This window comes from Cervus canadensis, chromosome 22, assembly GCF_019320065.1.
Source record: "Cervus canadensis isolate Bull #8, Minnesota chromosome 22, ASM1932006v1, whole genome shotgun sequence".
In the NCBI taxonomy this organism is placed as follows: Eukaryota; Metazoa; Chordata; class Mammalia; order Artiodactyla; family Cervidae; genus Cervus; species Cervus canadensis.
This window is the reverse complement of record NC_057407.1, coordinates 53,211,438-53,283,526: the sequence shown is the minus strand read 5'-3', so window position 1 is coordinate 53,283,526 and position 72,089 is coordinate 53,211,438. Positions and strand designations below refer to the sequence as shown.

At 44.5% G+C, this 72,089-nt stretch overlaps 1 non-coding gene and 1 pseudogene across 1 annotated transcript; one reads left to right on the top strand and one right to left on the bottom strand.

Annotated features, from left to right (window-relative positions):
- Nucleotides 1-15,568: 15,568 nt before the first annotated feature.
- Nucleotides 15,569-16,841, bottom strand: LOC122424768 (annotated as a pseudogene).
- Nucleotides 16,842-34,967: 18,126 nt separating this feature from the next.
- Nucleotides 34,968-35,073, top strand: LOC122425209. Its single transcript, XR_006264758.1, has one exon. It is a non-coding gene; the product is annotated as a U6 spliceosomal RNA (small nuclear RNA).
- The last annotated feature ends 37,016 nt before the right edge of the window (nt 35,074-72,089 follow it).

Below are 72,089 nucleotides of genomic sequence, written 5' to 3'. Positions count from 1 at the left end.
CAACCAGTGGTCTTATTTCTAGTAGCACAGATTCATTTTGCTTATTTCTGAACTTCACATAATGAAGTGGCACAGTGCAAGCTCTCTTGACTCTGGCTGGCTTTACTCAACGTTCCATTTGTGAGGGTCCTCCGTACTGTTGTATATGCAGTGCATGTTTTTTCCTACCGCTATGTGGTGGGTAAAGGTACCGTAATTCATTGAACATTTATACTGTGAATGGGCATGTGGGTTATTTCCTGTTTGGGCTGTTAAGAATAAAGATGCTATGAACAGCCTTACACATGTTTTTAGTGGAATTGCTTAGGCCACAGGCTAAGCCTGTGTTTAACTTTAACGCACCTATGGGTGACGTTCCAACAATGTCTGTACAAAGTCACTGTTAACCAGTGTGGACTCCTCTCAACTCTAGAGGAGAGTTCCCACGGCTCCACATCCTCACCCACATTTGGCATGGTTAGTCCTCTTCATTTTAGCCATGCTAATGGGGAAGGAAATGACAACCACATCAGTGTTTCTTGCCAGGGAAATCCCATGGACAGAGGAACCTGGTGGGCTATAGTCCATGGGATCACACAAGAGTTGGACATAACTTGGCGTCCAAACAGCAACAATAGGGATGAAAGAGTAGCTTTTGTCATTTAAATTTCCATTTCCCAGTGGTCTAATTATGGTAGGCACCTTTTCATAATCTTATTGTTTATTTGGAGTTCCTTTCTTGTGCCTGCAGGAGATTTTGGAAATGAGTTTGATGCAGCTTATGACGGGCCGACTTGATTTTTAACTGCGCGCTGCATAAGATTTACAAAAGGGAGGGCTTCCTTAGTGGTCCAGTGGCTAAGACTCCACGCTCCCAATGCAAGGGGCTCAGGTTTGATATCAGTCAGGGAACTAGATCCTACATACAACAATGAAGAGTTTGCATGCCACATTGAAGATCAAAGATCCCACATGCTGCAGTCAGATAAATACATAAATAATTTTTAAAAATCTAATGTTTACAAAAAAAAAGATTTACTAAAAGACACTTTCTTCTCTCCAGCCCTTCCCCTCTCTCCAGTCCCCCCACCTTTCTCCTCCACACTTGCTCCCCCTCCCCACCCACCCGCCGTGGAGAGCTTGTGTTAGCTAGAGATGGGACACTGTATTTTAAGCTCAAGGGGAAAACCCAATTTCATTTAGAAAACTGAAAGAGAGGATGACACTTTGGAAGCGTTCATCTCTGCCTGCTTGTTTTCTGCTTGGTGCCCATTTCACATCTCTATTACAGCTCTATGATTTACCGTATTTCGGCAGGAAAGAGCCCAGCACACGCTCTATCTCCCAGCATGCTAGAAATACGGCATTACATATATTTAAGAAACCTAAATCACTGTGAGGTCCGCAAAAGATAACCCAGGTATTGATTTAAACATGTCTTTTTGCAACATGCCCCCTGCACACTCCAGGGATCATAACGTGACATAAATCTTCCAGAAGGGCCACTCATCTTCTCTTCTGCTGTCACCCTGAGCCACAGAACCACTCCTTCCTGGGTGCTCCCAAGAGGTGAAATCAAGGGGCATGTTGGCTGAGAGAAGAAAGCTCTGGCTGCAGTAGATTGCTGCAGGCCGTCTGCAGACAGTGCTGTCTGATCTCCCTTTAGGCTATTTCTAAAAATAATAAGCCGTGCTTTCTCTTTCATATCACCTTTCTCCCGAAATGGAGAGTTCAAAGAGGTTCTAGCTTAATTCATTCACTCCTCAGCACCTTCCGAGGTAAGGAAAAATTTGCTATCCCAGGTTTTGAGAAGGATTTTAGGGTCTAGGTGTTATGTGTGTTACAGGTTCTAGAGGAAAAACAACAACAACAAAAAAAAAAACACAGATGGAGATTGGCTTCCTAAAATCCATTACATCATTGACCTATGGAGCCAGGAGATTTTGGAGCCCGAAGGAGCATCTAATAGAAACAACTATGTTCAACCTCACTCAGGGGCCATACTAACCTTCTCTATTGTTCCAGTTTCAGTATATGTGCTGCTGGAGTGAGCATTAAAGGCTACTATTTCCAGAGGAAGGAGCTCAGACCCAAGGGGCCTGGCGGGTGCCCAAGGTCACAAGGAGAAGAGGCTGGAGGTCAGACCCAAGGTCATAGAAATGCTTCATGACTGACAAGAATAAAACCCAGCTTCCTGGCTTTCAATCCAATGACCCAAGAGATTAAACATCCACAACATCAAGAAGAATGAGCCTGAGGATGAGAAGGGGAACTATTTCCATCCTCGAGATTCCAAAGGAGTGAAAACAAAGTTAAGCTCAAGACTTTAGAGGAAATTTGCCTCTGGTGGAGTCAAACAGGGAATAAGCAGTGGGTTAGAACCCAGATCTGACTGATGCCAATGTCCTCTCTGAACCACCCTCCCCCTACTGGAAGGTAAATATTTGAAGTGCTTTATAATGTTCTAAGAAAGTACTTGGGGATTTTCTTTAAAAGATGCTAGAAAACTAGACAAGTGGTTTAAGGGTGAAGTGGAACAGAAAACCTTTTTCTTTTCATTTCATACCCTTTTTGCTGTTTGAATACTTGTTAACCATTATGCTTTTATTACTGTAATTGTCTAAAAAAAGAGAAGTGGTTGACATATTTTTAAGGATTTTCCTGAACTATCAAATATCATTTAATTAAACAAAAAGAAAAAATTAAATTCTTCTCCTTGCTCAGAATGTATGCCCCCGTTAGAGCATTATTTTATCTTGTTTCTATCCAGAGTCCTCTCACCCCATTTTCTCTGACTATATTTTTCATGTATCCTGTGGGTTTGTTACTCGACAATTACAGCTAAAAATATGCTTGCTTCTGCCCACTCCCAATTTATTATTTTTGTGAGCTCTCACTCCATACCCTCTCTCATTATGAAGACTGTGCGTAGGGCTTTATAGTCCTTGTTAACTCAAGAGACACCTACTGGTCACCTTCTGTATGCCGAGCAGCTGTGACCCTGCCAACCAGGAAGTCTGACCCTTGGGCAAAGGGCTGCCTTGGCGTCAGGAGAATACAGAGGTAAGCTAAGATAAGCTCAGCTAAATTAACCAGCTAAGGTATGCTTAGAGGACAGAGAAGAAAGGAAAATGAGTCTGCAGAGAGAGGCAGGGAAGGGCAAATTGAAGAAGTGACCTCTGGGACTTTCCTGGTGGCCCAGGGGCTAAGACTCTGTGCTCCCAACACAGGGGGCCCGGGTTCAATCCCCGGTCAGGGAACTAGATCCCACATGTCACAACTAAAGATCCTGTGTGCTGTAATGAAGACTGAAGATCCCACATGCCAAAACTGAGGCTTGGTACAGCCAAATTAATAAAAATAAATGTAAAAAAAAAAGTGGCCTTGGACTTCGGTCTTTAAGGATGCAATGAATTTTCCAGAAATCAAAGAAGAAACAAGTTACCCCAAGTGTGTACAGGGGAAGGAGGTGGAGAAATTGACTCCCCAGAATGTTCAAGGGCTGCTCCCTAGAAGCAACAAGGCAGTCAGGAATGGGAAAGCAGAGAATGCCAGCCAGGGGGCTGTGGGAGAAGGGGAATCATAGGGCAGCACAGAGCAAGAAAGCAGAAGGGTAAAAAGAGGACAGGCGAGGGGCAGATGGGGACAGAGAAGGGAGGCAGGGCTGTAGGATGTATCCATGGGGGTCTGGATAAATCCCAGCACCATCCTCCAAAAGGGAAATCTGTTACCGGCCCAGGCACGCCCCCTTTGGTGACAAATCCATATAAAGTCACTCAAGGACGTGAGGCACATAAGGGGGAGAGGGGACACTTCAGTGGCCCGAGGGGTAGTGATGGATGAGGGGACGTGGGAGCCCCTGGGGTGGTCAGCGTGTCCTGTTGGTTATCCCAGGCAGGGGTGTTTGTCCTTATCAGGCTGTTTGATAGTTTCAGTGTTTATATTTATTGTACCATGTGAAAGGTGAGAGACACCTGAATTAAAGGCGTGTCTCCCTTCTCATGGCCTCAGGGTGGAATGTGGGTGCAGGGGAGTTGAGGGCAAGCCCTGGGGGGCTTGGCCATGCCCCAGTCACAAGTGCACACGGCCCTCAGAAAGGCACTGAGGTGGAGAGGGGGGAGGGGGCCACAAAGAGGTCCAGCCTTGTGACAGAGGGAAGGGCACGTGGGCAGCCCAAGGAGACCCAGGGAAAGTGGGTCTGTCCGAGCCAGCATCACAGCCTCCCGAAGCCCAGCTGACAATGCGGGGGCCCTGTGCTCAGGGGCAGGGAACGAGGGAGATACCATTCTGAGCCACAGGAGATCTCAGCCCCTGCCCCTCTTCCCACTTCAGCATGACCCGGGGGCACCTCCTCAACCCAGGGCTGGTCTCTTCCCAAAAGGGAGCAGGAGACTACAGCCACCCCATCTGATCTTCCTTTGTGGCTGGGACAGGGCGTCCGTTCCGGCTCTCTGGCTCAGAACCCTGCAGCCAGATGGCTGGGGGAGGGAGGTACACACAGTCCTCTGTGTGGGGAGACAGCGGACACCCCCATCCCCCAGACCCGCCTGCCCCGGGAATGCACCACACAGGCTGCCCTAAGGGCACGGCTAGATTCAGAACACCCTTCCTCTTCTGCTCAGGATCTCACTTCCCTCCTTCATCGAGGCCCTGTGGGGTTAGGACCACAGGGCAGTCAAACGAGTACTTGCATCTTGGCGTCAGACTGAATGGATCCGAGGCGACCAGGGTCTCGCCACTTAGGACTTCTCTCCGCAGCCTCAAGACCACACCCAGTCTCTCTGGTCTTCCCCCGAGTGGTGAGGACAAGCCTGGATCCAAGGGTTCATTTGTGGACTGACTCAGGCCATTAAATCCTGGTGCATCCCAAGTTATAAACTCTATCCCATATAATCAACTGTCCATCTTTTCTCAGTCTTCAGAAAGATTCAGAAAGCTATTATCAGGAATAGCTGGCCATCATTGAGCACTAACTCTGTGTCAGCATGCCTCTCAGGGAGTTACATGCATTCATTTCTTTAAAATTCATTGGAAGGACTGATGCTGAAGCTGAAGCTCCAACACTTTGGCCACCTGATGCCAAGAGCTGACTTATTGGAAAAGACCCTGATGCTGGGAAAGATGAAGGCAAAAGGAGAATGTGGTGGCAGAAGATGAGATGGTTAGATAGCATCACCAACTCAGTGGACGTGAATCTGAGCAAACTCCAAGAGCTAGTGGAGCACAGAGGAGCCTGGCATGCTGCAGTCCATGCGGTTTCAGAGTTGGACACGAGTTAGCAACTGAACATTTAACTCTTGTAACACTTTATGAGTAGAATGACCACACTTCTCTAGATTCTGGGTGGAGGCCCAGTTTATTCCTGTCACCCAAGCACAATTATTAACAGCACCCCAGCCCCTCTTTTACTACCCAAAGAGCCTGGGTTTAAAGGATAAATTGCATATCCATCCTGCCCATGAAGTGGCTCACATTATTCTCATCTTTTGTTTGTTTGTTTTAGCAACACACAGATAAGTTTGGTAGTTTTCCCAAGGACACAGAGCTAATGAGTAGTAAAATCAGAATTGAACCCAGAGTCTGGCTCCTCATCACTAGGATATATTGTCTTTGTGGTTCAAATATCATTTTCCCTGAGATTCAGAAATTTCTTAATATCTACATTTTCTTCTGTTGCTACAGTTTTAACCTATTCTCTGTGGCCAGGGATTTCCTGAAAATAGGAGGAGAGCTGCCCATTTCCCACGGTGAGCCCCATGGCTGGTCCACCTCACATATAATGGCCTTTCCACGCGCCTAAAAAATGAGGGGAACTCATCTTCCTCCATTAAAAAAAATTTTTTTTCATCTTCTTTTAAAATGACACGAATATACTTCTTTTCCCATTTATATTTTGCCTTGCAAAATATATTTTCCAATACTTTAGCTGTGTCTGTATATCTGTTTCCCACTTTTCCATTCATTCATCTGGCAAACTATTCAGTGAGCCCTGTTCTGTATCAGGCAACTGCCAGCCTAACTGGCAAGAAAATCGTCATAAACAAGATGAGGGCAGCCTGTGTTCCAAGGAGCCTGTGGTCCAGTAGGGAAAATGACACGAAAGAAATAATGACACAAACAGTTATTCACTAAAATCACAGTAAGGGCAGTGAAGGGTGTTCTGGGGGATTTGACCCAATGGGGTTAAACATCAGCAAAGGCTTCTAGAGGGAATAACATTTGGATTGAATTATAAAGGATAATTATGGGCCCTGGCCTGGGAAAGGAAGAAAGGAAGGGGTTTCCAGGCAAAGGGAAAAGAATGAGCAGAGACCCTTGAGGATGGAAGGAGTGTGGACTGTTCAAGGAACCCAGGATCAATGTGAGAGCCTGGAAAACCTTTAACATGTATTATTTGACCATTTGCCTTCATCGCCTCTGTCCTCATCTGTTCTTCGGAAAATACAATAAACCACAGGTGAAGTGGACAAGTAGATAAGTACAGCCTATGTAACCAGCACCATACCTGTATCACGGCACAGAGGAGCATCCCCCCAGGGAGGCAGGTATAACCTGCAGGGGAAGCTGGATCCCACAGCACCTGAGACCAGCGAGTTCTCGCTCAGTGGGAAGCATCTGGACTCATTCATCAGAGACGGGCGCCTCCCGCCTGCCCGCCATGCTTCAGGTCCTGGCTTTCATTAAATCACTGAGCATCCCAGCTAAATGAGCAGGGAGGCCACCTGCATTCACCCACGTATCCCAAGAGCAAGGACTATTTTTAGAATGTTTTTGAGGACAGTTTTACGAATGAAAAGCCTTCCCCCAAATGCCCTTGGTTACCAGAAACTTTCTCTTTTTCGGGAACACCTTGTCAACTGATCTGCAGAGACTACGTTTATTGGGAGCCCTGGAGCACTGACCCCAGTGGCCTGATTCCTGTCTCCCCGCCGGTCCATCATTGTGCTCAAAGACCATGATCTCCACAAACAAGTAGAAGCCACTGCGGTTGGGTGATGTGACTGCCCTGCCTAGATTCAGCATCTGTCTCTAAGACTTGGCTATCTACTTGTCTTCATATTTGTATCTTTATTTACGAGTCTATGTGCCTACCTTATTCTAAAAATGATTTAAAGAGGCTTATAAGGATAGAGAAAATAGAACAAGATTACAGAAAGAGGACATAAATTCAAACAAGGAGGAAAATAAAAGGAAGAACTAGAGGAGGGCCATAGAAATGATTCAGGAATGAGATTATTACAAAAATGCATTCTTAGAGTTCTGTACATGTGGTGCTGAGCTTTCTTTTTTTTTAATCATTTTTTAAAAATTTATCTACTTACCGGGTCTTTGATGTGGTGCGTGAGTGCTTCATGGCTGTTCACAGGCTTTCTCAAGTCGCAAAGAGTGGGGGCTCCTCTCTAGCTGCGATGGCCTCTCTGGTTACAGAACAACGGCCTTAGCATAGGCAGTCTTCAGTAGCTGCAGCTCACGGGCTCTAGAGGGAGGGCTCAGTAGTTGAGGCACACAGTCTTAGTTGCCCCATAGCATGTGAGATCTTCCTGGACCAGGGATTAAACCCATATCCCCTGCATTAGCAGGTGAATTCTTAACTACTGGACCACCAGGGAAGTCCCAGCTCTTGAGTTTTCTAACAGCCAATATTGTTGGAATTTGAGGACACTAATTAATCAGATCCTTCTTTAGAAGGTTCAGAACTAATTAAACAAATAGAGCTGGAAACAAAGGACTATTTCTGTTTTCATGCTGGAATACCTGGATTGGAGAACTGGACTTGGGCCTGAGGTCCAAATAGCCTTCCCCATGAAGCACATTGACCAGGGTCCACTGCCCCAGATATAGTTGTGGGCAAATGCTGACTTTGCCTCTCCAAGGAGCAGAACCTGCCTGGACCACCCATGACCTGGACAGGATAAGAACACCCTTGCCCTTGCCCTGAGGGTTGGTCCCAAGGGAGCACTGAGACGATGTCAGTACTGCCATGGTCCCAATGTCACCAAATGGTTAAATTGTCTTCCATCGCAGGAAGGAGGTTATAAAAGGCAGAGAGAAGGACAAAAACAAATGTGCAGCCAGACCTTCTCAGTCCTGTTCAAGAACACAGCTTTCTGTTGCTTTGACCTCACTAAACATCTGTTTTGCAGGGCTTGTCAAACTTCTGTGTGCACACAGATAACTCAAAGATTCTTGTTGAACTGTGGATTTGGAGGCGTGGGTCTGTGGTGGTGTTGAGATCCTGTATTTCAACAGCCTCCAGGTGATGCCAAAGCTGCTGGTCCACATCAGGAGCACCTAGAACCGGGGTCCCTGACCTGGGTCCACATAGAATTCTTCAACTCACGTGAATTTTGGTGATAAAAAACATGTACATCTGTGTTTTTACTATCTTCTAGACTTACCAATCCTGGGACTTCCCTGGTGGTCCAGTGTTTAAGACTCTGCGCGTCCACTGCATTGGGTGTGGGTGGGATCTCTGGTTGGGGAACTAAGAGTCTGCACAATCAGACTCAGGTCCTGTGCCTGTGTGGTACAACCGAAAAAAGATAGAAACTTATCACTCCCCTCTATTATGAACGTAGATAACAAGTAGAGCAGTAGGAGGAGCACCTGTAATTTTGTCCCAAATAGAAATCTCAGGTCTCCTCAATATCCCTTCATCGCTCCACATTTCCCTTTATGATCTCTCCAAATACTACTGATGACTGTTTGGGAATTACAGTAGAGATTAGGCCCACCACTAGTTCTCCTTGTTTCATATGTTAATAAAGAGCCATGTACTTTATCATAACACAAATGAACACCCTAGGATATTTTTAATATTGCAGTAGCCATATTTCAGTAAAATTGTTTTTTTTATTTTCATGTGCAATTGGAAGTATTATTCCAGAAAACAAACAAGCAAACAAAAAATATTATTCCAAGAAAAAGTTCATAGACATCCCCAGAATTCTAGAGGTACACAGTAATGTAAGAATCCCTGATTTCAGGACTTCCCTGGCAGTTCGGTGGTTATGATTCTGAGCTTCCACTGAAGAGGGCGTGGTTTCGATTCCTGGTCAGGGGACTAAGATTCCACATGCCCTGTGGCACAGCAAAAAAAAAAAAAATCCTTGATTTGGAAGGATGCTTCTACCAGAAGGGGCCTGTACCCAATGGTGTGTGCGTGTGCACTCAGTTCTCAATTTTGTCTGACTCTTTGCAACCCCAAGGACTATAGCCTGCGAGGCTGCTCTGCCCATGGGGTTCTCCAGGAAAGAATACTGGATTGGGTAGAGAGCTACTCCCTTCTCCAGGGGATCTTCCTGACCCAGGGATTGAACCCACATCTCCTGCATCTTCTGCATTGGCAGGCAGATTCTTTACTGCTGCACCCCCTGGGAAGCTCCCTCCCCCAGTGGTGGTGGGGACGTATTCTTAGGATGGATTCTGAGCTGACAGCATGGATCTGAATCCTCCCTCCTACGAGGTGTGAGATCCCAGGAAAGTGTTTACCCTCCCTGTGCCTTGAGAGCATGTAATTCAAAAAAGGTTGTCAAAGCATTAAAGGAGGGGGGAATGGAATGAATTGGGAGATTTAGATAGACATATATACACTATTGATACTCTGTATAAAATAGATCGCTAATGAGAACCAACTGTATAACACAGGGAACTCTACTCAATGCTCTGTGGCGACCTAAATGGGGAGGAAATTCAAAAAAGAGAGGATATACACATGCGTATAACGGGTTCACTTTGCTGCACAGCAGAAAGTAACACAACATTGTAAAGCAACTATACTCTAAGAAAAAATTTTTTTAAACAATAATTAAAGGAGTTACTGTTTTCAAGGTGTAGGAACAGTCCCTGGCTGAAAGTGGGTACCTTACCAGTGTTGGCTAAATAGAGCGTAGGAGTGCTATTTTCAGAACCTCAGCTGAACAAGCATCTCTTGAGCACTCACCAAGGAGACAGAGATGGAGACTGCAAACTCCCTGCTCTCACGCAGCCCACGAGTTCAGGAGAGAGGGCAAGCCAGAAAACGGAACACACAGCTCAGCAAGCAGCTCACCTCCAAGCAGAGCTGGAGGGTGTGCGTAACTGACATGCACCCCTCTCCCCTCACCTCAACCTCCAGTCCCTGAAGCCCCAGTGACCACAGGCTCGCCTCAAAACTCAGTTTAAAAAACCACTGTTGGAAGCCATGCATGAGCTGGATTAATCCTGGATGGATCTGTTTTGTTGTTTAACAGCTTTACTGAAATATGAATGAAATACGGCAAACTGCACATCAAGTGGACACCTGGATAAGCTCACACCTAAGCAACTAGCTCCACACTTGGAGAATAAATACACACATCCCACCCAGGGTTGCCTCATCCCCGTGTAGCCCTCTCTCATCCCTCTCTGCCCGTCCCCTGCTACCCACTCCTCCACCCGCATCCCCATCCCAAGGCAACCACTGTCTGGCTATTTAAATGAATTACAATGAAATAAAATTAAAAGTCACTTCTCCTGGAGTCAAGCGTTCAGTAGCCACATGTGGTGCTGAACTGGATGGCGCCGGGAGAGGACATCTCTGTCGTCACAGTATTCAGTTGGACAACACCGCTCTGAATGTTGGATCTTTCCCCTTTGAGAGCACTAGATAAAAGTCATCCAGATGTCTTCCCAGGCTCACAGTTCTTTTATGAAAAGTTTCTTTTCTAAAGTGTATTTATTTGTTGCTGCGCTGTGTCGTCCTTGCTGCGTGTGGGCTTTCTCCGGTTACGCTCGGCGGGAGCTACTGTGGTTTTCCAGAGCACAGGCTCTAGGGTGTGAGGGCCCCAGCAGTTGCGGTGCACAGGCTCAGCTGCCCTGTGGCATGCGGGATCTTACTCCTGGACCAGGGTTCAAAGCCATGTCCCCTGCACTGGCAGGCAGACTGTTACCCACTACACCACCAGACAAGTCCCCAGGCTCACATTTTAAAAGATGCATGCATGCTAAGTCCCTGCAGTTATGTCCAACTCTTTGCGAACCTGTGGACTATAGCCCGCCAGGCTCCTCTGTCCATGGGAGTCTCCAGGCAAGAATAATACTGGAGTGGGTTGCTGTGTCCTCCTCCAGGGGATCTTCCCGACTCAGGGATAGAACCCAAGTCCCTTATGTCTCCTGCATGGGCAGGAGGGTTCTTTACCACTAGCGCCACCTGGGAAGACCTTTTTAAGGATGTTTACAGCTAAAGATATGTAGGTCTATTGGGAGCTTATTTAATGAAATGAATAATCACAGTGGCCCTATGAGGTAGGAACAGTGAATGTGCCCATTCTCTAAATGGGAAAACCAAGGCTCAGTGAGGTTAAATGGATGGGACAGCTGGGACAGCCTCTACAATTTGCCCCTGCCCTTGCTTTATTTCTGAGACAGCACACTTCAGTGGTTAAGAGCACAGACTCAGGAGTCTGCCTGCACAGGATTCAGCCTGGTTCTACCACCAGCTGTGTGTCCTGGGCTAGTCATCAGTTATTTTTGCTTCTGTCTCCTCCTCTGCAAAACAAAGATAAGGATAAAGCCTCCCGCTATGGTTGTTGTGAGAATCAAATGAGTTAAAATATATAAAGTCTTTAGGAGGGTTCCTGGCACACAGGAGGGTCTCTATAAGTGTTTCCTATTTTAAACCCTGTTCCTCACTCCCATCCTGAACTCTTTTGTACAACACACTGATTTCTCAGAAATAGAAGCACATACTCTGAGTAATTGGCCATTTACTCATCCCGTTATTCCCTTGCTTGATGTCCCCATGAAATTAAGCCCCCACAAAGCCCAAGGCTCTCTAGGGTCTGCACTGTCACATATAATGATGAATGAGGTCCCTGTGGCTTCAGACTTGATATTTCTGCTCAGATTTCCCCCCAGTGATCCATAAGTCACTTTATTTCCTTTTTAAAGTACACACAAGTTGATTTGAGGAAACAGAAGCACAGAATCATTTTCCCACTTCACTGGTTTTTCGAAAGAGTTAAGTGGTGTTAGGTTCCTAATTTGTACCTATTCTTTTCCTACATTTTATTCTTCCCTCTGACTGCCTCACATCCCAGCCAGAGCAAGAACATAGGTGCTTTCTCAAGGAAACTCATATAACATATTATCACCATAAGAATCCTCATGACAGATTATCATTGCAAGAATCATTAAGTCTCAGTATAGAAGTCCATTAAGGGAAACTTCATTTGGGAAACATAGACTTAAACAGAAATGCAGATTTTGCAAACAAAAGAATGCCTTTTCTATCAGACAAGACAGAAACACCCATGCACAAGGTTTTTTCTCCTTTAGCAAACAATTCTCGTTTCAGTCTCTATTCTCAGATCCGTGCCTGCATTCAACATTTGACTCTCAAGAAAAGACTTTCACTTGATAAAGATGGAAAACGGTGGTCCACCTCACTCCACTCTCCAGCAGTACCAGTGTCCCCAGTACAAATGTTCACTGGTCATAGGACTGAACTAGGAATCCTTCTGAACTCAAAACTCACTATGGACAGTTGACTGCAGCCATGAAATTAAAAGATGCTTACTCCTTGGAAGAAAAGCTATGACAAATCTAGATGGTATATTAAAAAGCAGAGACATCACTTTGCTGACAAAGGTCTGTATAGTCAAAGCTATGGTTTTTCCAGTAGGCATGTGTAGATGTAAGAGTTGGACCATAAAGAATGCTAAGCACCAAAGAAGTGATGCTTTCAAGCTGTAGTGCTGGAGAAGACTCTTGAGAATTCCTTGGTCTGCAAGGAGATCCAACCAGTCCATCCTAAAGGAAATCAGTCCTGGGTATTCATTGGAAGGATTGATGCTGAAGCTGAATCTCCAATCCTTTGGCCACCTGATGCGAAGAGCTGACTCATCAGAAAAGACCCTGATGCTGGGAAAGATTGAGGGCAGGAAGAGAGGGGGACGATAGAGGATGAGGTGGTTGGATGGCATCACCGACTCAATGGACATGAGTTTGAGTAAACTCTGGGAGACGGTGAAGGACAGGGAAGCCTGGCGTGCTGCAGTCCGTGGGGTCGCAAAGAGTCGGACACAACTGAGTGATCGAAAAACAACTGGACCCACACCAGTACCACACTGTATGAGACCATAATCCATGGCCAGAAAAAGCTCTAACAATACACATACCCATGCACAAACACACACATATGCACACACACAAACATTTCTTCAGCTTACTTTCAGATGATGTCATTTACATTCTAAAGTGACAAAATTTTTATCCAACCTTAAAGTGTTAAAAATTTCTTCCTAATTACTGAAACCAACATTTTTCAAATGGATAGAGTTTAGATTAGGAAACCATGAATCTATCCCATGAGCATGCAGAAGTTCTCCTTGGGTACATATTGATCCTTAGAAACACAATTTTATTTTCTTGGACAATTAAAGGGCGATTATACCACTGGGTCTAAGAAGATGCTATCACTTCTTATCTCTTGGCATCCAGCTGATTGCTATCTTAATTTAAAAAACCCTAAAGGTCAATGCTTATTTAGTTCCTTGCAATAATCTGTTTTGCCATAACTTTGCTTTTCTATTTAATTCCCTTATCTAGAGCAGCATTTTCCAACTCTAGTTTTGCAGAACAAGAGATCCATGAGGTGTTATTAAGTATCCCTGATAAAAAATAAATGGTTGTATAAGCAAATACATTTGGCAAATGCTGGGCTGAAAACTTAAGCAGGGTTCTTTCATGCAGGACTTCTCAGAGCCTTTAATATGCTAACGTGTAGAGTGAACAGGATTAAAGAGCAGTTTGTAATGTGCAGGTAATTTAACAACCAATCCATGTTAGCTTTTATAATTATTAGCTATGACAAATTCGAGGCTTTCTAAACAGGCATGTTAAGAGTACCCTTCTTCCACAGAACAGCTCTCTGGATTTTTTTTTTTTTAAGTAAAAATTCAGTTTATTCACAAGTGGGACCTGATTAAACTTAAAAGCTTTTGCACAACAAAGGAAACTACAAGCAAGGTGAAAAGAGAGCCCTCAGAATGGGAAAAATAATAGCAAATGAAACAATTGACAAAGGATTAATTTCCAAAATATACAAGCAACTCATACAACTCAATGCCAGAAAAACAAACAACCCAATCAAAAAGTGGGGAAAATACCTAAACAGACATTTCTCCAAAGAAGACATATGGATGGCTAACAAACACATGAAAAGATGCTCAAAATCGCTCATTATTCAGTTCAGTTCAGTTGCTCAGTCGTGTCCGACTCTTTGCAACCCCATGAATCGCAGCACGCCAGGCCTCCCTGTCCATCATCAACTCCTGGAGTTTACTCAAACTCATGTCCATCGAGTCGGTGATGCCATTCAACCATCTCGTCCTCTGTCGTCCCCTTTTCCTGCCCCCAATCCCTCCCAGCATCAGGGTCTTCTCCAATGAGTCAACTCTTCGCATGAGGTGGCCAAAGTATTGGAGTTTCAGCTTCAGCATCAATCCTTCCAATGAATACCCAGGACTGATCTCCTTTAGGATGGACTGGTTGGATCTCCTTGCAGTCCAAGGCACTCTCAAGAGTCTTCTCCAACATCACAGTTCAAAAGCATCAGTTTTTCAGTGCTCAGCTTTCTTCACAGTCCAACTCTCACATCCATACATGACCACTGGAAAAACCATAGCCATGACTATTTATTATTAGAGAAATGCAAATCAAAACTACAATGAGATTTCACCTCACACTGATCAGAAGGGCCATGAACAAAAAGTTTACAAACAATAAATGCTGGAGAGGGTGTGGAGGAACACAACAGCTCTTGCACTGTTGGTGGGAATGTAAGTAGATACAGCCATGATGGATGACGGTATGGAGATTCCTTTAAAAATTAGGAATAAAACCACCATATGACCAGCAATCCCACTCCTAGGCATATATCCTGAGGAAACCAAAACTGAAAAAGACACATGTATCCCACTGTTCGTTGCAGCACTATTTACAATAGCTAGAACATGGAAGCCACCTAGATGTCCATCGACAGATGAATGGATGGAGAAGCTGTGGTACATATACACAATGGAATATTACTCAACCATAAAAAGGAACATATTTGAGTAAGTTCTCATGAGGTGGATGAACCTAGAGCCTATTATACAGAGTGAAGTAAGTCATAAAGGGAAAGATAAATATCATATACTAATACATATATACAGAATCTAGACAAATGATACTGAAAAATTTATCTGCAGGGAAGCAGTGGAGAAACAGACATAGAGAATAGACTTATGGACATGCGGAGAGGGGAGGAGAGGGTGAGATGTATGGAAAGAGTAACAACGGAAACTCACCATACATAAAACAGATAACCAACAGGAATTTGCCGTATGTCTCAGGAAACTCAGACAGGGGCTCTGTATCAACCTAGAAGGGTGGGATTGGGAGGGAGATGGGAGGGAGGTTCAGAAGGGAGGGGATATATGTGTCCCTGTGGCTGATTCATGTTCAGGTTTGACAGAAAACAACAAAATTCTGTAAAGCAATTATCCTTCAACTAAAAAATAAATAAATTTTGAAATAATTCAGTTTATTCATCTGTTTACGGCACAGTACTCAAGAGACTAAAGTGTTTCACATCATAGATTTCACTTCCAAATCCTTGGAATGGTCATTTCTTCGGCTATAAAGAGGGACTAGATGGGCAAGTCAGGTGATGTGTAGGCATCTAAACTAATAAAAGAGTGGGTGGGGTGGGCAGCGCTAATGTCGTCCTCCCAAGGATGGGCAGAGGGGCGGTTAGCCCAAGCTGACTGTGTATAACTGTTAGCTGGAGCATGGAGCAGCCACCCTGGATGCTCGGATGTTGTGGGGTTCAGTCACCTCCACCACGCGGGTACAGCAGCGCTTTCTGGTAGTCGCCCTTGGTGTCTTGCTGAATGCAGTAGTACAGAGACTTGCCGAACTTGACTTGAAATCAGACCTTATTTTCAACGCGTCCATGTCACTGCGGGGGATTCTAATCAGGACCTTAGCACAAGTGCCCTTGCCATTCACGGGGACGTACAGTCTGTCAGCAAAATACAGAGGCTTGTTCCAAATGCACTGGACCAGGTTCAGGAAAACATCTTCCAGGTCACCTTTGACCTCCTTCTTGATGCTCTCCAGCATGCCATAAGGGCTGTGGCTCTGGTACCTTTCAAATACCTTCAGGAAGTGACACACACTCCACTCAATCGTGATGCCGATACACTTGGGAACGTTAGTTTCTTTCCTCTTCACACCAGCATCATGGAGATAGCAGGTGTCCTGGTCAAACAGTTCATAATCAACGACAGAGCCATTCTCTGCTCTTCAACCCTTTGTGAGGGTGACCATCAGCTTGTGGAAGTCGCCAGATGTGTTGCAAAGGATGTCTCACTCCAGACTGGTCTTGTACATTTCCTTGTAGACTCTGTTGATTTCCTGGTTGGTGCTTGAGCAGATGATCTCAATGAGAGAGTTCTCATCAACCCCCAGTCCCTTCATGGATGCTTTCGGCTCAGAAGCATCATACCGAGCAGCTGTTTTCAATAGGCCCAAAATCACTGCCTCCAGGTGGCAGAGACAAGGCTGACTTCAGTGTTGATGCAAGTTCCTTCTTGGTCCTTCTCTGGTAGGTGAAGGTGCCATCCTATCTCTGTTCATTGCTGTGGTTGGTCAGGATGTTGAGAATGGTGACCTCACCCACAGCTTTGGTCTTGATGGTTGTCTTAATGTTCAGAGCATTCCACTCATCATGAAACTTGGTGTACGCTTTGACTAACCCATACGCACTTAGAGGTGTGACGTGATCACCCAACAAGGTGAGCTTGCACAGAATTTCATGAATGGTTGACATTTTGAAAGAAACTGGGCTGGGTGCAATGCGCGCAGTGTCCCCAGATACAGAGCATGCTCTCCAGATTTAATGTTCCATGAAGCATACTTTGGGGAAGGTTAACCTAGTCACTCCCTATTGCTGTTTAATAAGTATTTTATTCATGTCTGTGAGCAAAGAATTAAGGTAAAATATAGTGCAGTGTAAAAAAAAAAAAACACAATTATATGAAAGAACCTTACTCCAGGATTTACAGTCTCCAAACAAAATTAGATCCTAAAAAAAATAAAAATAAAAACTAGATCCTGTTTGGATAGGAAGTCATTTATTCTGCCTCTCACCAGAACTAATGATCCTATAGTTTTATATGGTCCCAATGACTTTCTGTCTACCTAAAAAAGGATGCATCCATGCATGTGAACCGTTTATTAAGAGAAAAACTTATGGGACATAGAGAAAATCCAGAGGTTACTTTGATCAGTCATGAATTCACCCACTCATTCCTGCAGAGGGTGGAAAGAACTTGACTGATGAGTTTGACTAACGTGGAGTGGTGTGGCCGCTGTGGAGCCAGCAGCGAAGAGGGTGATGAAGCTGCAAGAGGAGTGGGTGGATCTGCAGCAATATGGGTGGACCCAGAGTGATCACACTGAGCAAAGGCAGTCAGACAGAGAAAGACAAACGCCATACGCTATCACTTATATGTGGACTCTAAAAGTATGATACAAATGAACTTATTTACAAAACAGAAAGGGATTCACAGACTTAGAAAACAAATTCATGGTTACCACAGGGGGAAGGAGGGCTTCCTGATGGCTCAGATGGTAAAGAATCTGCCTGCAATGCAGGCGACCCGGGTTTGATCTCTGGGTCAGGTAGATCCCCTGTAGAAGGGAATGGTTACCCACTCCAGAATCCCATGGACAGAAGAGCCTGGAGGTCTATAGTCCTTGGGTCTCGAAGAGTCGGACACAAATGAGTGATTAACACACAAAGGGAAAAGGTGGGGGGAGTAAATTAGGAACTTGGGATTAACATATACACACTACTGTATATAAAATAGGTAACCTACTGTACAGCACAGGGAACTATACTCAATATCTTATAATAATCTATAATGGAAAAAATCTCACCTGAATCACTTTGCTGTATAACTGAAACTAACACAATATTGCAAATCAACTATACTCCGATAAAAATAAAGTAAAATTTAAAAATCAAAAAAGAGGAATGAGTTGAAGAGGCTGTCAGATCATCTGGGCCTTATAGGTATTTTTCAAGACTTTGGCTTTTACTCTGGGGAACTGCCTCAGGATCTTGAGCAAAGATCAAGCTCCATTTTGATTTCAAAGGATCACATTCTCTGCTTGATTGAGATGAAATATGGTGGCCATGGAGGGCAGAGGTGGGAACAGGGGGAGCCATCCAAGTACAAAGGACCACGGTGCCTAGGACCTTAGAAGTAGTGATGGACGGAGCTCCAGGAGTGAAGTTCCTTACAGGAGAAGTAACACCTGTCAGACTGCTCATCACTCAACAGACCCCTCAGGAGCTCGGCTGACATGTGGAGCAAGGCTCTCTGCCTTTCTGAGACTGGGGTGTCCAGCCACCATGGTGAATCTTACTCAGTGAGTCACTTAGCTTGTTAGAAACCTGTCATCTTCTTCCTCTTCCAGAGATTCTTACAATCAAGATCTAAATTGAGATGTCTGGCAGATTACCATAGCTACAGGTGCCAGGTGCCTGGTAACCAGGATTAGACTGATGGCCATTGATCTATGGGCTCCAGATTCTTCCCAGGGATGGAATGCACTGAAAAGGGCATCCAAGTTCCTGAAATAGTCCCAAGCAGAGAGAAAACCACGCAGTCATTGCCTTGTTCTATCTGACTGGCCTTTGTCTCACACAGACAAGGGGCCAGCTCACATCCCATCATGGGCTCACTCAGATAAGGGGCCATCCAAACCACTACCACCAGAAGAGGTGTAAGATCTAAAGGCAGAGACAAAGACACTAGTCATGAGAATAGAGATGAAGGCAATCAAAAAAAACTGAAGAGTTCAGTGTAGGAGAGGAGGAAGCAGAGAGGGAGCAGGACAGAGGGTAAGAGGGGGTCAAGGTTGGAGACTAGGACCCTTGGGCCAGATGGTCCCACAGCCTGCTATTTTTTTTTTAAATAATGTTTTACTGGAAAACAGCCATACTATAATCATTTACATATTATCTATGGCTGCTATCATGGTGTGATGACAGAATTGATTAGTTATGATCCACAAAACCTTTTGGCTTCCCAGCTGGTACTAGTGGTAAAGAACCCACCTGCCAATGCCAGAGACTCAAAAGACATGGGTTCGATCCCTGGGTTGGCAAGATCCCCTGAAGTAGTGCATGGAAACCCATTCCAGTATTCTTGACTGGAGAATCCCATGGACAGAGGAGCCTGGTAGGCTACAGTCCATAGGATTGCAAAGAGTCAGACATGACTGAAATGACTTAGCATGCATACATGCACACAAAATTTTTAATATGTACTACTTGACCATTTGCCAAGGGAAAAAAAAATTGTTCTCTTCTGGTCCAATGGTTCCTAAGATGAGCTGGAAGACCTGGGTATCTTGTTCACCAGAGAGATTGGCTTGGTTCAAGGCACCATGGTGGGCCATGAGGCATGCTAAAGAAATACTAACAACTTACAAAATCAGAGTCAACATCACTTTTTATGATGAGGAGATACACCACCGTGGCAGCTTCTTGTCTCAGCTGGCAAAGTACGGAAGAGTGTTTCTCCCTCAGGGCATATCCTGCACATGGGAAGTCAAGACATGGTGGGCATAGAGACAGGACAGGAGGAGGGGCAAGGTCCCCAGAGGAGAACGATTGATACATCAGGATTTCAACGCTGTTTTCATCAACTTCACTGCTGTGGACTGCGAAATTGTGTCCCACCCCCAAAAAAATTTCATGTTGAATTCATGCTGAAGCCCTAACCCCCCAGTGTGTTAGTATTTGGAGGTGGGGCCTTAGGGAGCTAATTAGGTTAAATGAGGTCATGAGGGTGGGGCCTCATGATGGGATTAGCGCCCTTATAAGAAGAGACACATGAAGCCCTCCCTCCCTCCCTCTCTCTTTCTCTCCTCCCCTCCCCACTCTCCCTCTCCATCTCCCTCTCTCCCACCCCCTTCTCTCTCTCACTGTGTTTCTGTATCTCTCTCTCTCCCTCCCTCTCTCCCTCCTTCCCTCCTCTCTCTCCCTCCTTCTCTTCCTCCCTCCCTCTCTGTGTCTCTCTCTCTCCCCACCTCCCTTCTTCACTCCCCTTGACCTCTCTCTTCCAAATGGGGGCACAGGGAGAAGACGGCTATCAAACCAGAAAGGGGGCTCTCTTGGGAACCCAACCATGCTGGCACTCTGACCTTGGACTTCCAGCCTCCATAATAGTGAGAAAATAAATTCCTATTGTTTAAGCCATCCAGTCTATGATGTTTGTTATGGCAATCACAATCAACAAAGGCACTCACTAAACTGTTTGACCCAACACAGTGTGGCTTGGGGAGCAGCTGGGCAGGCATGACTGCAGAGAGAAGATCACCGAAATATCCTATTTCTTCTTCCTTATGTGATGGGGCCTCTCCTTCTCTAGGAAAACCAAATTTTAATTTTTTATCTCTTCCAAGCACCCATCCAGAAATCAAGCAGAAAAATGTACCTGGTACAAGACGCTGGCTCCATTTTTCCAAGAAACTGTTCCTCATTAATGGTCCATGGACATTGCCCAGTGTCCCCCAGGTTTTCCTGCAGTACTTCCATTTGCTGCTAATTATTTTCTGGAACCAGAGCTCATGGAAACAGGCTCCAAAAAGCTTCTAAAATAGCTAGTATACAAAATGCCAAGGATTCTGGTTTCTTTCTTGCAGTCTTAATTTATTGGAAAGTACTAGTGGTCATGCCTGGAGAATTCCATGGACAGAGGAGCCGGGCAGGCTATAGCCCATGGGATCGCAAAGAGCTGGACATGACTGCGTGACTAACACTTGCATTTCACTTTCACTTCACTAGGGTTCAACAAAGTGATCATCTATGTTAGGTTGGGAGAATTTTGAAAGCTTTGGGAATTTCAAAGACTTTGTGGGACAAAAGGTAAAATAAGAACAATAGTGTGGCTTCTCCTACCCACCCCTCATATCATATTGACCAAACCAAGAGAAGACAGTGAGTGAGTTTTTGTTCCCTTGACCTTCCATTACATAAGCCTCAGAAATTCTCTGAAGGTGAGAAATGGTCAGAGGAACAGACATTTTGTTTTACAGGATACTTCAAACCCTAGGTATCCTTTGTAAAGCTCTGTAGCCACACAGCTCTTTTATCCTCTGTTGAGAGACAGAATTGAGTTTGCTTTGATGACAAAATAATTTAAGACCTTTCCTTAAAAACGCTGAGTCAGGGCCTGAGAATGCGGCTGACCATGCTGGAATCGTTTCTTGATGCCTTGTGCTATGTGCTATGTGGGCTTAGCATAGCACACATAGTCGTGTCTGACTCTGCGACCCCATGGACTGTAGCCCGCCAGGCTCCTCTGTCCATGGTGAGTCTCCAGGCAAGAATACTGGAGTGGGTTGCTTTCCTTCTCCAGGGGATCTTCCCAACCCAGGGATCAAACCCAGGTCTCCTGCATTGCAGGCAGATTCTTTACCATCTAAGCCACCAGAGAAACCCCTTGATTCCTTGCTGGGGGAAGGGGGTACAAATAGCTTACACTTAAAAGGCAGAAGCAGTTGTCTCTGGGGTCCCACCCTGTCTGCAGAATGACTGGAATCCATCCCTTTCTGCTCCTGGAGCCACATGGCAACAAGACGGGCCCATCCTCCGTGCAGCTCATTTTCCCTTCTTGAAGATCTGTGGGTACAAGGGATATTTTTCCATTACAGGTTTTGCCTTTTTTCTTCAGCACTTTCTGTCCTGACTGTTGATTTCTTCTACCTCCTGTTGTTTTGTTAAACCTGAAAAGAGTTTAGAGGGAGAGGAATGAACACAGGCTCTGATTTCCCTGTGGGGAGGGGAAGTGTGGGGCTCCCCAGGTTGCTTTTCTACTGAGCTGGAAGTCAGTGCTATTCGGAGCTGTGTCTCTTCTTTTGAAGATTGTGGCACATTAAAACACAGTTAAATTTAACAGGTCTGAGAGAGGCTAATGGAAAAATTGGAGACCATGAAGAGGTCAAGAGCCAAGGGAGAAATACAAATGGTCAATAAACATGCTAATAAATGTTACATTTTATAATAATCAAAGTTGCTAATGCAACTCAAATGACAAGATTTCATTTTCTGTCCATCACATTAACAAACAGTATTAAAAATATATATATAATGGCCTCTGACCTGTATGTTTTCACCCATGAGGTTCTGAGGGAGGTGCACAGACACCTAAGCACTCTCTGCTGAGTAGGTGCTCAGGTGGGGTTTGTACCTCCTTGCGAGTCCTGCTCAGGTGGCCTTACTAGCACCTCACTCTGGGATGCTGGAGTCACCAGCACCACCTCAGCTGAAGCACTGACAGGACTTCTCGTTTGCACACTTGTACCACCTCCAATGCAAGAGGTTGCCATCCCCGGCGCACAGATGTCAAAAGGTAAGTCTTCGGTAGATGAATGGATAAAGAAGCTGTGGTACATTTACAAAGTGGAATATTACTCGGCCACAAAAAGGAATGAAATGATGCCATTTGTAGTAACAAGGATGGACCTAGAGATTAGCATGCTGAAGTAAGTGAAGTAAGTCAGGTGAAGAAAGACAAATATCATATGACATCATTTATAGAATGGAATCTAAAAAAAATGATACAGATGAACTTATTTACAAAACAGAAAGAGATTCACAGACTTAGAAAAAAAGCATATGGTTATCAAAGGGGAAAGGGTAGGGGGAGATAAATTAGGAGTTTGGGATCAGCAGATACACACTAACTATATATAAAATAGATAAATGGCAAGGACCTACTGTGTAGCACAGGGAACTATATTCAAGATCTTGTAATAACCTAGAATGGAAAAGAATCTGAAAAACAGTATATATGTATATATATACACACACGTGTGTGTGTGTGTGTGTGTGTGTGTATTACATTGCTCTCCACCTGAACACTTGAAACTGATAGGAACAGAGTAAAGACACAAAGTAGGTGATTAAATAGCTAATTTCACTAGGGGATTGTAAGTAGAGAATAAAGTATGGGAGAGCCCTCTAAGTTAAACATCACTCAAAGCAAGTTTGCTTACCCACAAAACCAAGCAGGCTTACTTAGCAACGAAACCATACAATGGAAGCATGAGACATGCCCCCAGAACAATGGTACATCCTGCCCACTGATGTCAGTAAGTTACTGATTCCTAGGACATGCTCCTCTACGCACACTAAAGACAAAAATACAGGAAAAAGTGACATTATGCTAAAACCTGAGATGATTTACCATACTTTAGTATACATGACTGCCCTTTTGGTTGTTTCCATTGCGCTGCGACAATCCCAACTTGACCACATAGGGAAAGAAAATTTCCCCACCTGACATGGAGGAGGAGTTGATGACGGAAATGTGACACCTACTCAAGAAGGAGGAAGAAGGTGTCTTCTCCCCCTCCCCGTTTTTCCTTTGATTATAAAAGTGTAGCCCACTAAGTTCTTGGCAAGGCACTTCTTTGCCCACCTACTTGTAAGCCTCACAAGCATCCTTTTCTAATAAATCACTTCTTATCTATCACTTTGCCTCTTGGTCTGCTGAGACATAAACAACTGGATTCCCCCGAGATACATTTCTGAGATTTCACAACTAACACAACACTATAAATCTATTGTAGATCAATTTTTTTTTAAAGTCTCCAGGAAACTTCTTACACTTTCTAAGATCACACAACCAGTCTACAGCAGAGCGTGGATCTGAACCAACAAATGTTTGACTCCAGGTCAAGGTCTTGGTGCTCCACTGCTTAATGAAAGGCCTTTCAAGAGGTTTGGCCTTAAAATGAACCCCATCACCTCCCAAGGTAATCCTTTAGATAACTGATCCACAATATGGAGCTAAGTGTATTTCCTCCAATCCCCACCCCCATATCCACACCTCCCTGAGGTCGTGTTGCCTGGGCCTAGAAGGACACACTATGTGCTCTGCGGGAATTTAGGGCCAGCAGATAGATCTCCAGCACACCCCAGAACCCTGCACCTCAGCTGCTCCCCATCATCTCAAGAGTGGGGAACGGCAGAGTCCATATGCCTCACTCTCCTGATGGATGTAAGGGAAGCACATTGTAAGCACCAAACATCAGTCTGTGTCTGTAAAACTCATAAATATCACCAGGAATGGGGGAAAAACAAAGCATCTCTATTTACAGTGTGAGAAAGAGAAAAACAGAAACCTTCCAAGCATATGCTTAATCATACTTCTGTACTGGGAGGGGAAAATTACCTGTAAATCTTTCCTTTGTGGTTGATGCAAAACTGATGGATCTTCCCTTTGGAGATAGACGTTTATGACTCCCTAATGACTGGGGGAGAAAGCGGGGCCCCCTCTTTCCCGTGCCAGCCCACTGGGACCCACATCAAAGCTGTTTTGTTCAAACTGGAACACGCCCGCCCAACCGACCCCACCCCATGCCTTTTTGGATCCTCTTTCTCTCTTTGTGGAATCTGCAGTAAGCTCTGCAGCTGACCTCAGGGGTCACCCACAAGTGCTTTCCTGTTTGAAACTTGTTCCGCAGGCTGCGTTTCCACCGCCTTTGAGTCATTGTCCTCCAGCCCTGACATCCACACCCCCAAAAGATGAAAGAACTCCGCCATCCTGAACACAAAGGCGGCAGGGCTTCTTGTTGTTGTTTAGATTTGCTCTCAGTTTTTAAAAATAAAAACCTATGTTGCACTTGTTTCTTACTACAAAAGCAATACCTATTTATCATAAAAAATATTCAAACAGTGCAGACAAGCAGAATGGAGAAATAAAAAGCACCCATTATTGCACCAAAGAAGAAGCACAGGGAGCATGTTGGAATACATCTTTCTGACTTTTCCCTCGGCAGAGATCTATCTATCTAGTGCTGCGAAAGGAGATCACACTGAAAATCCAGTAATGAACTTGCTTTTTCATGAGGCCCTATGTGGGGAACATCTTTCCATGTCATTAAATATTCTGTATGTTTGGTTATATTTTGCAACGTGCACCGGGTTTAGTAGTTTTCATCTGAATATAAAAGCAATTCACACTTAAAAATTTCATCTCCTTTGCTCAGGCCGTTGCTTTCCTGGGGCTGTTGAGGAAATACTGTGGGTCGATCAGAAGAAGGCAAGCTAGATTTTTTTTTTTCCTTCTGAAAAATGAGGACATTGCTAATGTTCTGTTAACTCCTAGGAGCTATGACTACCTGCTTTGGGGAGCTTGATGACACTCTTGTGCAAAGATGCTCCTTCTCCCTTACATCCTCAGGTCGATTCAGAAGAGGCCCAGGCTCTTGCCTCCCTTCCTGTTTCCTCCCCCACTGCTGCCATATTGGAAGTGATGCCAGTTATCTTCCCACTGGGGAACCTGCCTCCCCAGGAGCTATTACACAAAATGCAAACCTCAAAATCACAACTCTTAGGAGAAAAGAGTCAGCCCGACTTCCCCATCGACGAGGAGACCCCTGGGATCTACCCTGCCTTCTAGTACCACTGCTCTCTTTGCTCCGCTCGTGGCCTTTTGGTGCTCCAGGGCCAACGAGGTTTCTGGGTCATTGGTGGTGATGCCAGCCCCAGGCTCGGTCCAGCTCTGAGCATGGCAGCCACTGTGCTAGAGGGAGGATATCTCCACTCTTTGTACTGCAAGGCCAGCTCCAGGTGCCTCTCACTTAGTATCCAGGGCCCGATGCTCCTGGTCCTGTCCCTCCTACAAGAGCTATTTCTACTGGGCCTTCAGCCAGGGGAACCAGATCAGAAATGGGTTCAGGAACACAGGTCTTGCCAAGCAGAACCACTGTTTATTCCATTTTCCTCTTATGTGGATCCACAGCCATACACCTGGCATCGTCACCTCCCTTTTCAACACTGTATATATTAAAGAGCTCCTTTATCCCCCTTTCTGGTCAGTAGGACACTGGGGCAGTGATGGAAGGATTCAGACCCTCAAAACAGTGAGCCCCCCAGGCAGCTTCACCACGTTGACCCTAGATAGCATTGCTGGCTTTCTGCTTTCAAAACAATAGGAAACAGTAACATCGAAAGGGAGACCAGACCCCCCATCAAGAGGCCATGGGAGAAAGAGGACATTTTATTCGTGATGGAGGAGGAATAATTTCCCTTCCTCACCTTTTATTCTCTAACCCAAACATAAGCCAGGGAAACACTCAATGTGTCTTGTGGTAAAAAAATAAAATCCAAGCTAGGTTTTAAGTGGGTCGCCCTGCTAAAAGGCAAAATTAATCTTCAATGGATCATTCCCTCTGTCTTTAAATGAACAATTATTGTTTCTAGAGAAACAGCGTGGCACCATGAAAAACCCCTGGGGTTGGAGTCATGAAACCCAAGTTGTTCTATCCCTCCCTCTTACCACCTTGTGATTCTGAGTCAAGTATTAGACTCCCTGAAGCCCTTCTGTCTCTGCCTAAGTTTGGACTTGACAGTGGAACCTTAATACCCAACATCTGTCAACCAAGAGTCCGTGCATCCTTGGGCAGTGTCGAACCGTTCACCATCAACATTTGCCAAGGCAGCTTATTTTCCTGTGCATCTTGATTTTATGATTTCTGGAGGAAAAAAAACAAAAACCCTTAAAATCCAAATACTTTCTCAATATGTGGGAATCATTAAAGTATCCTAGCAAGGTAACATAGTTGATTTACTATAATTTATTACCCTTCCTGAAATTCAGTTTCCTCAACTCCTATGATACCTAAAATCAGTTCTATAGGCCGGACACTAGTCTAAACATTTAGGTATACTAACTCATTATAATTTCACAGCTGCAACTCTATAAGGTAGATCCTATTATTATGATCACCCTTACAGGTGAGGAAACTGAGCCAAAAGCTTTTAGGTGATTTTCCCAAGGTCACACAGCTCTTAAGTGGCAGAACCAGGACTTGAACCCAGACAGCCTGGCTCCAGTGTTCACACTCCAGTGGAGGTCATGCCACCTCTAGCTCTGAGATGATGGAATGGTGAATCAGATTCACCTCCCAGGATTGTTGAAAGGATTGAATGTCCATAAGACACTGTGCCTGACACACAAAGTCCCCAAGATGTGAACAAATATTGCTACGTTATTATTCTCTAAATAAATCTGATCAAGCATTCTGTTACTGGTTGAAAACTATCAAAACTTCATGACAACATAGAGAAACCCAGCCATCATATAATACATAACAAATTAAAGCAAAATGCAGTTCTGGTTGTGCCTATGTACAAATTACATTCACATTGTATAAGTGCATCAGTCAGTTATCGCTGCATAACAAACAACAAGTACTTATTCCTCATATGTCTGCTAGTTACAGACATGTTTTCAGATCTATGTTTTCAGACTGGGCTTGCCTGGGTGACTTTGCTGTGGTTCAGCTGGGTTTTTGCCCCTGAAGTAGGCTGAACTCAGGTCTGCTCCACACAAGTCTGTCCTGGGGCCCAGGCTGAAGGCGCTTTTTCCACGGCAACGACAGTGGCCAAGAGGGCAAGTCTAGCAGCACAAGTATACCGTAAGCCTCTGCTCACATCATCACATCCCACTGTCAAAGCACATCAGGGACTTCTCTGGAAGTCCAGTGGTTAAGACTCCACGCTGCCACAGGAGGGAGCAGGAGTTTGGTCTCTAGTTAGGGGACTAAGGTCTCACATGGCGCAGCCAAAACAAAAGCAAAGTAAATCACATGACTGAGCAAAACAAGGGGATAAGAAAGTACGCTTCACACCACAGGAGACCAAAGTGAGCCACAGGGCCAAGTCCAACATCACCTGTGGAGGAGAGCATACTTCTCCCCGTGGAAGTGGAGGTGAGTGGGCACATGCTCTTGAATAATAATCTGCTATAAGAAGGACCAGATATAAATAGGGAAAAAAAACTGAGAAGCATGATAATTTGGTGACATTGAGGGTGAGTATTTGTGTCTTCCTTTCTTCCCAAAATAACACTTACTATTATATTGTCTTTGAGATTGAAAGGAAAAAACAAAACAAAAGGAAGCCTTAAGAATCAGTCCTTAAAAAATAAGCTGGGGATTAGCAGGTATACACTACTACATATAAAATAGATAAAACGACAAGGACCTACTGTATAGCACAGAAAACTATATTCAATATCTTGTAATAACTTAAGTAGAAAAGAATAATCTATAGTAAAAAAAAAGAATAAACTTTCAGTAAAAAATTTGAAAAAGAATATTAATATAATATAATGTAACATATGCATATAACTGAATCACTTTGCTATACACCTGAACATTGTAAATCAACCACACTTCAATTTTTTTAACTTAAAAAGAAATAAACATATACAAATTTTTTTTAAAAAGGAATAATTTGAAAAGAAAGATTGACACTGAAAAATGTGAATGTGTTAGTCACTCAGTCATGTCCGACTCTTAGCAACCCCACGGACTGTAGCCTGCCAGGCTCCTCTGTCCACGAAATTCTCCAGGCAAGAATACTGGAGTGGGTTGCCGTTTCCTTCTCTAGGGGATTTTTCCGACCCAGGGATCAAATCTGCTTGCAGGCAGATTCTAGACCACCTGAGCCACCAAGAAAACCCAAGACTGACTCTAAGTAACCTTTGTTCACTCATTCAGCAAACACTTGCTGAGTCCTCCTACGCACAGGTAAATCTAGTCCCTGCCCTCAAGCAGCTCACAGTCTAGCAAATGAGCAATCATGATCATGACAATGATGATAATGATGACGATGACAATGATCATGGTGATAACCGAAATTAAGTGGCCCATATATAGGCGCTGTGTAAGCCATTTACATGGTATAATCTGTAATTCAATTACAAAGCTCCATAAAGGAGGTTCTGTTACAATCCTATCTCATAGAAAAGAACCAGACTCAGCCCACATGTGGCAGAACTGGAGTTCCCACCAAGCAGTCCAGCTTTATTTTTTTTTTTTTTTTTTCAAATGACTTAGATTTAATCTTTAGACCCTGCACTCTTTAGCACTTCACTCCCCATACACTCGGACCCCTATCCTGTCCCACCCCTATATCTTCACAACAAGCTCTCTCCATATACCTGAATTAAAAGATTACTTACACAACATGCCCTCCTCTGGGAGGTTTCGCAAACACAAAGCCTGTGCATTTAACCAATTAGATCCCATAGACAGGTGTGGGCAAAGAGTGCCAGGCTTCAATAAAGAAACTGACTTTTTGATCAGCTTGGAGAAGACGTGAAGAAAGGGAAACACAAGTGTGTTCATTTCCCAGGTTGATGGTGGCTGAGAATCCCTGAGGGTGACAGCTGGCTTTTCTCTGCCTCATACAGAAGCAGTAAGCAGTAGGCCTTGCACACAGCATCAAGGGAAACGCGCAAGGCAAAAGGGAACATTTCCAGATTACAAGGACCTTTTTTTAGAAAGAGACTCCCAAGCAGAGGGAAGATCCCTTTTCCAGAGGCAGAGTGGTGAAGCGGGTCAAGCAGGGAGCAAGGTACAGATGGATGAGACGGCCTCACAGGACACCCTAGAATTCACCAATTCTTCCATCAGGTTCTTTTTTCTACCTCCCTTTCTGTAGATTTTTTTTTTTTTAATGTGAACCATTTTTAAAGTCTTTATCAGGCTTGTTACAGTATTGCTTTTGCTTTATATTTCAGTTTTTTGGCTGGTAGGCATGTGAGGCCTTAGCACCCCAACCAGGGATCGAATCAGCGCCCCCTGCATTGGAAGGCAAAGTCTGAACCACTGGCCCACCAGGGAAGTCCCCTACCTCCCTTTCTTGAGGCTGTTTTCAGAATGTGCCAGGCAGCAGAGGTTTAGTCAGATACGAAAGCCCAATTCCATCTCGATGATGGCAACCCACTCCAGAATTCTTGCCTGGAGAATTCCATGGACAGAGGAGCCTGGCAGGCTACAGTCCACAGGATCGCAAAGAGTCAGACACGACTGAGTGACTACCTACCTACCTACCTGGATTTCCTCACCTTTCCAGGCCACCCCGGAGTCTGCTCTTGTGCATCCTTCCTCTGGGAGGTCAGTGAAGGGAAAACTAGCCTCCCACTCACCCCACCGAAAGACCACAGAACACGGGAGCCCTGTAAACACCGGCATAGACCTCCGCTCTTTCCGTTACAGTCAAGTACCTCATACTCAGTAGCTAACACTGAGTGTTCCAATAAAAAACAACAGCCAACATGAGGCCATTTGCTGAATTAAGTAGGAAAGAACTTATCTGTCTGTCCATGTCTGATCCAGCCCATCACAAATGACCTGACGAAAGGGCTGAATGGAAGCTGCAGTGGCCCTGCCAGAGAAACCCCACACGGAGCCTGCCGGCAGTTCGCTTTTCTTAGAAATAACAGCCAGTCACCTTAAGTACAGCAACAGAAAAATCAGAGTCCAACTCTCCCATTAAAACTGGGTCACGCCGCACCAGAGTGGGCCTGAGTTAATAGTTATCTCCCAGCCAGCTCACCTGATTAACAAGCTGTGGGGTTTTCACCAATGGGTTTCCAGATTCATCAGCCCTCACCTGACCGACAGGAAGGAAATTAAGAGATTAAAGAGGTACTATTTTTCATAGGGTTTTACAATGCATTCCTTCCAGCCAGCTTCTGCCGCTGTCCCAGCCCTCGTACTGTCTTCACGTAAAGATGTCAGGAAATGCGCTGATATCTGGAGAGCCCCTGCCGCCGCACTCCGCTGGTTCTGCTGTTCCGTGATGTGGGACCCAGGACAATCCTCCAAAGCTGGGCAAGGAAGCCTGGGGAGGGGGGCTGCCCCCGCCCTCACTCTCCTTCCCCTCCCCCTCAAAAGACTGTGGACAGTGGTGGTTTCCAGTGGCACCTGGCTTCATTGAAGTCACGGGACAGACTGTGAACACATCCTCTCATCCCCTGGCTGCTTTGTTTTATGGCTTCCTTGATTCTTTCTTGATAATCTTATCATACCTCCTATCAGGATGTGACCTTAAAATAAATGCTTGCAAAGACATCACTTTTATTTCATTTATTTATGTTTTTATTGAAGTATAGTTGGCTTACACTATTGTGTTAGTTTCAGGTAAATAGCAAACTGACTCAGTTATATACATACATACATATATACACACACACAGACACACACACACACTGTTTTTCAGATTCTTTCCATTATAAGTTATTACAAAATACTGAATATAGTTTCCTGTGCTATGCAGTAAGTACCCTGTTGGTTACCTGTTTTATATATAGTATGCATATCTATTGAATCCCTAAATACCTAATTTACGCACCCCTGACTTTCCTCTTTGGTAACCATAAGTTTGCTTTTTATACCTGTGAGTCTATTTCTGTTTTATAAATATATTCATTTGTATCATTTTCTTAAAATTAGATTCCACCTATGAGTGATATCATGTGACATTTGTCTCTCTGTCCGTCTGACTTACTTCACTTAGTAAAATAATCTCTAGGTCCATTCATGTTTCTGCAAAAGGCATGATTTTATTCTCTCTTGATGGCTGAGTCATATTTTATAGTATATACACACACCGTATCTTCTTTATCCATTCACCTGTTAATGGACATTCAGTTTGCTTCCTTGTCTTGGCTCTTGTTAAGTAGTGCTGCTTTGATCATGAAGGGTGTGTGTGTCATTTCAAATTATAGTTTTCTCCAGATATTTGCCCCACGGTGAGATCACTGGAGCATATGGCAATTCTACTTTTTGTTTTCTGAGGAATTTACACGCTATTTCTGAGGAACCTGAAAACTATTAGTTTTCTGAGGAACCTCCATGTCACACATAGAGACTGTACCAACTCACATTCCCACCAACAGCGTAAGAGTGCTCCCTTTTCTCTGCGGCAAAGGTGCCACTTTTACAGACTGTGATCCGGGGCCCCGCTGTAGGTGAAGTGCCTGGTGGAAGATGGAGGCCCGATTCTGTGACCAGTTTAAGGATCAGAAGAGGGGCCCAAGAGAGAACAGGAACTAGGACATGGGGGAGTGAGGAAGTGGTGAGGGAGGAGATAGCACAGAGCCTGTGGGGAAGGCGACAGAACTAAAGACAGGCAGGAGCCAGGACAGCGTGGATGAACCTTGAAAAGTGACGTGAGCCAGTTCCGAAAGGATTATCTGTACGGCCCTGCTTATAAGAGGTACTCAGGGGAGCCAAGCTCATAGGGGCGGAAAGTAGAATGTGGTTTCCAAGGGCTGGGGTGGGGGTGGGGAGTTAACTGCTTTATGGATACAGAACTTCGGTTTGGAAGATGAAAAGTTCTGGATGGTGGTGATGGTTGTACAATTATGTCAAGGCAGTTAATGGATTATATATTTAAAAGTGGTTAAAATGGTTAATTTTGTTATATACACATATTTTTTTTTTTCATGATAAAAAATGTTCAAGGCAAGGGGCTGAGGTTAGTTTAGTTTTGTGTGGAAGACCTAGTCTGGTAAGAAGCAGATTCACTGTTCCTCTGAAATTCAGGGGTAGAGGGGAAAGTGGGGGGCACGGGCAGCTGGACCACTAGGCCTCTCCAGGAAATGGCCCTCTTGATAGCGTCTGAACTTGGGAACCTGAGGTCTTTCCACCTGGCTGAGGAGACATGGAATCCTTCACTGGGAATCATCTCAAATGTACAGCAGACACGCCTGATTCCTGCTCGCCCAGGAGGCAGCCCAGGGGTCTGGCAGTGAATGGGACTTCTAGGAAGGCTGAGGGATTAAAATGGAAAGGTGTGAAGGGTGACTTGTGTATAAGCTCCAACTTTCAGATTGGGATGAAAACCCTAGCAAATCTGACCACATGGAGGTCACAAAACTGTGCAAGAGACCAGAAGAGACTGTGGTACCCAGAAGCCCCGCTGCAGCTGAACTCTGGTAAATTAGGTCAGCGAGTGCTTTGCACATCCCTGGGGTCTGCCCCAAGTCTGGTCTTGTGCAAGAGGGGAGACTTCCCAGACACTTTGGGAGCTTCTGTTGGTGGAGACTCAGCCTCCCACAAGAGTCTGGGCTGGCGGTCACCCTAGCATCCTGTTTTGCTGCAGGCAAGCATCTTTTTTCTCTGTTATTTTTGTCTCTGGCCTTGGCTTGTTTTTCCCAGTGCCTCTCCTTGGCTCCTAACATTTCTTCCCTGGTTTATTAAGAACTGAGATAAATCACCTAATAAATCTTGGCTGAGCTTTTTTTTTTTTCCTCAAACCTCCTCGACAATTGCCAAAGTCACAAAGTTGCATCTTTCCCGCAGCGGGAGGCTAACAAAATAGCTGGTGTGCTCAGAAAAATGTATAGATCAAGAAAACAAAGGGAAAATCTTTAATTATTCAGAAGCCTCCCACTTCTGGTACTAAATTTACTCGCCGGGGTTTGATTTAAAGATGCAGAGCTGTACCTGAGCAGCAAGCAGGCAGCACCATGCCCATCAGCAGAGGAAGCAGCCTGCCTCCCTCTGCAGCGAAGAAGACATGCATAAATTAATTGTCTTTCTCTGTTGACGGGATGGTTCCTGGGAGCGCTCCTAGCATTTAATTATTAAAGCTGTCCCTCCTCCTCTCACATAGATGCAAACCTCTGCTCCTTTGATTTCTTAAAACCATTGAATCACACAGTTCTGGCATTTGAAAGGAATGCAGGCATCTTCTGATGTCGCCTCTAATTGTCACAGAAGCACAAGATTCTAAGGATATTAAAAGTTACCTATTCTGGACTGCCCTGGTGATCCAGTGGTTAAGAATCCGCCTGTCAAGGGAGAGGACACAGGTTGGAGTCCTGCTCTGGGAAGATCCTACATGCCTCGGGGCAACTACTGAAGGCCACATGCTCTAGAGCCTGTGCTCTGCAACAAGAGAAGCCGAAGCAATGAGAAGCCAGAGCGCAGGGACTAGAGAGGAGCCCCCACTGACTGTGGCTGCAGAAAGCCCGCACGCACCAATGGAGACCCCGTGCAGCCAAAATAAACACGTAAATGAATGTTACCTATTCTGACAGCAACTCTTCCTATGAGGTGCTGACTGACTGAACTGATAATTATAATACACAAATCTACTTAGCACCCCAATAGCACTTTATATTATACCTACTTCCGTTTATAGTTTGCTCATTCAGTGTAACTAGTTTTTTTTTAAAACTTTAAACTTTATTTTTTGAAAAGTAATATGTTCACACAATTGGTCATTTGAAAGGTAAAAGAATATAAAACCCTAACCCTAGAGACACCTAGTTCTCCTCCATAGAGGCAACTAACAACAATTCTTTCAGTGTCCTTCCTGAGATATTCTATGTCTATACACTTAAGTATGTCATTTTCTTCCCTCCTTTTTACACAAATCTTTTCACTGGTCTGCATTTATACTTTATTCTGGAGATTTTTTTTTTTTTGTTTCAAGCTTCATTCTTGTAGAGAGTTCTGTGGCATTTCCTTACGTGGAGGGGCCATAATCTAGGGACATTATGGTTGCCTCCAATCTTTTGTTTTATAAATGATGCTACAATAAATAATCTCCTGCTTATGATATTTCCTACCATGACTTCCTTCAGAGAGACTCCCTGAAGTGGAATCAATGGGCCCACAAGTATGTGCATTTGCAAGTTTGATTGTTCTTGTTTGGTCACTCAGTTGTGTCCAATTCTTTGCCACTCCGTGAACTGTAGTCTGCCAGGCTCCTCTGTCCATGGGATTCTCCAGGCAAGAATTCTGCAGTGGGTTGCCATTCTCCTCTCCAGGGGATCTTCCCTACCCAGGGAGCAAACCTCAGTCTCCTGCATTGTCAGGCGGATTCTTTACCATTGAGCCACCAGGGAAGCCCCACAATTTTGATAAATCTTGCCAAATGTCCTCCCCTAGTTTCAGTTCTCACCAGCAATAGGTGGTGTGTGGCTTTACCAACAGGATGTCATGAAACGTTTGACTTTTGCTATAACTAATCATTTACCTGCTTCTCCCCTTGGCCCCCTTCCCTCATTAGAATGTGAGCCCACCAAGCTTCCTCAGAAACTAACATGGTACCTGGTACATGATAGATTCCCAAGGAATATTAGAAAGTGCTTGCTTCAGTACCACACGTACTAAAACTAGAACAACGTGGAGAAGACAGCACGGCCCGTGCGCAAGGATGATACACAAATTCCTGAGGCGTACCATAATTTTAGAAAGTAGATCTTAAGTGTTCTCAACACACCAAAAAGTAATAGGTAAGGTGATCATTTCTCAATATACATGCACATTAAAGCAGCACACTGTATACATTAAACTTACATAATGTTATATGGCAATTGTATCTCAATAAAACTGGGGGGGTGGGCAAGGAGGGAAGTGAATCTCTCCCCAAAATAAATTAATATACATTAATAACGTACATAAATGGATGGATGAATCAATGAATTATAGGGTTTTTTAAATCAGAATTAGAAATGATAACTCTCATTTTCTCTACTTTGTGAGTCTGGGTATGCTGCATTTCATTTTATTTAAGTGCCATTCATTGGTATAAATGTACCAATGGTATAAATGGTATAATTTGAAACCAGGATGATCTGTCCTCCAAATTCAGACTCAGCCAGTGATGTTATACTATTTCCAAACGTCAGATTTCCCTCTGAGGACTGTCCATCATGATATTGGCATGTCAGAGCATAAGAATCTGTGGAAGAGACAGCAAATTTCCCCCATCCTTCCCTACTAATAGGACCCAATTCTGTTTGGAGCGACAACATGCTTGGGTAGAAAGGCAGTTTTAGCCCCCTCCATTAAGTAATGAGATGCAAGCAGAAGTCTCTAGAAAGTATTTTCTAAGAAAGTCTTTAAAGGGGAATCATTCAGCTGGTGAATACCCTCTCCTGCCTGAGATACAGACATAATGGCTGGTGCCTTGGCAGCTACCTTGAGTGGTTATGAAGAAAAGGATCACATTATACTATTCAGAGTATCCCATTATAAGGATCACATTATACTATTTATATACCATAAGTAATAATGAAATCATGCCATTTGCAGCAACAGGGATGGACGTAGAGATGATCATACTAAGTGAGGTAAATCAGAAAGAGAAAGACAAAAATCATATAAGTTATAAGAAGAATCGTTAAAAATATATACAAATGAACTTAGTTACAAAACTAAAAGAGACTCACAGACATAGAAAATAAATTCACGGTCACCAAATGGGAAAGGCGGGGGAGGGATAAACTAGTTTGGGATTAACCTATACACACTAATACACATAAAATAGATAAACAACAAGAACCTGCTGTATAGCACAGGGAACTATACTGAATGCCTTGTAATAAATTATAATGAAAAGTAATCTGAAAAATAATATATATATATGTACAGCTGAATCACTTTGTTGTGCACGAGAAACCAACACAATGTTGTAAATCAACTATACTTCAATTTTTTAAGTTTAAATCATAAATAAATAAAATGCAAAAAGAGGGATCACACCATAAGAAGAGAGTGGATTTCTAGAAGCCTGAGCCTGTTCATGGAGCTACTACATCCATCCTCAATTGCCCACACTAGGACTTCTCTTTAGCTGAGAAAATAAAATCTTGAATAATGGTGTTAGCCACTACATTCCAGGTGCCTATTAGTCAAGATCGAAATGGATTCTTCTCTGACACAAGCCCCTCTAACACTCACTCCCCTACTAAACTTAGAGGACTCACTCTCTCCCAGTCTTCTTGCTCAAGAAGTATCAGAGCACCATGCTAGCTGACATTACCCTGACCCATGCCCTGACACATGCCATAACAAAGACTCCTCATTCCTGCCTGCCAGCATAGCATGGTCAGGTCTGTGGCTCCTGGTTCCATACCAGGACCAGGAATTTATTAGCCTGTAACTACCTGGACACTGACTCCAGGCTTCTGGCCTGTACTGACTTCTCATCTTCTTGTGGCCTCTCTAGACTAGTGAACCTGGGGTCAAGGGAGCCCAACAATTAGCACTCATCATTATTCATTTGCTCTTCTACAAATTTTTTTTTTACACAAAGCACATTTGTGAGCTGTATGTCTTCTGAATGTCACAAATTTGACCAATGCACAGGGAGAGTATTGTGTCCCCATTTTAAAGTTCAGGAAACTGGTTTCTGGAATGGTTAAATCATTTTTCTAAGGCACACAGCCAGGATGCAAACTCAGCATTTTAGCGCCAAGGTCCTCACTCTTTACAATATGCCAAAGGTCCCAATTCACTTCTTCAATTCTAATGTCACAACTCAGTTCAGGCAATCTCCTTGGAAGCAAATTAGTCTGGCCATCAGCTTCCTGTCTCTGTCTAGTATCTGATTATTCATCATCCCCAAAGGGCTGATCCGCTCACCTGAATCAAGAGAATATCTACATGGTGTAAAAAAATTGGTTAAATCAACACCATCTGTGTCCACTACAGTTACTCTCTATAATGGGCAATGATGACATGAACACACAATGATAATTCTGTAAATATCCAACAGATGAATCACCTCTCTGAGAACAATGGCAGTTTCTTCACGGTTGCTTTGAGCACAGTGGGGGACAGTGACAAGTGAGGCTGAGAAGATGCTGGCTCTCAAAGAAGAGAGGATACAAAGGCAGACTGGCACCTCCCAATTAGTCAGGGGAGGTTTCCTGGGGAAGACAGTGGGTCAGACGCTGTATCATTCAGGAAGGAAAGAAGTTCAAGAAGATAAGTGCCAGTTCAAGAGAGGCAGAAATGGAAGAATAATAATAAGAGTCAGCATGATGTTTTTGCATAGTACCAGACAGAATTCTTCAATGTGGGAAATAGAAATTGGCTCTGGCTGATATAAGCACAAAGGGCATTTGCTGAAAAGATACTGGATCACTTGTGTTAATTGCCAAGAATTTGGGAAGAGCAAGCTCTGAAAATGAACAGGAGCAAAGAGATGCTGGGCATCCAGGACCACTCTAAATCCCACCACACTGTCTGGCACTGGACATAAGTATCCATTAGCTGTTTCTGAAATAACGCTGTCTAATCAATAGAGACAAACGCATGGTGAGAGATGACAAGTGTTTGTTGCTTGTGTGTCTGGGTCACTCAGAGGCTAGGAGGCAGCTTTGGAGTCTTGACTGGACCGCTCATGAGACTCCAGCTTGGCGGCTATTAGCTGTTCTAGGCTGGCGTCGCCTGGGGTGACCCGGCTCTGCCCACACGTCCAGACGAGGCACACCCCCATGGCAATGGCAAAGGAGCAGAGGAATTACAAAGGCCCAGGATGTCTCTTGAGGCTCAGAACTGGCAACACCATCACCTGATTGGCCAAAGCAGGTCACAGGACAAGCCTGCTCTAAGGATTAGGGGGACAGACTGTCTCTTTTCTTTGGGGGAGGCGGTAGGGGGAGAAGAGCAGAGAGCAGTGAAAATAGTTGCTTTACAATGCTGTTAGTTTCTGCTGTATAGCAAAGTGAATCAGCCATGTTTATACGTAAGTCGTCTTGAACCTCTGCCCAGGCTACCCTGACAGAGAATGAGAGGCGTGTGGTTTGTCTCAGCCTAGATCAGCCCGCCGACAGCTAGATGAGCCACAGACATATGAGCAAGCCCAGTCTAGATCTGCAGAACCATCTAGCCAACCCCCAGCAGAACCAAACACATGAGCAATAAACACTTATGGTTATATACCCCTGGGGCTTTGTGGTCATCTGTTACTAGAAATCCCTGGGACAACAAATAACTGGTATAGCCTGCCAGCAGGTTGCATATAAATATACTCATCTCATTCTTATCCTGCAAGGCAGATATGAGAATTTTTATTTGCATGGAGAGATGAGGAAGGCTGTCTAGGGTTGCTCAGGCTGGATTTGATAGTAGTTTTCTCCCCATGGAAGATACCCTCCAGATAACCTGACCCTGGAACATAATTAGAAAGAAGTGGGTTCATGACCCTAACTGGCACTTCTGGGATAGAGCATTTCCTCACCTCATCTGGGCCCACAGTGACTCTGAAATGAGCCAGGAAGACTTGGGCAAAGACCGAGAAACTCTTCCAAGGCTAATCCCATCAGAGTGGACCCTGGAAACAATACAAGGTCATTCCCTGCCCTGGAAAGTTCTTGAAATCAGGGAACCGCCAACAAGGACCTGGAACACTTCATGGTTTCTCCTGGCAAGAGGCTTGGCTGTGACAGGATTAGGTCTGTCCCATGTTCTTAAAGGGCTAAGGGTGCGCTATCCATACAGATAATTCCATGGAACCTAAGCTAGTACCATAGATGCAGCGTGGCATGACAATCAGGATGCCTAGCATATAATAGGCCCTCACCAGACATCAGGCCCCTCCTTTGCCCTTGCACACAGATTTACAAAATCATATCGTGCATGTGTGCCAAGTCACTTCAGTTGTGTCCAACTGTTTACGACCCCACAGACTATAGCCCGCTAGGCTCCTCTGTTCATGGGATTCTGCAGGCAAGAACACTGGAGTAGGTTGCCATGGCCTCCTCCAGGGGATCTTCCTGACCCAGGGTTCGAACCTGTGTCTCCTGCCTTGGAAGGCGGGCCCTTTACCACTCACGCCACCTGGGAAGCTCACTGAATCCTATCACCAAGTCTTTTTATTTCCGCAAATCACAGCTCTGGGGGCCTGACAAACTCAAAATTATGTGTTGGCTCCATATATATACTGTAGGCCTACTATGTGCTAGATGCCAAGAATACAGAGACCTAGAGCTGACCTGGAGCACATAGACTCTAGGGGGAAACAAAAGTTCTCACAATCAGACTTAATAACTAACCAAAGTTAATGTTTTTACCATCATGCCATGCACCACACTTGGGAAGATACAATGAAAATGTCGGATTGTTATGTCAAAAGGTGATTTTATTCATTTAATCTCTATTAAAAAGTATCATGATTGATTTTCAATTTTTATAAGGAAAAAGGCACCATATTAATTTGCTGCATTGATGAATATATTATACATTTTAACACATAAAAGCTGAAATCTATATTAACTTTGATACATATCTCCTCTTGCCTAAGTCCACAGAACTATAAAAATCCTACTTAACAGCTGAAAATAAAAACTTCATAATAACATAAAAGCTAAATTTATGCATTCATTTAAACTCTGTTATAAAGACATCACAAATTATTGTTTTAGTGCCTTTGAAAATAAATATCATTAAAAGGTAAAGGATCTTTTTCCAAGGCAACTCCTATCACAAAGCCACATTCTGAGGGAAAATTGGCAGAAAGTTCAAGGAAAACACGAGAAGACCAACTTTAGAGAGTTTCTTTAATAACAAAGTGGAATTGCCAAGAGAACCTTAACTTTATTGCATACATGCACCAACCAGCCATCAACGGTAAGACCCAGTTGTATGATCCCTATTATCTCATTCCAGGGGTGATTTGGAAACCATTATGAGAGCTGTCCAACCTCATTTTTGCCCTCAAAGTCTTTTCTTGGAAGAGGGAGTGTGACCATCCAGGCCATGTGCTTTCAACCAAGGCCTTCTGTAGAGACTCATGGATTAGCATCCAAGGGGCTAATTCTTTATCAAAATGACCAGCAGTCATGCAGCAGGAAGGGAGTAGCAGGGTTCGGAGCAAGTGAGACAGGAGATGCTGAGTCTGAGTTAAGGGAAAGTTCTGAGGAAAAGGGATGGTAAGCACAGGGATAACCGAGCAGGTAATGCAGGCCTGAGTACAATTCCATCCATTGGCTGGGGATGCTCCCGCCGGCAGCAGGAAGAGCCACAGGGCCTGCCAAGTGGGAGCTGGGTGAGGAGGAGACCTACCGAGTATAGCCCATCACAGAGGCTCAGTAAGCATGCAATGAAAAGCCCGTTTGACTACAGCAGACCAACAGTTTGGCTGTAGTTATTCTGTCCATATGGTGAAATTCACAAAGTCAACATTACTCTTGAAAATCCAGCAAATGGCCCATGCATCTTTAAAAAAAAACTATTTATTTATTTTTTGGACCACTCCTTCCTACATGTGGGATCTTAGTTCCCTGACCAAGAATGGAACCAGTGCCCCCTGCATTGCAAGTGCAGAGTCTTAACCACTGGACCGCCAGGGAAGTCCCTGTTACTTGCATCTTGACAGCTAAATTTGTTGCAGCCATATCTATATGCTCCAGATCAGAAACCAACACACCAACACACTGTTACCTCTCCCTGAACTCATCACAAGCAGGTTTTTCCCAGCAATGGGACCCATGACTGTAACTTCAAATAAGTGCCAGAGGAAGCATCTGGCTTGTGTTAAAGATCATGTTGTAAGAAATGACACACACCTTTAAACACCAAAAACACACTCAGTGTAGCAAGGGGTACATGTGAGAAGAGGCGTGTGGCGACTCAGGCCAAATAGGAGAGAGCAGATTGACCTCTGTGAGAGCACACTCAGTCCAGGACAGAAGCTCACAGCGGTCCCACGGGAGCCTGAGAACACGCCCTGTCCCAGTGAGCTAAGGACTTGATGAGGGTCAAGCAGTCACTGTGTCCGGAAACGTACAACAGATCAAGGTCAACAAAAATAAAAACAAAACCAGGTCTCCCTCTGACAGAAAATCCGCAAAGCTGGCCAGCACTGGCGATTTGAAGGCACAGGATTTCAAACACGTCCTTGATTTTCTGGGAGAGTTCCAATTTAAATATTTTGACACCATGATAATCCTGACCTGAGCCTTGAAAGATAAGTAGGACTTAAATATTCTGCCAAGCAAGACAGCCAAACAAAAGACAATATGAAGTGGGGAAGGGAGTAACAAAAAAGCTCTCTCTTTTTCCTTTTTTCTTCTTATGCTCAAAATGTCAGAAGGTACATGCTTTGTGAACATATCCAGCACAAAGCAGTCCCTGAACACACACTTATAAACACTCCTCAGCTCAATAATATGGCCTTAAAAATTCCATATTACATAGTCTTTCCTTGGGTTAAGTGAACATGGTGGACACAGAGATATACCACTCAGCTGGCTGTCTAAGAAAGAACTCAAGGAGCGTGGGAAGGGACTTCCCTGGTGGTCCAGTGGTTAAGACTCTGTGCTTTCAATGCAGGAGGTGCAGGTTTAATCCCTGGCTGGGGAACTAAGATCTGATGTGTTGTGCAACCAAAAAAAAAAGGAGTATGAGCATCCAACAACCTCCACTTTCAAGTCAAGTTCATGCTCTTCTCAAGAGGTTTTCAGCCAATGACTGAGCAGAGCAGTGATACAGGATCAAACCATCTCCACCCAGCACCGGACCCTGTAAAGGGCCATCTTGCTCTGAGGCTCTCCCTGGAGCTGGCCGAGGCTCCGTTCAATGTGCACCCTGGTCTGACAGCTCCCACTGTGCAGTCCTGCTCCATACTCTTTTGCCTCCGCGGGTGTGACTCCCCAGTAAGTGTTTTAACCTCCTGAATTCATCTCAGCAACCTGTGATCAGCAGTATCCTCAGAGGTTCTCTACGAAAAGGCCAATACCATGGGACACAGTAAGCCGCGCCCAGCCGTGCACACCTTAAATGAGATGGGAGTGGAACCCTGCGCAAGTACACTTTAATGAAGGCAGAGAATGGATAGGACAAGCCTGGGATGTTTTCATGGTGTTATGTTGCCTTAGCGGCCAAGAAAGGATAGAACAGTTGACAAAGCTTGTAAGATGCTATCATTGCATTAATCTTCAGGGCAATCTCTTTAGGGGTCCTGAGTAACTCCCACGTCTGCCAAACAAATACCACTTTGGAACAAGACTTTCTTTAGATCCCAAACTTTCCCCTAAACTGGTTGAAATTTGTAGATGCTAAACATAAAGATGAATATTGCATCTTGATAAATGTAATGCTTCACATTTAGGGACTAATTCTACTAATCCATTGACACTGTAGGGATGTGGCTGGATTTTAACCAGGCATTTTTAAAGGATGATCAGTGACTTAAGTGCACCTGGGAAGTTTGGGTCCTGAACACTCGGTCATCCTTGATAAGAGTGACACCTACATCCACCTGACCCCAGAGATAGCAAGGACCCGACAGTCGGCTCTCGGGGCAGCCAAGCAGTAGGACACACGGGGCTACCCCCACACCTGCTGAGACCCGTGGAGGAAAGGCTGCTCCCCCCTCTTAGCGAAGGCGGGACCCCAGTTGTGCAGGAGCCCCCGCCTGTGCACCTGTGAGCCCCACCCTGCAGCGGTGGAGCCAGCCCGTGGAGAACCTGGAACCTCACAACCCCTTCTTGAGCCAGAGCCTTCCTTTTTCTTCCCCCATTGTGTCTCAGAACCCTAGAAGGCTTGTGTTTTCCAAGTGTCCTGAAAATCTGCATGAACATCCATTCATTTAGGGGCAAAAACCCACTTCTAGTTTCCATCTCATCCCTGAAATTGAGGAGTTAATCTCTAATCAGTGCAGTACAAGAGCCACAGAGAAATGTTATCACTAAAAAGCACGGACATGCTTTTATGTCCATTACATGCTTGCCTTGTAAGGTGGGGGATTGAAAAGGAAAGAAAGGCCAGTGTCCCCAGCAGAATTCGCCTGTCCGTGTCACCCATTAAATTTCCCCATGACCAAACCAGCTACTCAATATGTGTGTTTTCTTCCTTCATCTCTCCTTCCACCTCTCAGCTTCTGCTTACTCACAGTATCTCAATATTTTCCACTTCCTGTTCTTCCATGTCTTCTCAATTCCTACTCCTGTTTCTCTCCTTGTAAGTTTCTGCAGATACTTTCAAGGCCCCTTTGCCTGCCCCTAAGGCCACCACAGTTGTGGCAGAGTTTCCAGCAGGTTGAGCTGCCCTTTTGACTCCACCAGAGGTCCCATGGGTACTTGCTCAGCTGCGGCAAGTACAACCCAGCAAAGTAAAGGAATTAACAATCTAGAAGTAAAAGCCCTCAACTGGCAGAGTTCTTATTGCAATGAGGAAGGGGGTATTACTTACTAGGATGGGCACTCCACAAATGAGTGAGTCAGCATCTTACTCGCCCATCCTCCAGAGGGACAAATCCACACGAGCCCACACAGTTTCTGAAAGGGTCCCCAACAGAGGTGAGCTCCAGTTGCCCAGAATAACCACTCACTCACTTCACAGTTTTTTCCTCCTACGGATCCCATTTTCCTATCATAGTCTCTATTTATGATTCCTGGAATCACCTCTGATGTTAGTTCTCCAGAGAGAAAGAACCAATAGGATGGATGGATAGACGGATTGATAGGAAATTTATTATAGCATTGGTTCAGTCAGTTATGGAGGCCAAGAAATCCCACAGTTGGCCATCTACAAGCTGGTGAGTTAAAAAAGCCAGGGGTGTAATTCAATCAGATTACAAAGGCCTGAGAACCAGGGGTCCACAAATGTAAGCCTCAGAGTCCAAAGGCCTGAGAACTAGGAGTTCTGATCTCAAAGGGAAGGAGAAAAGGGACATCCTAACTCAAGAGAGAGAGAAAATTTGGACTTCCCTGGTGGTCCAGGGGTTAAGAATCCACCTGTGAACGCAGGGGACACAGGTTTGAGCCCTGGTCCGGGAGAATCCCGCATGCCACGGAGCAACTAAACGTACACCCCAACTATGGAGCTCCTGTCCTGCAACCACTGGAGCCTGGGCTCCTAGACCCTGGGCTCTGCGACAAGAGGAGACCCCACAGCGAGAAGCCCAGGCACTGCAAAGGGGAGTAGTCCCCGCCTCTGCTCACCACAACTAGAGAAAGCCAACTTGCAGCAAATTAATTCAATTTAAAAGAAAGAGAATTTGCCCTTGTTTCTTCCATTCAGGCGGTTGGACAATTTCCACCCACACTAGTGAGGGTGGATCTCTGTACTGAGTCAACTGAATCAAGTGCTAATTTGATCAGGGTGTTTGATCCAAAAACACCCTCACAGGCATGCCTAGAAATGCTTTACCAGCTATCTGGGCGTCCCTTAGGCCAGTCGAGTTGATACATAAAATTAACCATCACACTTCCCAAATAAACTTCCTACACCCACATTATCCTCTCGGAATCTTCTCCTGGAAGAACCTACACTAAAAAAAAGGTCCCAGTTCAAATCCCAAGAGAACTGTAATGAGACAGAGCTCTTCACACATCACTGCACAGACCAGCTATTACTGGCTGCTCTTGAGTTCGGGTCTTGGGTCTAAACAACCACATGGTATATTGCTGTAAGAACTGCCTCCGTCTTAGGAGACCATGAGTGGGATGGTCTTCCTTAGAAGGACTCTGAGCAGGACAGGTACTCTGACCAACCAGTTCAGTACAGAACCTGAGTATCTGTGTCTATATCTAGGCATCCTGACAGTATAGACCCCACGGCCCCCTCCCAGGACATCCACACCATTCCAGACGGCCACATGCATTTGTAAGTACAAGTGACTCAAACACCCCCAAAGACTCATCAGCCACTCAGCTCTGAATTCCTTCTTGCCATAGAACATTTTGTGATGGACTCTGCCAAGAAAGGCCTGAACATCCAAGGACTTGACAGATAAATGTGTGTGCGAAAGGAAATAGGGAGTGAGCTGGAGCCAGCTGGGAGAGTCAACAGATGATGGCACAAGTGTGACCCCCAAGGAAAGAAGGAGAAGGGGAGCTTTCACGGAGGCATTTGAGATCCCTGTGCAGCCAGAGGAAGGTTTGGCAAAGCTTCCTCTGTGGGAGTCCTTGAGCCATGATGATAGCAAAGGAGTCCCCTGCCTCCTGGACTAGGTCCCCACCACACAAGTCTTTGGTGGGGAGCAGCACATAGAGAGTATGGCCTTGGCACAAACACAAGCCAGATTTCAAAGTGCAACAGCTGAAGTCAATTATATGCCCCACTCGGCCACTCATGGACTATATAATCTTCCCCCTGTTAGGGACGCTCTCTGCTGGAGGACCACACATCTTACTATCTCTGGGCTGGCCAAATGATTTGCTTTGGCCAATGGAATGTGAACAGAAGTGAAATGTATCACTTCTGTGTGTGCTTAGTCACTGAGTCCTGTCCAACTCTTTGTGACCCCATGGACTGTAGCCCGCCAGGCTCCTCTGTCCACGGGATTTTCCAGACAAGAATACTGGAGTGGGATGCTGTTTCCTGCTCCAGTATCACTTCCAGAGAGCAGCTTTAAGCCCCAGCATAGGATTCACCATCTCCTTTTTGTCTTCTTCCTCAACAGACCACAGAGTCCCAGATAGAAGCTACTTCATCAACCTGAGTCCTGAGTCAAGGATGACAAGGCACAGAGCCAGGGTCAACCGTGGTCACGCAGTGAAAACAAGAAAGACATCTTGGTTGTTGAAAGTCACTGAGATGTTATGTTCCTAGTTACCACAGCATATCCTACCCACACTGACTAATACACAACTTCAGCCATCTCTACTGGTCCTTTTCTCCATCCACATGAAAAAGCCAGAGGATCCTAACGTAGGATTAGAGAAATTGTTTTCTCCGTCTGCCTTTCTCCCCACTCCCAATGCCACAGGCAAAAAGTTGTATACTTTAATGTTTGTTAGTTCGTATTGTCAGTTTTCTCATCAGCCAGCAATATTGAGAAAAATGCTTATGATTTTATATCCAGAATCGAAATTTTTAAAAGACTTTTTTGATGTGGATCATTTTTAAAGTCTCTATTGAATTTGTTAAAATATTGCTTCTGTTTTGTTTTGGTTTTTTGGACACAAGGCACGTGAGAGGGCGTCCCAGGTGGTGCTATTGGTAAAGACTCCGCCTGCCAATTTGGGAGTCACAGGAAGATCCCCTGGAGTAGGAAATGGCAACCCACTCTAGTATTCTTGCCTGAAAAACTCCACAGACAGAGGAGACTGGTGGGCTATAGTCCATGGAGTCACAGAGAGTCAGACACGACCAGGCACACACAGATAAAGGCATATGGATCTTAGTTCCCTGATTAGAGATCAAACCTACAACCCCTGCATTGGAAAGTGAAGCCCAACCACTAGACCACCAGGGAAGTCCCTGGAGAAAAGAATAGGTATCTTGATTTCACACTCTGAACTTCGGTGATACAGGACACACTTAGCACTGCCCTGCTGGATTCTCTTTGGAAACCTTTTCTTAAAATACACACCCTGTGTGGCTCTTTGCTTCCATTGATCATTCCCCATTATGTACCATAAGTTTTTTTTCCCCTCTTTCGCAAATCCTTTACAGTGGATTCAAGGAAATACAACTACACTTAAGAACTTAATGTTCTGGCTGAGTTTATACAACTTCCAGTGAACAGGAAAATAATCCTGACACCCTAACAAAAGATTCATAAATACAAATCCATTTTGGCATCTGCTTCCTTGATTATAAAATAAAAAGAGGGAACAGGAAGTACCAAGCAGATGCTGGTTTAGAGCGGCTCGTTTGGTCACTGGCTTCCTAGCTGACCGGTGCTAGAGGCCTGCTGTGAAGGGCATGTCTGGATTTGATGTCTGACCTTCTTCACTTGCCAGGGGTGCAAGGGGCTTGGGAACCATGTGGGGGATCCCCTTTGATTTGATCATGGATTAAGATGGACTTTGCAAGCTTTTGGCAAGAAAGAGGACACAGAAATTTCTGGAAGAGATGTTTGTGAGGAGGCTGGTCTTCAGATAAAAATAGAAACAAGGCAGAATGCTGAGTAATTAACATACCTAATTATAGGGATTTCTTACAGACAAATGCTCATGTCAGCTTTTTGCTAGTCATAATGGTCACTGGTGGTTCCCAGTCAGAAGAAAATAAAAAATCATGCGTGGGAAGGCTGTGAATTTTTGGCCAAAGAGAAGAGCTGGGGATGTGTCTGGAGATTTCTTGTGCTGGGGTAACAGTCCTACAATTTCAGGTTGGGGTTCACTCACTCTGTCCCCTGACTCTCCTCAAATCTGGAGACAGATTCCCTGGTTCCTCTGGATACCAAATACATTTGGTTTCTAATAGACTCAGTGAAGTGTGTTCCATTTCGGGCTTCCAGCTGTAGTAAGATATTCCGACTGGTGGAAATCAATCCAATTGAAGTACCCTTGAGCACAAATCACATGAGACGAGACTGTAATTGAGGGAAATTATAGTCATAACTTTGCTTTAGAAGCTAAGTCCCTTTCTCTCTGCATGATCTCTGAAATGGTACGGATGCTCTCGGTCCTCAGCAGTGATGCAGGTGCCAGAACACATTTTTGCTAAAGAGAGTTATTAAAATGTCTTTATCTGTCTGGGGTGTGTCATCATTACTAAAAACAAAAGCAGAGCAGAAAATAGTACAAGCTGAATCGTTTTCAAGGGGTTCCCCGCCCGACACGTGCTGGCAACACGATTAATGACAGCCTTTAGCGGGCTCCTGAAGCATTCCGTCAGTCAGCACAAACATGCCACAGTGAAGAATAGCTAAAAAGATGACTTTTCATAAGCAAGCTCTCCTACAGCGTCTCCACAGTCAGTTTCTATAGTTTATGGTCCTGTAATTGTGCACATCACACAAGGTTTCTGACACGTCCACACTCGCAGGATCACAGAAGGTGGTTCAAGAGGGAACCTCGGTCTCCACGTCATAAATATCTATCCACTCACACCGCCCCCCATTCCGACACGCTCAGTACTCCATTCCACAGATGAGAAAAACCGAGGCCCACAGAGATCAAAGGAGTTGCCCAAGGTCACACAGCAAGAAGGAGACAACCAGAATTAAAATCCAGGACCAGAACAGTTTCTTCTCTAGAATTCTGTCTCATCGTTCATCAACAGCTTCAAGCTGCGGTTTTTATTTTTCCAGAAGGGATTAGGCTATGAATTACAAATAAATCAAGAGTACTACACACTGAGTCCCCCAAAGGTAACTGGGTATGGGATGCCTCTTCTTTTAAGATGCAATTAAAACGCAGTACATTCCTGGAAACAGATGTTATGGAGCTAACCATCCTCGGGCAGACCCGGGCAATGCTCCACCCACGTGGGTAGAAACCATCACACAGACCAAAGACTGTAGGACCAAGAAGGAGAGATGGAAAGCCTGGGGGTCCATTAGGAAAGAGCAAGTAAGGAAGGCAAATGCGGCAGGTTGAAAAGTAGACCCTGTGCATACAAACGGGCCGCATTCATTTTGAGAACAGCAAACCCTAAATGTTTGCTGCCCCAAGCTCTTCTTCCTGTTATTTGAATTCAGCTCACTGAACCTTCACTGAAACTCCTGCCATGTGCCAGGCTCGAAGGGAGGCATGGGAACATTTACAGCCGTGGACCAAACAGCCCCTGCCCTCAATGAGCTCACAGTCTTAAAGCAAAGACAGAGCAGAAAGAGGGTTTTTCAGTAAAAGTCTTAAGTCTCTCTATGCACACTGCCTCCGGGAGCGCACAGCCCAGTCATTCAGGTGAGGAATAGAGAGACGTGGGGAACAGATATGTGGACACAGTGGGGGAAGGGGAGGGTGGGATGGATCAGAAGATTGGGATTGACACATACGCACTACCACGTGTGAAAGGGATAACTAGTGGAAAGCTGTTGTATAGCACAGGGAGCTAAGCTCAGGGCTCTGTGATGACCTGGGGAGGTGGGATGAGGGCAGGGTGGGAGACTCAGGGCGAGGGGATATGTGTATGCATATAGCTGATTCATGCTGATGTACAGCAGAAACTTACAGAGCATTGTAAAGCAATTATGCTCCATTTAAGGGCTTCCCCAGAAGCTAAAGGCAAAGGAGAAAAGGAAAGATATTCCCATCTGAATGCAGAGTTCCAAAGAATAGCAAGGAGAGATAAGAAAGCCTTCCTCAGTGATCAGTGCAAAGAATAGAGGAAAACAATAGAATGGGAAAGACTAGAGATCTCTTCAAGAAAATCAGAGATACCAAGGGAACATTTTATGCAAAGATGGGCTCGATAAAGGACAGAAATGGTATGGCCCAAATAGAAGCAGAAGATATTAAGATGAGGTGGCAAGAATACACAGAAGACCTATACAAAAAAGATCTTCATGACCCAGATAATCACGATGGTGTGATCACTCTCCCAGAAACAGACATCCTGGAGTCTGAAGTCAGGTGGGCCTTAGGAAGCATCACTACAAACAAAGCTAGTGGAGGTGATGGAATTCCAGCTGAGCTATTTCAAATCCTAAAAGATGATGCTGCGAAAGTGCTGCACTCAATGTGCCAGCAAATTTGGAAAACTCAGCAATGGCCACAGGACTGGAAAAGGTCTGTTTTCATTCCAATCCCAAATAAAGGCAAGACCAAAGAATGTTCAAGCTTCCACACAATTGCACTCATCTCACACGCTAGCAAAGTAATGCTCAAAATTCTCCAAGTCAGGCTTCAATAGTACGTGTATAGAATAGTAATAGTATAGAACTTCCAGATGTTTAAGCTGGATTTCAAAAAGGCAGAAGAGTCAGAGATCAAATTGCCAACATCTACTGGATCATCAAAAAAGCAAGAGAACTCCAGAAAAACATTTACCTCTGCTTTATTGACTATGCCAAAGCATTTGGCTATGTGGATCACAACAAACTGGAAAATTCTTCAAAAGATGGGAATACCAGACCACCTTACCTGCTTCCTGAGAAATCTGTGTTCAGGTCAAGAGGCAACAGTTAGAACTGAACATGGAACAACAGGCTGGTTCCAAATCAGGAAAGAAGTACGTCAATATACAAGGCTGTATATTGTCACTCTGCTTGTTTAACTTATATGCAGAGTGCATGATGCAAAATACCAGGCTGGATGAAGCACAAGCTGGAGTCAAGATTGTGGAGAGAAATATCAATAACCTCAGATATGCAGATGACAGCACCTTTATGGCAGAAAGCAAAGAGGAACCATAGAGCCTCTTGATGAAAGTAAATGAGGAGTGGAAAAAGCTGGTTTAAAACTCAACATTCAAAAAACTAAGATTATGGCATCCAGTCCCATCATTTCATGGCAAATAGATGGGGAAACAATGGAAACAGTGACAGACTTTATTTTTTTTGGCTCCAAAATCACTGCAGATGGTGACTGCAGCCATGAAATTAAAAGATGCTTGCTCCTTGGAAGAAAAGCTATGAACAACCTAGACAGTATATTAAAAAGCAGAGACATTACTTTGCCAACAAAGGTCCTTCTAGTCAAAGCTATGGTTTTTCTAGTAGTCATTATGGATGTGAGAGTTGGACTATAAAGAAAGCTGAACAAGGAAGAATTGATGCTTTTGAACTGTGGTGTTGCAGAAGACTCTTGAGAGTCCCTTGGACTGCAAGGAGATGAAACAAATCAATCCCAAAGGAAATCAGTCCTGAATATTCATTGGAAGGACTGAGGCTGAAGCTGAAGCTCCAGTACTTTGGCCACACGATGTGAAGAACAGACTGATTGCAAAAGACCTTGATGCTGGGAAAGATTGAAGGCAGGAAGAGAAGGGGACAACAGAGGATGGTTGGATGGCATAACTGACCTGATCGACATGAGTTTGAGCAAGCTCTGGGAGTTGGTGATGGACAAGGAGGCCTGGCGTGCTGCAGTCCATGGGGTTGCAAAGAGTCAGACACCACTGAGCGACTGAACTGAACTGAACTGGTAGCTCAGTGGCAAGAAAACCACCTGCCAGTGCAGGAGATGCAGGTTTGATCCCTGGTCCGGGAAGATCCTCTGAAGAAGGAAATGGCACCCCTGGGAAATCCCACAGATGGAGGAGTCTGGTGGACTACAGTCCATGGGGTTGCAAATAGTCAAACATGACTTAGCAACTAAACAATGATGACAATAAAATGTAAAAAAAAAAAAAAGAATAATCTCATCCCAGCTCCAGGGTGAGCCCCACAGACTTAAGCTAATCAGCGTATGACATTTCTGCAGCCCCATGACTGGCTCCGGGTGGGCGCCTGACCTGAGTTTGTTGACTGAGAGTGAAGCCGCTTTCCCTCAGGGTTTGGTGTACAGTGCGGAGGATGGATGAGAGGCCAGCACAGCTGTTTTATGGCTGCAGCCGGGTGTTGAGTGGGAGGCTTCCTGTGGCCCCAGAGTTGAGATCCAGGATAAAACTAGAAAGAAGGAAAAGTAAGAACCCATTCCTTGGCAAAATTCTACAAAGAGCAGGAAACTCAAGTTTCGATTAAGAGGCCCTTGAACTGGTTCCCCTTGCACCCCAAGTCAAATGAGGACCCTGGAGACCCCCAGGGGGTGAAGTGGGGCCTCAGGCGCACACCGCACTCCTCGGCTGGATGCCCACTGGGCTGTGGACACCCGCACACCTACCTTGGATCCCTGCTGCCAAGACAAAGTGAGGGAAGGAGCTCCTGGGTGATGTTGGCAGGGTCCCCAGGAGATGGCCGAGTGACCAGTCTTCTTGCCTGGGGAGAGCTCAGGGTGGGGGTGGCCAGTGTGGAAAGTAGGGACCTGGTGTGGTGTGTGGACAAGGTGTGAGCCATGTTCATCCCACCCCGTTCCTTAAGGCCATTGGATGGCGTGGAAGAGGCTGTGGAAGTTCGTGACTTCACATGAATGTCACAGAGGTGTGAGAAGGAGACAGAAAGCCAGAGGCTGTGTGGGCATTTTCAGTTGCCCAAGGCCGCCACCCACCCGGAGAGGATTCCAGTCCCAACTCCTCCTGTAGGTGAAGAAAAAAAGATGCAAGTGCCCTCTCCGAAGGTTCTGTATCAGGCGGGTGGGATAGAATGAACGGCATCCCAAGGAAAGCTGCTCACCGTCAACATAGGTCACCTGGAACCAGAGGGAGGCTAGGAGCCACTCCTAGCACTAGGGACAGCCAGTAAACGAGACACTGGGCCACGGTCCCTGTCCCTCCTCCCAGTGGAACTCATGGAGACTCTGAGGCTGAAAGGGCACGGGGAGACTAGACAGGCTGGGACTTGGGACCCTTGACTGCAGTGCTTGCACCTGGACAAATGTCTCCTCAAGCAACAAAATACAAAAAAAGTGCATGGGACTAAAAATGACTGCCTGCATATGCAATAGGGGCAAAGTCTGGACAAAAGATACAAAAAGACCAAATTGCTCAACCACCACTTTTGAAGAGCTGGGAGCAAAAGCTGGGTACCGTGTCCGCCTCTTGCACTTGACAACACCAGAGGGGTGGGCAAAACACCTAAGCCACCCTCCAGCCAGACCCCTGGACATACCTCTACCTTCACCCTGTATAAGAAACCAGCTCAACTCCCCAACTTCCCCACCTTGGGGAGTGAGTGATCAAGGGAACCTGTTGTTTTTCTCACCCCTCGCCCAGCCCTGCTGCAGCAAAGGCCCCAGGAAAGCCTTGCCTGGATTTCTTGCCTGGCCTCCGATCAATTTTTATTGATTAAGGAGGCCAAGAGCCCTTGACGGTATCAGAGAGGGATGCCTGAGAGCCCCATGCCTTCTCTATTGCAGGATCCTCACACCCCAACTTTAGTCGAGCTAGGGGAAAGGGAGATAAGATGAAGTCTTAACAGTAGGTAGGAGATTGCGGTTTTAACTGCAAATAAGACTAGGCGGAAAAAAGCTATGACAAACTTAGAGTAAAAAGCAGAGATATCACTTTGCTGACAAAGGTCTGTATAGTCAAAGCTATGGTTTTCCCAGTAGTTATGTATGGATGTGAGAGTTGAACCATAAAGAAGGCTGGGCACTGAAGAATTGATACTTTCCAATTGTAGTGCTGGAGAAGACTCTTGAGAGTCACTTGGACAGCAAGGAGATCAAACCAGTCAGCCGTAATGGAAATCAACACTGAATATTCATTGGAAGGATGGATGTTGAAGCTGAAACTCCAACACTTCGGCCACCTGATGCGAAGAGCTGACTCATTGGAAAAGACACTGATGCTGGGAAAGATTGAAGGCAGGAGGAGAAGGGGATGACAGAGGATGAGATGGTTGGATGGCTTCATCGACTCAATGGACATGAGTTTGAACAAACTCCGGGAGACAGTGAAGGACAGGGAAGCCTGGCGTGCTGCAGTTCGTGGAGTCACAAAGAGTCAGACACGACTGAGCGACCAAATACCAACAACTGGCTGGGTTGCAGATGCTGAAGTAGAATAACCATTGTGTTACTAACAGTTGTTGGTTGTGAAGTTTTGCAATCTGTTCAGGACATCGGTTTGAAAAGGGGAAGTGAGATTTGAACCAGCACATTGGAAGCAGTGATGGGAAAGAAGAAAATGCTCTGAAATCCTTGTCCTGCCACTCACTGGCCCTCTAAGTGGGGATTGTGAGCCCTAACCTACAGGATTGTCGTATGGCTACAGACACTGACAGTCCATTCAGACTTGTATGACTAAATTCCACAGCCTAGGAATTCCTAGCTTAACATGAAAGCAATGGAAATGCATGTCCACAGTTCTGGAAGCTGGATGTCTGAGACCAGGGTGCCAGCCTGGTCCGCTGAGGTCCCTCTTCTGAGTCAGAGCCTTCTCGCTGTATCCACCCCTAAAGGAAGAGGCCAGGGATTACCCTGAGGTCTCTGCCATAAAGTCACTAGTCCTGTTCACAAGGGCTTTCCTGTCCAAAGACCCAACTCCAAACCCTCACCTTGGGCATCGGGTTTTCAACACATAAATGGGGGGTGGGGGGTAGACACAGGCCCTCAGACCATAGCGCATGCCTTCAAGAAAAGACATTTAACAGAGTTTAAAGAACAGTGTATACGGAGTTCATTGAGCTGGGTGGGAAACTGAAGATGAGTGAGACAGATCACATTTTCCAGAAAGGACCATAGTCATATTTCAGGTCCCACATGTTCTTCTAGAACCTTGCCACAGCCAGGAAACTAATTTTTTCCATTTTTGGCCACACTGTGAGAACTATCCCTAGTTCTCTGACCAGGGATCAAACCTTGTCCCCTGTACTGGACGCATAGAGTCTTAACAATTGGACAGCCAGGGAAGTCCCTGGAACCTGATATTTTAAAAGTATGTCCCTTACATGCTGCAAACCTTCTACACTGTAGTTAAAAGTCAACCGAAGAACAAATAGAACAAATCATGGGAAAGGCCAGTGATGTTACTTTCAGGTTTGGGAAGGTGACAGACTTTTAAATAAATACACCAGCTTGCAAAGACAAAAATTAAGCTATGGAGCAAGGCTCTCTGCATTAATCTCTGGATTATGAGCAAAAAGCTATGACTCCTAGGAAACCTAGAAGCTACCCAGGAAGGCTCTCTGAGAATGAAAAATCATCCAGCCCTCCTGCCTCCCACCGCTGCCTAGAGGGTGGGCAGGATGAGGTCCTGAGGAAGGCGGGGGCCAGCTGTCCTTGCTGGACCACGTAGGGGGGCTGCTGAGCCCGGGGAGCCCCCTGGCAGCTGGCGAGGCCACCCTGGGTGATGCTCAGTCACGTAAGGATCAGCCAGGGCTGCTGCTGCAGTTCACAGCCAAGGGTGACTTCCTCCCCACACAATGCAGAGGAATAAACAATGTGAGTGAGCCTGCTCGGCCTCCGCCAAATTCTTGCCTGACAACCCCAGAGCCAACCCACTGAGAAGTGTCCCGGCTCTGCTCCCGGCTGAGCTGCTGGGATAATATTCCACAGGTCTTACACCAGAGAAGCCCAGCTCATACACATTCTCTCTCTCTTTCTCTGCCCCCCACCACACCCCCGCTCTCCTGCTTTTGTTCCTCTGTCAGTATTAACCCAAATTTCTCTGAAAGAGCAGAAGGTTTTTCTCAGAGAGTCTCTCACTGACATGTGAGCAGTGAGGTCTGAGGCATGCCTTAAAATTCTGTAAAATGCACTGACCACCTAGGATGGTCCAGACCCTGAGCTGGGCCCAAGGGCTACATAGATAGGGACTTGGAGGGTATCCCCATCTAGTGAAGACAAAGATGTGAAAACAACCAGTGCTGCCCTCGGAATCTCAGGTGTGTTAGGTTTATCATGTTTTCTTTTGTAACTCAAGGTCATTCTTCTGGCTCTCCTTCTGCCCCAGTGTCAGAAAAAGGATTGACCTGGGTTTGTTCCGCGCTGTGCTTCCTAGAGCTGGGTCTCTGCCAGAAGTTAACACACAATCAGAGTGCTTCCCAGGCAGTGCTAGCGGTAAAGAAGCTGCCTGCCAATGCAGGAGACACAGGTGATGCGGGTTCAGTCCCTGAGTCGGGAAGATCCCCTGGAGAAGGGCATGGCAACCCCCTCCAGTAGTCTTGCCTGGAGAATCCCCATGGACAGAGGATCCTAGCAGGCTACAGTCCACAGGGTCACCAAGAATCGGACACGACTGAAGCGACTGAGTACGCACACACAGTCAAAGAGGGAAAACAGGCCTCTGGTCACCACCTAGTCACCGTGGCTGCACGGCATCGCTCTGCCCGTCTGGTCCCCGCCTTTGATCTACCGTGGGGGCAGGGGTGACAGTGGGGTCAAGAGGCCATTTTTGAAAGATAACCCAACACTACGTGGAAGAGAGGAGGGGAGGGGTAGACAAGACTGCAGGCCAGAAGATGAGCTCACAGTGGTTTTATGAGTCCAGGGAAGCCTGACATGTTTGGTCAGCTGGTGGTGACTGCAGGAGGAGGGCGGATGGAAGGGAGTGGAGGGGAGTTTGTGGGGTGGGACTGATGGGGTTTGGGGCTGAAGAGGTGTGAGGTCCAGGAGAGGGTGGCACTGAGGATAACCCTAGGTTTTTGGCGATCTTGGGGCTGGCGGGGCCATCTCCCCGGTGGCTGCACATGGAGCTGATGGGGGTGGCAAATGTTTTCTGCTCTCAGCCTGTTGACTGGAACCCGCTGGGGGGTGGGGGGGGGTGACTGGGGTGGCTGTCCAACAAAGGGCTGAGGCGGCAGAACAGACACAGGTGTCCTCAGCACCCCGGGGGTGTCCTGCCATGGACAAGGACAGGCCACCCAGGCAGAAGGTGGAGCCTGAGAAGCAAAGAGAGCAGAGGACAGAGGCCCACCAAGGAGAAACCCGCAAGAGGCAGACAGAGAATGGGACAGCAGTGAGGGGGTGGGAGTCGGCGCGCGCAGAGGCTGGTGGAGGCATCAAAGGGATGGGGTTGTCCGAGGATGCTCCCAGCAGGACCAGCTGCTGCTGTGGGGTCTGTGGGCTGAAAACAGGGAAAGAGAAGCCCTTAGACTAGAGGTAACCCCTGGCATGCTGGGGTAGGCCACCATCACGTTGCAGGGAACTGGCGACAAGCAGCTAGTACGTATGTCTGTGTCCATGACAGTTACTGATTGAAAGGTGATAATAAGCAGAAGGGGAAAGGAGAAGCCAATGTGTGCACATCACCCTCAGAAGCTAGTTGCCCTACACGGGGTGTGTGATCTGAACATGACGCTCATTACCACGCCTGCTGGGCACCGGGAATGGCGGGAGAAGGCTCCCTGACAGCACATGGGTCCCCGATAGCCCATATAGCCCAACACCAGAATTAATAGTGCACATCCACTGGTCTGTGGGCAAAGAGGGGTATCCCCAGGCAGGACCACCCTGTGGAATAAAATAATATCCACTTCTTGCGATCTCAAGAGGCACTCACTCCCCCAACCCTAAAAAATTCTCTGCTATGGGATTTTAAATTGCCTTGGTGGGCCAGTTCTTTATAAAGTTACTGAAGACCCTGGTGTATAGCAGGTACAGGTAATCAGGATGAATAACTTACAAATAATAAAATAAATAATAAAGGAGCATAAGCTCTAAAAATTGTGAATCACTATACTATACACCTGTAACTTATCACCTATACCTCAACTTAAAAAAAAAAAAGAATAAAATCCTGACTTCCTGAAGACAGTGTTGAGAAAAGTGAATCCTCCTACACTGTTGGTGGGAATGTACATTGATCCAGTCACTATAGAGAACAGTACGGAGGCTCCTTAAAAAGATAAAAGTAAAACTAAAATATGATCCAGCAATTCTACTCCTGGGCATATATCCTGAGAAAATCATAATTCAAAAAAGACAAAAAAAAAAAAAAGACACATGTACCCCAATGTCCTTTGCAACATTATTTACAATAGCTAGAACATGGAAGCCACCTAAATGTCCATCAGTAGATGAATGGATAAAGAAGATGTGGTGCACATATACAATGGAATACTACCCAGCCATGAAAAGGAAAGTAACTGGGTCATTTGCAGATATGTGGACGGACCTAGAGGCTTTCATACAGAGTGAAGTAAGTCAGGAAGAGAAAAGTAGATATCATATTAACACATGTATGTGGAATCTAGAAAAATTTCACAGATGTTCTTATTTGCAAAGTAGAAATAGAGATACAGACATGGAGAACAAAGGCATGGACACCAAGGGGGAAAGGAAGAGAGGGATGAATTGGGAGATTGAGATTAACATATACACTCTACCATGTATAAAATAGATAACTAACGAGAGCCTATTATATACAGCACAGGGAGCTTTACTCAATGCTCTGTGGTGACCTAAATGGGAAGGAAATCCAAAAAAAGAGGGGATGTAGTTATACATACTGCTGGTTCACTTTGCTCTATAGCAGAAACTAACAGAACATTGTAAAGCAACTATATTCCAATAAAAATTATTAAAAAAAAAAATCCCAACTTCCTACCATGGCTCACAAGCCCCTGCTTTTCTAGCCACCCCTCCCCCTTAGCCTCCTTACCCTCTATGAGCTGGTCACTCTAGCCGTCTTCAGTTGCCCAGACATCCCAGCTCTCTCTCATTTCCAGCTTTTGCACATTCTCCTCCTTTTCTAGAATGTTCTCACAGGATTAAGCTCAATTTCTCCCTTCCCAGAAGCTGAGGAGTGAGGAGAAATGTCAGGAAAGGAATAGAAAGCAGCCAGTTTGGAGAAACAATGGAGAGAGTAGGCTCTGGTTTGTCTGAGCTCAGAGTGAACACACATTGAAAGAGTGTCTACCAGGCTCGGCAGAGACCTCAGAGTCTAGTTGATGGGATGCTGGGGGGCACACATGTGACTTCCCCAGATGACTGTGTCCTCTGCTGAACATCTAGAACAACATTCCATTTGTAAGATGGCAGAATGAAGACATTTCTCACCCCTTTGAACTTGGAAATTGCACAAAACAACAAGGATAATGAAAGACCCAATGCAAACTCCACTTCTGACAGAATCACTCTGAACCACTCTATATGAGGAAGAGTTACCAGATGCAGAGAAAATCTAACAAAGTTCTGGGAGATGCTGAAAGCAGAGTGGTGAAGCCTGAGGGACAAAATGAACAGTCATTTCTTTGGATCAGGGATTGGGTATGTGAGCTGCCTGGGAAGCTGCCTGGATTCTGCACGGAAATGCAAGTAATAGTGCCAAGACCCTAAAGTGGAAATTATATGGATAACATTCTTTGATCAAGATGAAATTACACTAGAGATGAGCGACAAAGGCTTTGAAAATACTATATGACAGAATCTGTAGGCAACAGCTAGAGAATTCTCAAAGAAATTTCATAATCTTTTTAAAGATTTTTTTGATGCAGATTATTTTTAAAGTCTTTATTGATGATGTTACAATATTGTTTCTGTTTTATGTTTTGGTATTTTGGCCACAAGGCATGTAGGAACTTAGCTCCCTGACCAGGGATCAAACCCACACCCCTTGCCTTGGAAGGTGAAGTCTTAACCATTGGACTGCCAAGGAAGTCCCCAAAACTCATAATCTTAAGCACTTATGTTATAAATAAGAATGGATGAAAAAAAAATGGATGAGAAAATAAGTTATACACATATTCTCAAGGAGTTAAAAAATAGCAAAAACTAAAACTAAATAAAGCAGAAGGAAAAAGGAAATCATTAATAAATAAAAACAGAAATCAATTAATTATATAATAGAAAAATATAAAAAGTACACAGAGAGACATATAAATAAGAGAAAGAGACAGACAGACATTTGTTGCGGGGGGGAGGAAAAAACCTCCAAATTGAAAACCACATGCTAAGTTAAGAGATAAGGGTATGAAGCATAAAGAAAATGGAAAAATATGCAGAAATGTAGTATAAACTAAAAAAATCATAAGAAACTATTTTTATCAATTCTATTCAGATATTTTTAAAACCTGACTATGAAATAATTTGAAAACCTGAATGGAGGATTGTCCAATGAAACATGTTACTAAAATTGAACCCCAAAGCAATAGATAGTTTAAACAGACCAATTACTGTTGGTTGGAGAGGAACTAGAAAAAATAGCTACCCATCACAAAAACACCAAGTCCAGATGGTTTCACAAGGAAAACCTCCTAAAACTTTAAGGGATAGAAAAGCCAATGCTATTTAAATTGTTGCAGAATCTAGAAAAGGAAATGAAGATTCTAAATTCATTTTATGAAATCACCACAACATTGGTACCTAAATCCAACAAAGATAAAACAGATTGACTGATCTCACTTATGACTATTGACAAAAATAGCTAACATAAAATATTACCAAATAGAATCCAACAATTGGCTAGAGAACGAGCATAAGATCAGTTGTTGGAGTTCATACCAAGAGGAAAAAGGCAGCTCTATACTGTAAAAATGTATAAATACAATCAATTATACTAGTCAGTCCACTTGAAAAATTATAAGGTATCCACATAGATGCTGAAAATGATCAGATAAGATTCACATTCATTCTTGATTTTAGTTCAAGTGCCCAATCATGATTTGTCTATAAACAGTTTCCCAAGACATTGTACTTTCAATGCTGAAACCAAGAAAGACCCAGACAAGGACAAGTTAGTTATGCTAATTTCCATAGAAACAGACAGATGAATACTTAACAATAGAGATAAACATGGCTACTGATAGATGTACATCTCAAACCAAGAAGTAGCATTAGAGAAACACTACAAACTATTTTCAATAAAGTAGGGAACAGGTCGATGACCTACACTAATTCCACGTTATTTAACATTGATACAGAGGTACTAACCAAAAGCAGTTGTCTAAGAGAACAAAATTAAATGTATTAAAAAAAATTAGGAGGCAATAAAATTATCATTATTTGCAGATAATATGATTATATACCCAAAAAGTCTAAAAGAATCAACCAAATAATGATTTCAATAATAGTGGTTGAGTGTATAACAATAACTCAAAAAATAGACCAATAGAAATATAGCAAGCTGTTAGGAAATATTGTAGAATAAAAGATACCCTTTGCAAAAGCAACAAAAATATACAATAAATAGAAATACATTTCAACAGAATTGATTCAAATGAACAAGAAATTGACAAACTGTGCTGAAGGAAACTTACACTGAGAGAAGTATGAAAAAGAGAAGTTGAAGACATGAATATGCATGCACTGTTTTTGTATGGAAGGACTGTCAGTTCTACCAAAGCTAATCTCTGTATGTAATGTAACGCAACGCGGTAAGAATAAAAATACCAACAGCATATTTTCTTAGAACTAGACAAACTGTTGAAATGTGTCTTGAGAAGCTGGAGACGAGGGATTTACACAGCACAGCACAGTGTAGAACTTCTGGAAAATAATTGCTTTTCATCTCTCTCCAAAGCTACCCGTCATGACACCTGTTTCTCCTTTTTTTCCTTCTCTCTTTCTCAAGCTTCCTCTCTCGGCTCTCCCTACTCCTGCTGGGTTCCTCACCTTCTCAGGCTACCCCTCCCAATCTCATCCTTTTCCACTTAAAGGAATTTGATCTGCTTTCAAATCCCATTGCTCCTGATCACAAAAGAAGCACAGACCTCCTTATAAGAGAGGAGAGGGAAAAGGAAGAGAGAAAAGCAGAGGAAAGTTGCAATTACTCTCCCCACATCTCTGCCCTTAACTATATGAAATGCATTCTGCTGAGAAAATTTAATAAATAATATGGATTAATTAGCTTTGCAAATAGCAAGCATTATACAGGTGGTAACAGTAGCCATAATGTACAAGGTAGTCAATGGAAGATAATCATCATGCACGTATAATTTACCATTTATAAAGCACTATAACAAAACTATAATGGGATGGGACAGTTAATAGGATTCCCATTTTGCCTATAAGGAACTGGAGTCTTAAAGTGAAATCACTTGCTAGGAAATAAATCATAGTCTATAGAAGCCTCTAATCTATGGAAGATGCTCTAAGAATGAGGGTCGGGTTTTTTAAATTATTCATCCCAAATACTGAGGATTGAATCAAACCTTTTATGTAAGAATCAGCGTTGGGACACATGAACCCAATATTTGTGTATGTACAGAGTACATATATTTAGTATCAAAGTCCCCCTCCAAGGGGGACCGGAAAGAAAACGGCAAGCCACTCCAGTGTTCTTGCTTGGAGAATCCCAAGGACAGAGGAGCCTGGCGGGTTACAGTCCACGGGGTTGCAAAGAGTCAGACACAACTTAGTGACTAAACCGCCACTACCACAAGGGGGAAAAGAGGCGAGAAATAAAATAGTAATCTTCTAAGATACATTAATGAGAATAGATGCCAAGATCTTTTCTTTGCATGTTGGTTTTCTGTGGCCACAGAGAGTTCAGAACCCCTGCCTCATTAGAAACTTTTCACCAATAAATGCTGTAGGTAAAAGGTTTAAAATTCATGAACCAAGATGTACAAAAATTATAACTTAATTTGTTCGTGACTGGACTATGTTCCCATTTTATCAGTCTTTCGGGTCTTTTTCTCACGGCTAACATCTTTTTCACATCTTTTATCTTGCCTTTCAAAATGGCAAACAGTATCTTAAAAATTGGCCATATTGGGACTTTCCTGGTGGCCCAGTGGCTAAGACTCTGTGCCCCAATGCTGGGGGCCTGGGTTCAATCCCTGGTCAGGGGATTAGATCTCATACAACACGACTGGGAGTTCACATGCCACAACTAAAAGCCCTTGCCTCCTGCAATTGAAGATCCCGCATGCCACAACAAAGACCTGGATGGCCAAATAAATCACTATTTATCTTTTTTAAAAAAAGAATGATTTGTTTTAAAAAAAATTGGTCATATTCAGGGTAAGTGCCACCTGTAAGTTAATCATTTCCAGGGAGTGATCACAACCACGTTGCGTAACTGCACACCCCACTGCCGGTCACCCCATCAGTCAGGATTTGCTAGGTTTGCTGTAGTAACAGATAATGTCAAAAATTTCCGTGGCTTAAAACAACAAAGTTCCTTTCCCACTCATCCAGCCTGTTAAAAGTGGGCTGGCTACAGTTTTGTTCATCGTAATTGCTCAGGAACCCAGGCTGATGAGGCCCCATCACAATTTCCATAATCTTGGAGGCAAGGGAATGCAAACGTGGCAACTGACACCCTGGCCCTTAAAGCTTCTGCTCAGAAGTGACACGTGTCATTTCTACTCATATTCTACTGGCCAGAGCAAATCCAGCAGCCTAGGAAGTTTGCTCCTCCTGAAAAAAGGGGCACTGATGTGTTTGAACTTAAATACAGCCTACACAGTCTCTTTGTTCTTGAGTTCATGGTCTCAGAAACATGAAAAGCCAGACTGGGCAATGCAAGAAAGCACTGCTAAGCGGCCCACCAAAGGGTAACCCCAGCCCTAACCTCACTTGCTCTTGGATTCCTAATCAGGTGGAGGTGAGTGGGTGGGGATACTTGTTGTAGCTGGAAACTTCTGACCTCTTGGGAAGCAGGTGAAAAGGAGGCACATATGGGAGAAGAATTCAATATTTCTCAGACAAAACTCAAACACTTTATTTTGGTGTGAAAATGGTGTCTCTCCATGTTTGGAGAGACAAAAAGATGCAAATGAATATTAATGTCTCTACAGGTCTCAAACTTCTAAAATATAAGTGAGGGGGTCAAGTCTAATATTTATTTTTATTTAGTAATATTTATTTATCTAGTTGGCTGTGCTGGGTCTTAGTTGAGGCAAGCAGGATCTCTGTTGTGGTCTGAGGGGTCTAGTTCCCTGACTAGGGATTGAACCCAGGCCCCCTGCATTGGGATTCTTAACCACTGGACCACCAGGGAAGTCCCAGGTCAAGTCTAAATTTCTCAATAATATCTTGCCTGCAGATGCACAAATATCCATACCTTTGTTATTCACTTAGTGGAGTCAAGGTATAAAAATGATTATGGCTGTAGAAGCTCAGTTTTCTATTTTAAAATTCTAGTGTACTGATACAGATCAACTCCTGTGTTTGAGATTCTGTTCAAAATTATTTTTTGAGATGAATGAATGAAAAAGATGTGGTACATATAGACAATGGAATACTACTCAGCCATAAAGAAGAAAGAAATAATGCCATTTGCAGCAACATAGATGCAACTACAGGTTATCATACCAAGCGAAGGAAGTCAGAAAGAGAAAGACAAATACCATATGCTATCACTTACAAGTGGAATCTAAAATATGACACAAAGCAACTTAGCTGCAAAATAGAAACAGACTCACAGACAGAGAAAACAGACGTGGGGTTGCCAAGGTGGGGGGAGGAGGATGAATGGACTGGGAATTTGGGGTTCATAGATGCCAACCATTATATATAGGATGGATTAACAGCAAAGGCCCGACTGCATAGCACAGGAAACTATATCTAATCTCCTGGGATAAAGCATAATGTAGACCCTGATGTTGGGAAAGATTGAAGGTAGGAGGAGAAGGGGACGACAGAGGATGAGATGTTGGATGGCATCACTGACTCAATGGACATGAGTTTGGGTGGACTATGGGAGTTGGTGTTGGACAGGGAGGCCTGGCGCGCTGCAGCTCATGGGTTCACAAAGAGTCGGACATGACTGAGTGACTGAACTGAACTGAACTGAGAAATTCTGACTCAAACTGAATTAAGTAACAAGGGAATTCATTGTTACTATATACATATTATAATTACACAACCATATAGACTTTTATTTGATTGACTGATTGACTGATTTAACTGCGCCAGGTCTTAGTTGCAGCATGTGGGATCTAGTTCCCTGACCAGGGATCAAACTCTGGCTCCCTACATGGAGAATGCATTCTTAACCACTGGACCACCAGGGAAGTCCCTAGACCTTTAAAATAACTACAGAGTCCAGAGGTCAGATGAACTTCAAATTTAGGTGAATCAGAGGTACATCAAGGTCATCAGGAATACAACAGCATGCTACTGCTCTGCTCTACCAGCCTAGGGTTGGCATCATTCTTGGGCTAATGGAAAGATGACTACCTTCTCCCCTCGGAGTTCTTTAGGGACTGATGAAATTCTTCCTGAAAGCCCTTCAGCACACTTACCCTCACACTTCACTGGCCATAATCATCCATTCCTGAATCAATAGTGGGTGAGGGGGGAGGAGTTACCAATGTTGAGCTAGCGTGGATGGTGAACATCCAATCACAAGGTCCCCCACGATGTACAACCCACAGTAAGATCCTACTTCAGGTCACTTCCCCTCTCTGTGCCTTGGGGTCCTCGTCTGTAAACCAAGGATGGTTACTGAGTTGCATCCTGTCTCTAATACTGAAAGATTTATGAGTCTTTGAGGGAGACAATGTGCTATGAAAATGACAGCATCTCTCTAACCTTCAAATTTATCACCTGTAAAATGGGGTAATAATACCCCATGAAATTAAAGAGTCTAGCATCGTGCCCATCTCCTGGTGTTCACTTAACAAGTGACATAATGATGATGATGATGATTTCAATTATTATGCAGAGGAAGCACTGATATTCCTAAGAAAACTTAAGAACAAATAGGGAAGGGAACAAAATGTGGCTTTTTCAAAGAAAACAATTCTCTCAGTTTGTTTTGTTTTGGGTTTGGTTATCCTTTAACTTAATTCTTTTAAGTTATCTTTTGAACTGAAAATAGCTTTGTGATTTTCAAGACATATTTCCAGAGGAGAAATTACATTAGGATTGCGATGCCCTTGTCACCATTAACTGTTATTTGCATCCGAAGAGGAAAACATATCATTTAAATTCCAGATGCTGACTGTATAATTTATCTTTCTATAGGCTCAGGAATGTTTTCTTATTGTTCCTGCATTTCACAAATCACTAGTGCATAAAACTAATAACATTTAAGCAGATGATTTTCAGCTTCATTTCATGCCATCTTTAGGCTACAATGCCATGGCCAATAGGTCAAAAAGCAAAATAATCCACTATCCTCACTGTGTTCTCTAGGAAAGAGGTCTTTATTTCTCTACATGTAGGGAGCAGAAACTGATTTACTCAAGATGAAGGAGCAATCACATTAAATCCTTTGGGACATACCACCGTGTTGGTTAAGAACCATTTATACAACCACGCAGGGTCGATCCATTTTTAAAAGGAACTACAACAAATGCAAATGTCAACTTATTTCTGATGGACACGAAACAAAATAGACTACTTCACCCATTGAAAGATACTCCACTCATTGACACTGTGAAAACCTCAGTAATTGTGAAAAGCAGAAAACTAAGTCTTCTTTGCCAGAGGATTCTAGTATCACCTTACCTCAACCCCAGTGGATTTAAATAATTCAGGTCAAACTTTCATGATTGGTACCATGTGAAAGGTGCAAATCCTCACTGTGAGAAAGGTTAGAGAAAAGACATCAGCTGTTTGCTAACAGCTGAGCTTTAGAGTCTCCAAAACACCAGCCAGGTTCTCTGTCTACCCCAAGGATCAAAACCAATCAACTTCCCAGGCTTTGTGCGAAACAGTTCTGGATGTGAGCACTCTTCCATAACAACTTCACTGTGGAATATTTATGTACAAACATACTTCTTTTTTTTTCCCTCAGTGCTTAACAACACTGGGATCAGGCAGAAAAACATTTGGCTACTTGATCTAAGAAATACTTAGACCTTGAAGATAAGTCTCTAAAGCAATGAAACAGTTTACTTTTAAAACTACTTGCTTAGGGCTTCCCTGGTGGCTCAGTGGTAAAGAATTCATCAGCCACTGCAGGAGACACGGGTTCGATCCCTGATCCGGAAAGATCCCATGGGCTGTGGAGCAACTACACCCACGTGCCACAATGACTGAAGCCCGTGCACCCTAGAGTCTGTGCTCCACAAGAGCAGCCACTGCAGTGAGAAGCCCTCTCACTGCACCTAGAAAAAGCCCGTGCAGCAACGAAGATGCAGCACAGCCAAAAACAAATAAATAAATAATTTTAAAAACAAACTGAAAAAACCTACCAGCTTATGCACCAATATATGCACCTCAAAACCTTCACCTCCGTATTCCATAAAGTACGATGTCATAAGTTCTGTCTAATACCATTTAGTTCTCTGCCTTGTAAGACTCTCCTTAAAATTATCAAACCCAGATCCAAAGTGCAATAAATATCCTCCCTGGTGTCCCCTCTGAGGTACTACTAAGATGCTATCAAGGCTGGAGTATGTCTAACACACAGCTTTCTTCGACCAACAGGCTTTTCTAGGGCTTTCTTCAGGGTGGTGATAGCTGGCAAGTTTCTCCTCCAGAAAGAGATGGATAAAGCATTTCCCACCCTCCTTCTCAACAAATCCCCATTTCCTGGTTAACCGTAATTAATGAACAGTCATTGTTTTCCACATATTGGGTTCTACCTTAGGAAATGTACCAAAGATACATATAGAACATGTCCATACGGGGCTGTAGGTTAACTTAGAGACAGAGAAAGGACGGAGAAACGAGCGGACGTGAGCAGTTATTACGGCTTTGATACAGGATGACCGGCACAGACCTGGGTGCCAGGAGGGCTCTGAGGAGGGGTATCCCTGAGGCCAGGGGCCTGGACAAGCCGCTGACACCGATGGCTTCCACTTCCACCCCTCTCCGCTCCCGGGGCTTCCCTGGGTCCTCCTCCTCAGCTGACTCCATGCCCTCTACTGACACCATGTCTCATGAACAGACTTGACGAGCTTGCTCCATTCAAACTACTGGAGATACTGAAAGACATCTGACAGATACACACTACTTCACATAAAAGAGATAAACAACAAGGACCTACCGTACAGCACAGGGAACTATATTCAATATCTGTGATAAACCATAATGGAAAAGAATCTGAAAATATATATGTGTGTGTATATATATATATATATATATATATATAGAGAGAGAGAGAGAGAGAGATGTATATGGAATCACTTCGCTATACAGCAGAAAAGAACACAACATTGTAAATCAACTATACTCCAATAAAGAAAAAAAGAAGAAATAAAAGAGATGGGGGAATAGGCACTTGAAGGAAAATCCAATTAAGTATTCAAAGGATTACAAGAGAGCCAGGCGAGACCTGAATAGCTATTCTTGGTCCTTCCTTGTTGCCATTTAAATTCTGTCCAATCACATACAATAGCTATTTATTCATTTAGAAGCTCATTTCCTCAAATGCCAAGACATCATCAAAGGCTTTCCATGTGGCATGCAGGAATCCCTTTGAATATAATTTCTTCATTTACTCTGAAAAAGCAAGCAACAATTAAAAATCCCCACAACTTCATGGGCATGAAATACAAAATGTCAAAAGCAGATTCAGGGACACGGCCAGACTCTCTCTAAGCTTGTAAACGAAAGGATAAAGCAATTAGCTGAACCCAAACACTGCAACAGACTGTAAAAAAAAGCCACCCCGCACGGGGCTGCTCCTCAGGGCCCCCCACCATCATCACCAGGTCCTAGGTCCCTTTCTCCCTCTGCCTCACCCTTGATGACTGTACTGTTGGGCAGTGAGTGTCGCAGACCACTCCCTGGAGATGAATTCTTGACTCATCTCCTCTACTTACCAACGCTGTGAATTCAGAAAAGTTACATAACCCCTTATGCCTTGGTCTCCTCACCCACAATAATGATTACGACTCAGAGATTGTAGGAAGTATTAAATTGTAATCGTAATTGAATGCATGGGCAGTGTTTACGTGAGTCCAGATGTGACTGGCTATGCTTGGCTGATAAACAATTCCCAGATTTCAACCCAGAAGAAAATTCATTTCTTATTCATGCTACAAGTCCAACTTGGGTCACTAGCTTCTAGATCCATGACTATATAGTTAAAAGAAGAATGTGACAAATGCCACAAGGCCTTTAAAGATGCCACCTGTAAGTGACTCATGGGTTTCACTAACATTTCACTGGTTAAAGCAGATCACATAGAGCCATGTGCCATTCAAAGTGCTGGCTTGTAACAAAGCTAAAAACAGAATGCAGGTCCCTCCAGGCCAAATTCAGAAGCTTTTTCTGCAACACAAATCCACAGTCAAGACCGTGTTGGGTTGGGACTTCCCTGGTGGTCCAGTGGCTGACTCTGCACTGCCAATGCAGAAGGCCCACGTTCAATCCTTGGTCAGGGAACTAGATCCCAGTTGGTGCACCTAAGACCTGGCACAGCCAAATAAATAAATAAAGGAAATATTTTTAAGAAAGACTATGTTGGGCCACCTCTCTTTCCTGGAGGAGCAGATGCCTTTCTTTAAGCCATCTCACAATTCAGCTCCTGCCCAAGATTCCCTGAGTCTGCTGGCTCTTAGTCACACCCCGAGGTGCAGATCTTCTGATTCTGCTCACGAATCGTAGTCCACTTCTCTGTATGTTATTCATTCATTCGGGCAGGCAGGTATTCAAAACTTGTGTGTGCCAGTCAGGGTAAGGGAGTGACAAAGTCCAGAATGACCCTCCTGTAGTAAACAACTAGAAAACTTGGGAGGAGAGGGACATAGGACACACGTATTTTCAGATATCGGACAACAGGCAGCTGAGGACCGTGATCTCTAGAAGAAACAAAGGAGGAATAACCTAGGATTGACCCATCTTTCTGCCTGAGGCAATTTCCAAACCACACAGTAGGGATGGAGAGCTGAAATAGAACCAGGCAAGCACTCTGAGTTAAAGAGACAAATGTCAGGGTTTAGGGAGGTGGAGACAGGATTTTCAGTGTGGAATACTCGAAGAGGGAGCTACACAGAGAAAGGACTCTGCAAATGGAGTATTATCCTGCTTCTTCGGCTTAGCACTAATCCAGGACCATCAGCTGCAGGCATGGCAGACACTAGTCACATAGGACAGGACACGTGGCAGCCCCTGCAGTGAAGGTCACCGGGCCGACGCAACTGTTCTTGTGTGTGAAAGTGGTGGGCGTGACAGTGTGGTGTGTGAGTACATGGTGTGTGTGGTGGTGGTGTGTATGTGGGGTGTGTGGGAGGGGTGTATGTTTAAGTGTGTGTGTGGGGGTGTTATACAGTGTGTGTGTGGTGTGTATGTATATATAGTATGTATGGGGATGTGTGTGCATATGTGCTTGTGCTGTGGTATGTATGTGGTGTGTAGGTGTGTGTGTGTATAGTATGTGTGTGTGGTGTGTATATAGTATGTACGGGGGATGTGTGTGCATATATGCTTGTGCTGTGGTATGTATGTGGTGTGTAGATGTGAGTGTGTATAGTATGTGTGTGTGGTGTGTATATATATATATATAGTATGTACGGGGGATGTGTGTGCATATATGCTTGTGCTGTGGTATGTATGTGGTGTGTAGGTGTGGGTGTGTATAGTATGTGTGTGTGGTGTGTATATATATAGTATGTACGGGGGATGTGTGTGCATATATGTTTGTGCTGTGGTATGTATGTGGTGTGTAGGGGTGTGTGTGTATAGTATGTGTGTGTGTGTATGTATATATAGTATGTATGGGGGATGTGTGTGCATATATGCTTGTGCTGTGGTATGTATGTGGTGTGTAGGTGTGGGTGTGTATAGTATGTGTGTGTGGGTATATTTAGTATGTATGGGGGATGTGTGTGCATATATGCTTGTGCTGTGGTATGTATGTGGTGTGTAGGTGTGGGTGTGTGTAGTATGCATGTGTGCATATGTGGTAAGTATGCATATACAGTGTGTGGGGTGTATATGTATATAGTGTGTATCTGGAGTGTGTGGTGATATGTGTGGGGGTGTGCATGCACGTGGTGTGTGCGTGTGTATGTGTGCTGTGCACACCCACATTGTAAGGTAAGGGAGTTAGAGAAGGCGAGGTTCGAGGAAAAAGAACGAGACCGGCACTTCACAGGAACAGATCACCTCTAATGAGGCAGAAGGGGCAGCAGTCAGATCAGTGGACTGCTGAGCTAAGGCAAGAAGAGAGTAGGGATATACAGAAAACATATATATGCGGAGATGCATCATTTTGAAGGGGTCTCTTTTTCCTCATGATTATTTTTGATTAGATAGCTTTCAACAACTGGGGTAAGGAATTCCCGATACCAGCCGGAGACTGGGATCGGCTGGGAGCTGAATGCAATCAATCTTCATGTCCCTTCCTTTCTTCAGGGGAGAAAGCTCTTTATTCTGTACAGGATGGAGGGGAGGGCCTGGAGGGGAGTTTTCGCTCCAGGCTATTTTGCGCCGGGCAGCTCTCCTTCACACAGGACTGGACCCGTGTGCGTCTCCCGACGGTCTCTGTCACTGCAGGCTGAGTGCAGGGTGAGCTGCAGATTCTAAAGGCAGCGGTCGCTCCATCCTCTACACGACCTCCCGGAAAAGACATCACAGATCACTGAGCTTTAGGACACAGTGGGGTTTGGTCCAAGCCAAAGAGTTTGGGCTTTTTTATTTTCTTGATTATATTATTTAACATTTTTCTTAGCACAAAAGTAATCTATCGTCACCATATAAAGTCAAGGAAAAGCAAAAAGAACATAATAAAAATCTTTGATAATTTCACAAAGCACTGATACCTACTGTACCATTTTTGTAAAATTATTTTCAGTATCTTCTTCTTCTATAAAATTAGGATGACAGAGTTACATATTTGTCTACAAAGGCAGTACTGTAAATGTGCTGTGTCAGTCAGAGTTCCAGGAGCAGAAGGTATCCTTAAATTAAGGAGAGCTTAATAAAGGGCCATTGCGTAAGGACAGGCAAAGGCTCAGAAACCAGGAGGGACAGCACAGGGTCCCAGGGATAAGGACAGCAGGGAGGAGGTGTCATCCTTGGGCCAGAAGGGCCAGGATGGGGTGACATTACCAGAATCCAGAGGCAGAAATGGCTGATTGGAGGCGGGGGCCCAAGACAACTTTTTAGTCCTGAACTTGAGGCAGCGAAGAGAGGAAACTAAAGGAATTAAACCCCCAGCTCCTTCTCCTCCTTCCCTTCAGCCTCTGCCATCCTCCCAGGACTAAATCTACAAGGAATTCAGAGGGCGAAGCAGCCAGTGGTAGAGGCCAGGGGCCAGCAAACAAGTCCTGTAAAGAGTTAGGTAATCGTTCAGGCTTTGTGGGCCATCTGGTCTTTGTCACAAACACTCAAACCTCCAGGTGTGTAGCATAAAAATAGTCATAGATGATATTTAAACAAATGTATGTGACCAGATTGGACTTGTAGGCCACAGTTTGCTAACCCAGGGTGTTGACTACATGGGTTGGTCTCTACAAGGGTTAATGAAAGACACCTAGCTACCTGCTTTATCTTTTTACAGTTTAATGCGGACCATTCTTTTTAAAG